The following is a 72,089-nucleotide window of genomic DNA, read 5'->3' as shown; positions in this document are numbered from 1 at the left end:
AAAACAGCTTTAAGGAGCTCAGGTGAATTCAGCATGTGGAGATTGTCACTTCCTCTTATTGTTTTATGCTCTTTTAACTATGGTAAGACCTGGTGATGGACTCCAGAATGCACAGGTTCTACTATATGATGAGACATTTGTTCATCACATGCAACCCCAACCCCATCCCAACAGCTAAGAATGCAGCTGCCATGACCCCAGACTGAGCTGGGTGGAGGAGATGGCACAGTGATTGGTAACACAGCCACTTTAACTCAGACTTTTGGTCCTCTGATTTTCCAGCAACAGTTCTGAAATCATTCTATAAGCACCTTGCCCAACCACAAAATATTTCAAGCATTTTCTCTTTGCTAAAAGGGTTCTCTATTTTTAATATTTCTCAGACCTCAATTTCAACTTCAAGTTATACTTTTGATAACATTCCACCAAATTAAACTTTACCTTATAAATTATCCAGGAAGAAAGCATCTAAGAGCTATCAGATAACACAATTCAGGATCTTTATAAAAGCACTTTGGAAATTTAGTGTAAAAATCAATACCCCATAAGAAAATTCATTTTCATGTGTAAATTGTTCATAAAAGTCATAGAAATAATTTGCAAATGCAAGTGAATGGTTTTTGTTTTGTTTTTTTCCTTTTTAGGGCCACACCTGCAGCGTATGGAAGTTCCCAGGCTAGTGATCCAATCAGAGCTGCAGCTGCTGGCCTACACCACAGCCACAACAATGCCAGATCTAACCCACATCTGTGACCTATACCACAGCTCACGGCAATGCCAGATCCTCAACCCACTGAGTGAGGCCAGGGATCAAACTCACAACCTCATGGATACTAGTCAGGTTCTTAACCTGCTGAGCCACACTGGGAACTCACAAGTAAATTTTTTCCTTCAATGAATCAACCATTTTTACCTCCAAAATTGCCTTTACTTCCTTGGTAGGAAAATTACGTGGTACAAGAAAAATAAATAAATTACTTTTGACTGTTAGCTAATTGTGCTGACTCTAAAAATATCAAATATCATTTAAAAGACAAAATGGTTTGTCATAGGGAAAACAGTAGTAATCACCTTCCTTTATATGTATATTGTGTTAAAAGGTATAACTTAACCCTATTTATTAGCTACTTCAGCTGGTAGCAGTTGTTTGAAGCATTATCATTCCTATTTTATATGAGTAAACAAGCCCAGAGATGTTACATTACTTACTATATGTGACAGAGTCATATATGAATGAAGACTTGGCTCTGAAAATCATTATAGCAGATATGTCACAAAGGCTATGTCACCAAACTTTCTGTGATGTCTGAATTTCTCCACAGTCGCCTCCATATTCCTTTAAAATGGTGATACATTCCTTCTCACCTATTTGTCTCTTTATAAATAGATTTCTTCAAGAAATAATAAGTGATTATTGTATTTGGCACTGCAGAATCAAGATGACTAATTATATGGTCATGACCTCCAAGATTTCAGTTTGGTGAGCAAAATATATAGATTTTCAAATTAGTTAAAAGAGCCTAGAATAGTATTTTCAACCCCCATTCTTAGCCTTTTAATAATTCAGCATGTAATTAGAAAAATTCAGAGTATGTTTCACAAGTGGTATCTCCTTTATGTAAGTGGAAATCATACTTTCAATGGGTTTCCTTTGGTTATTCAAAGGAGTAGAAGACAGACAACCTGTTCTAGAGAAAAAACATTACAGTTCTTCAGCGTTATCAGTTGATAGTAAAAGAAGAGAGCATTTCTCTTAACCGAGCTGGGGGGCTCTCGGTTTGAGCCAAAGTTTTGAGGTTTTATTGTTGGTGAATGTTTTGTTTTGTTTGTCTAGGGTTCATTATTAGCAATGTCTGGTGTGCTCAAGGTCAGAGGAGTTGTCCAAAGAGTTAGGACTAAAGAATGCATCAAATCAAGAGAAGATGAGAAATGTAGCGTTTCTTTAACAAAGGTACTTTTTGCTCTTTCTGTTTCTTTTCCTCTACCTACCATTTGCACGTTTCTTGTTAGAAAAGAGGGTTTGTTTGTTTGTTTTATGGATCTACTAAATAGGAACTCCAAATGATATAGAGACCCTGTCTTTTTCAAGTCTTTATTTCTTTGCAGTGGCCTTTGCAGTATAAGTGTGTTATAAATGCAGGTTGACCAAACAGGAGGTCCCAACCCAAGTTCCCTCCTTTCAATTTTATTTCTATTCTCAGACAAATTTGTCTCCTCTGCCACCTATTGGCAGGAGGAAACATCATCTGGCTGAGCTCACTCTAAACACAGAAACCTCTGCTCAGACAATGATTACTAACCAAGAAATTGGTGTCCCCATACTTTTCCTCTCCACTGGATGTGTTATAGATCAGGAGAAGAAAATACTAAAGGTAAAAGTGAATTTTGAGAATTAACCAAGCAATCACCTCTCCAGGCATTGCATTAACGGTACTATACTGAGTATCCTCACCCTGATTTTTCCTCCAGTAAGTGCTTCAGCTTCTACAAGCCTTGATTTCTTCCATATCGAAAGAATACAAGGATGTCTTCAATGGCCAATTCACAGTGAGTTTTGGAGACAAATGTGGTAAAGTTATGTGACCCCTGAGTTATTTGGCCTCAGGGATTTTTTCCTTGTTCTCCTGCTCGCTCAAAAAAATTTTAAATAAATAAATAAATCTTTAAAATAGCTTCACTCATTTGCCTCATTTTCCAGAGGATACAACATTGTCCCAGAGAGGTGATGCTCCATGACATGTTAGTGAACTTGAAGAGACCAAATCACAGGTCTGTCTTTATGGTTAGAACTGAGAAGTAGCTTAAAGACCTACAAGAGAACAGCTGCAGCCCCTCACATTCTGTATTTTTATTTGTGGCCCTTACTACATTCTAAACCATGGGGTGTACATATGTGTGTGTGTGTGTGTGTGTGTGTGTGTGTGGCCCTTGTAGAAATATGCCTTGTATTCTGCACAGTGCATTCAGAGTCTGGCACTTGGTAAATATTAAATGGATGAACTGGCGAGTGAAATAAGCTGAGATTATGTAGCAAAGTACATTTACTATGTAGATGGCTCAAATGAGGTCCCAAAAGTCCCGGTGATTTGTTTAGCATGACATAGTACATCAGAACCAGGGCCAGAGGTCACGCTGAGGTTCTGATTCTAGGCCCTTTTACATTTTCCTCCATTGTGCCTCTCTTCCGGTGAGAACACCAGATTGCCAGAGTTATGAAGTGCGTTGGTCTCCTCTGGTACTCAAGTTTTAGAGACTGTCGTCCTTTCTTTCCTCAGAACCCAAATGAATCACTAATGGCTATGTTGGAATGGGGGCATGGGGCGGGGGGAGTGCTGCTGCAAGAGTAGAAATGATGGGACACAAATTAATATTAATAACAGATGGGAAGAAACCAAGCATAGGTATCAGCCAAACCTGCAACTGGCTGAAGGCAGTGGGCTTAGTTTGTACAGGACGACACACAGCAAATATGATGACCTTTGTCAGACATGAGTATCTTTGGTCTGGATAAATTCCAACTCTGGGAAGGTGACATATTTGGATATCATTGCTTATAAGATATCCTTTTAAGATAAGGAATTTATTGGAGTTCCCGTCGTGGCACAGCGGTTAACGAATCCGACTAGGAACCATGAGGTTGTGTGTTCCATTCCTGGCCTTGCTCAGTGGGTTAAGGATCCAGCATTGCCGTGAGCTGTGGTGTAGGTTGCAGACGTGGCTTGGATCCCATGTTGCTGTGGCTCTGGTGTAGGCCGTCAGCTACCGCTCTGATTCCACCCCTAGCCTGGGAACCTCCATATGCCGCGGGAGCAGCCCAAGAAATGGCAAAAAAAAAAAAATAAAAAAATAAAAATAAAAATAAATAAAAAATAAGATAAGGAATTTATTGAAACAGTGCAGGTGGTTTACTGCAATCTATGTCTACCGTAAGACAGACAATTCAGGGAGTATATTTTCCCAGGCATAGCCATATCTCCTGTGTAAAGAAACAACTTTACCATATGTATCATGCTGGTGACAGCTCAGGGACTCTTGGTTTGGTTTCTTTCTGAAAGGTATGCACAAGGAAAACCAAATCTGATAGTTTATTGGTGGTCTGGTAAATTTACTGTTAACCATAATGTAAGGGTCAGTTTGGTTATCTTTTATACACAAATTATATTATTCATGGCAATTAACAGCATTGTGCAAAATACTTATGCTTCATTTACTCATCACAACAATATTATGTATTTGACTTAACTCAATGAGGAAACTGAGGTTCAGAGACATCAAAGGATTTGCCTGGGGATGTACAGGTAGAAAGTGGTAGAGACAAGCACAGACTTTAATTAATAAGCCCTTGCCCTTAACCAGTAGTCTCTCAAATCCAGGTTGAGTTTCTGTTACTTGTGCACTTGTCCCTACCACTAGACTGCAGGATTTTAGAAACCAAGTCTCCCTCAAAAAGCCTTTGTCAGTGCTATGCAGAAAATGTGTCCTAAAACGGCAGGATAGCCAGACACTGAGATTTTGCAAGTTGATGGATAGATAAATGGATGGATGATTGATTGATTGATTGATTGATAGATAGATAGGAAAGGTTCAGTTATTTGAGGAAAGGGGAATAGGAGAAGGAATAGAATCAGTGGTTTAGCAGAGGGAAGAAAAAAAGACATTTCAAATTTAATGCTTGAGTTCTAACTTCTATCAGCCAACTCTGGTAATAAGGTACGTCCTTGCTGAGAAATGCCTAACATCTCTCCTGATTTACACATAAAAGGATTTATTGCTGTTCTTGCCTCTGTAAAGCAATGTAAGATCAACAGGATTAGTGGCATTATATTGTGCTCTCTGCAGAGTTTAATGCCATTTCAAGCTGTTAAAAATTTATAGAAACAAATAAGAGAGTCCAATATCAGCTGAAGAGCTAATCCTCTCGAAGTAGAGGATTGCTCCTAGGTTACCAGTTCCTTGTAAATGTAAACTCAAGTGAGTGCAGTCTGCAGGTAACATTACCTTCCTCCTGAGCTGTGACTGGAGGAAGGCTGGCTGGGCATTTGTGGAAGAGTGACCAAAGGCTCTGTGATGGATCCTCAGTCCCTCTTCTTCATTAAGTCCACACACATAGAGGGCAAGGAGTATAGGGTGATAGAAAAAGGATCCTTCCTCTCCAAGGGTGAAAAAAAATTGCCCTGTGAACATTAAAGTGCAAAATCATCCCACCACAGTGGACAGCAGAGTGCCTTGAAGGAGGCACAATGGCTTCTAGGCCATTCATATTTATTCCTTCCTCATTCATTTCTGCATTCATAATTTAATTTGTTTTTTGTCTTTTGTCTTTTTAGGGCCACACGCATGGCATATGGAGGTTCCCAGGCTAGGGGTCAAATTGGAGCTGTAGCTGCCGGCCTACATCACAGCCACAGCAACACAGGATCTGAGCTGTGTCTGCGGCCTACATCACAGCTCACAGTGACCCTGGATCTTTAACCCACTGATCAAAACCAGGGACTGAACCCACATCCTCATGGATACTAGTCAGGTTTGTTAACCGCTAAGCCACGACAGGAACTCCCATTCATAATTTAAAAGACAAAATGAACCTTTCAGAAGGGACATTCATAAACAATGGGAAATGAGAAAACTAAGCGTTTCTAAGATAAATATGCACGGTGTTCCACCTAGAGAGCAGGAAATCTGTCCCAAAGACCCCTACCTGTCTGGTCCAGTGGCAGTTACACCTTAGCGCGAAAAGAGATGCACCCAGTCACACTCACATGGGATTTATTAGATTCCCTCTGCCTATCAGACATCATAGAAGGTAAGACCTAATCAATTCAAAAATTTATTTTTATTTTATATACCACTAAAGACAAAAAAGCTACAATTACACTACACTATACTCCTTGATTTTTTTTAAATTGAAGTATAGTTGATTTACAATATTGTGTTAGTATCAAGTATATAGCAAAGTGATTCAAAAAAGATTATTTTCCATTATAGGTTATTACAAGGTATTGAATATAGTCCCCTATAGTATACACTAAATCCTTGTTGCTTATCAATTTTATATTTAGTAGTCTGTAGCTGTTAATCTCATACTCCTAATTTATCCATTCCCCACTCCCTTTCGGTAACCATATGTGTTTTCTATTTGTCTTTTTTTTTTGTTTCTTATATAGATTCATTTGTATTATTTTTTAGATTCCACGTATGAGTGATATCATGTATTTGTCTTTCTGTCAGACTTATTTCACTAAGCATAATATTCTTTAGGTCCATCCATGTTGCTGCCAATGGCAGTATTACATTCTTTTTTTATGGCTGAGTAATATTCAATTGTATGCATATATATGTGTGTATATCTTCTTAAACCAATTATCTGTTGATGGGCACCTTCTTAACCCAATCTTCTTCTTCATCTTTTTAGGGCCACACCTGCAGCATATGGAAGTTCTCAGGCAAGGGGTTGAATCCAAGGTGTAGCCACTGGCCACAGCCACAGCCATGCCAGATCTGAGCCACGTATGCCTACGCTACCACTCACAGGAACACCGGATTCTTAACCCACTGAGAAAGGCCAAGAATTGAACCTGAACCTTCATCCTCATGGATACTAGTCAGGTTCATTTCTGCTGAGCTAGAAGGGAATTCCTTAACCCAATTTTAAACCAATTATCTGTTGATGGGTTGTTTCCATGTCTTAGCAATTACAAATACAGATGCTATGAATACTGGGGTGCATGTATCTTTTCAAATTAGAATTTTTCATCTTTCGCAGATATATGCCCAGGAGTAGGATTGCTAGATCATTTAGTAGCCCTATTTTTATTTTTTTTAAAGAAGTTCTATACTGTTTTCTATAATGGCTACACTGATTGCCACCAACAGTGTAGGCGGGTTCCCTTTTCTCCACATCTTCTCCAGCATTTATTATTTGTAAATGTTGTGCTAACCATTCTAAATGGTGGCAGTCAGCAACCTCATTGTGGTTTTGATTTGCATATCTCTAATAATTATTGACATTGAGCAATCTTTTCTTGTGCCTCTTAGCCACCTGTATGTCTTCTTCAGAGAGATGTCTATTTAGGTCATCTGCCCATTTTTTCATTGCATTTTTTTTTTATATTGGGTTGTAGGAGCTATAGTTTAGAAATTAACCCCTTGTCAGTTGCATTCTTTGCAAATATTCTCTCCCTTTTCATAGGTTTTTTTCATTTTGTTGATGGTTTCCTTTGCTGTGCAGAAGCTTTTGATTAGTTGCCATTTGTTTATTTTTGTTTTTAGTTCCTTTGCTTGAGAGACTAATATAAGAAATATTGCTACAATTTATGTTAGAGAATGTTTGCCTATGTTGTAGGTGTTTTATAATGTCATACCTTATACTTAGGTCTTTAAGCGATTTTGAGTTTATCTATGGTGTGAGGAAGTGGGCTAATTTCATTGACTTACATGTAGCTGTCCAGTTTCCCAACACCACTTACTGAAGAGACTGTCTTTTCTCCACTGTATATTCTTCTTTGCCATAGAATAATTAACCATAGGTGTATGGGCTTATTTATGGGCTGCTATTCTGCTCCATTGATCTATATGTCTGTTTTTGTACAGATACCACACTATTTTAATTACTGTAGCTTTGTAGTATTGTCTGAAGTCTGGGAGGGTTATGCTTCCAGCTTCCATTTTTTTTCAGGATTGCTTTGGCAATTCTGGGTCTTTCGTGGTTCAATGTAAATTTTAGGATTATTTGTTCTAGTTATTTGAAAACTGTCCTGGGTATTTTGATAGGTACCACATTAAATCTGTAGATTACTTTGAGTAGTATGGCAATTTTAAAAATATTAATTCTTCCTGTGAGGACATGGGTTCTATCCCTGACCTTTCTCGGGGGTTAAGGATCCAGTGTTGCTATGAGCTGTGGTGTAGGTTGTGGTCGTGGCTTGGATTCTTCATTGCTGTGGTTGTGGCATAGATTGGCAGTTACAGCTCTGATTGGACTCCCACCCTGGGAAACTCCATATGCTGTGGGTGTGGCCTTAAAAAGACAAATATATATATATATATATATATATATATATATATATACAAATATATATGTATATATGTGTGTGTGTATATATATAATTCTTCAAACTCGAGAGCATGGTATATCTTTCCATTTCTTTGGATCATCTTCAATTTCCCTTTTAATGTTTTATAGTTTTCAGCTTACAGGTCTTCTGGTTCCTTTTTTAAGTTTCCTAGGTATTTTAATTTTTTTGATGTGATTTTAAATGGATTTTTGACAATATTTATTAGTATAATGTAATGCAACAAATATATATATATACATGTGTGTATATATAAATTTTGTATCCTGCTACATTGCTGAATTCATTTGCTACTTCTAAAAGTTTTTTGCGGAATCCTTCATCTTCTCTGTCGAGTACCATGTCATCTGCAAGTAGTATAGTTTTTACTCTTCCCTTTCAATTTGGATACATTTTATTTCTTTTTTTCATCCTATTACTGTTGTTAGGACTTCAAATATTACATCGAATAAAAGTGGTAAGAGTGGGCATTCTTGGCCTATTTCATTTTTTGCAGGATGTCTTTCAACTTTTCACTGTTGACTATTATATTGACTGTGGGTTTATCATGAATAGCTTTTATTATGTTGAGCTATTTTTCCTTTATACCCACTTTGCTGAGAGTATTTATCATGAATGTTGTGTTTTGTCAAACTTTTTTGTGTCTATTGAGATGATCATGAGTTTTGTCTTTTCTTTTGCTAATGTTGTATATCATATTAATTGATTTGCATATGTTCAACAACCCTTGCAACCCTAGAATGAATCCAACTTGATCATGGTATGTGATACTTTTTTAGGTATTGTTGGAGTTGGTTTGCTAATATTTTGATGAGAATTTTTATATTTATCAAAGATAATTGCTTGTAGTTTTCTCTTTTTTGTAATATCTTTGTCTGATTTTGGTATCAGGGTGATGGTGGATTTGTAGAATGAATTGAGGAGTATCTCCCTCCTCTTCAGTCTTTTAGAATAGTTTGAAAAGGCTTCTTGGTATAAGTTCTTTGTATGACTGGTAGAATTCTCCAGGGAATCCATATAGTCCTGGACTTATTTTTGCAGAGAATTGGGTTGTTGTTGTTGTTTTACAGATTCTTTTGCAGTTCTAGAGATTGGTCTATTCAAATTACCTTTTTCTTCTTGACTCAATTTTGATGGGCTGTGAGAAGTGGACAAGTTTCTTGAAAGGTTGTCCAATTTGTTGACATACAACTGTTCATAGTATTCTCTTATGATTTTTTGTATCAGTGGTATAGTTTGTTATTTATTCTATTTCTTATTTTAAGTTCTCTTTTTTCATCTTGATGAGCTCACTAGAGGTTTATTTATTATCTTTTTAAGAAAAACAAACTCTTGATTTCATTCATCTTTTCTCTCTCACTCGCTTTTTTTTTTTTTTCTTTTTAGGGCCACACCCATGGCACATGGAAGTACCCATGCTAGGGGTTGAACTGGAGCTAGAGCTGCCAGCCTACACCACAGCCACAGCAACATGGGATCTGAGTGACATCTGTGACCTACTCCACAGCTCACAGAAACACTGGATCCTTAACCTATTGAGCAAGGCCAGGGATCAAACCCATATCCTCATGGATACTAGTCAGATTTGTTTCTGCTGAGCCACAATGAAATTCCTTCTATTATTTTTTGATCTCCAATAATTTCCTCTCTGATCTTATTTCCTTCTGTTGAATTGGGCTTTTGTTCTAACTTTTTTAAGGTGGTAGGTTAGGCTTTGTATTTAAGATTTTTCTTGTTTCTTGAGGAAGGCCTGTATTGCTATGAATTTCCCTCTTAGAACTAGTTTTCTGCATCCCATAGATTTTGTAATGTTGTGTTTTCATTGTCATTTGTCTCAAGGTATTTTCTGATTTTCTCTTAGATTTACTCATTGGTTTTTATTTTTATTTTTCTTTTTTAGGGCCACACCTATGGCATATAGAAGTTCCCAGGCTAGGGAACGAATCAGAGCTGCAGATGTCAGCCTCTACCACAGCAACACAGGATCCAAACTGCATCTATGACCTACACCCCAGCTCACAACAATGCAGGATCCTTAACCCACTGAGCAAGGCCAGGGATTGAACCCCCAACCTCATGGATACTAGTCAGGTTTGTAACCCACTGAGCCACAGTGGGAACTCCTGATTTGTTGGTTTTTAAGTAGAATATTATTTAGTCTCCATGTGGTCATTTTTTACAACTGTGGTCAGAAAAGATGCTTAGAATAATTTCCATCCTCTTAAATTTATTGAGGCTTGTTTTGTGTCCTTGTATGGGATCAATTCTAGAGAATATTCCTTTCATGCTTGGAAAGAATGTGTATTCTGGTTTTTTGGATATGGTGTCCTTTAGATACCAATTAAGTCTCACTGTTTTATATTTGTAATTTAGAATCTCTGTCTCTTACTGATTTTCCATCTGGAAGACCTGTCCATTGATATCAGTAGGGTGTCAGAGTTTCCTAATATTATTGTATCCTGTCAGTTTCAATGTCTGTTAGTATTTGTTTCATATATTTGGGTGCTCCTTTATTGGTGTAATATCTTCTTGTATAGATCCCTTTATCATTATATAGTGTCCTTTTTCTTTATGGTCTTTGAAGTCTATTTTGTTGGCTATGAGTATCACTATCCCTTATAGACATTTCATTTGGCATGATTTATTTTTTTCAATCCATCACTTTCATTCTATGTGTGTCTTTTGCCCTAAAGTGGGTCTCTCATAGACAGAATATTGTAGGTGTTTTTCTTTTAATCCAATCTGCCACTCCATCTTTTTATTTATTCTTTTTTTTTTTATGTCCACTCCTGTGGCATATGGAAGATCCTGGACCAGGGGGTCGATTTGGAGCTGCAGCTGCAGCCTATTCCACAGCAACACTGGATCTGAGCTGCATCTGTGACCTACAGTGAAACTTGCAGCAATGCCAGATCCTTAACCCACTGAGTGAGGCCAGGGATCAAACCCACATCCTCACAGAGACAACATGGGGTCCTTAACCTGCTCAGCCACAGTAGGAATTCCTGCCACGCTGTCTTTTGATCAATGTATCTAGTCCATTGACATTTAAAGTAATTATTGATATGTATGTACTTATTGTCATTTTAAACCTTGTTGAATTGGTTTTGTAGTTCTTTTTTCATTTCTTCTGTTTTGCCTTCTATGGTTTGATTGTCTTCTTTTGTATTATGCTTGAATTCCTCTCTTTAGTTTTCATCAATCTACTGTATATTTTTGATTTGTAGTTACCCTAGTTTTCAGATATGTTAACCCATAACTATATCTATTAGACTGTCATATAAGTCCAAACACATTCTAAAAGATCTATATTTTTTATACCCCTCTCCACATTTTGTGACTTTGATGTCCTATTTTATATCTTCATGCTTATCCTTTTGCTGTTAATTGTGGTTACATTCACTTTTATAATTTTTTTTTTAGTTTTTTAATCTAAGTAGTATCTTATTTAAGTGATCTTCAATCTTTTTTTCTATTTGCCTTTCCTATTGTGATTTTTCTTTTCTTACAGATTCTTGCTTATTTTCTATTTAGAGAAGAACTTTCACTATTTCTTTTAGGTAAGATTTAATATTACTATAATCTTTTAGTTTTGCTTGTCTGAAAAATCATTTGTTTCTCCTATTCTAAATGATAACCTTGCTGGGCATACTAGATTGCATGTTTTCATTTTCAGGACTTTGAATATTTCACAACACTCCCTTCTGACCTGCAGGTTTTTTTGCAGAGAAATCAGCTGATAGTCTTATGGAGTGCCCTTGTAACTGTCTCTCTGTTTTTCTCTTACTGCCTTTAGAATCCTAACTTTGCCATGTTAATTGTGATATATCTTGGTGTGCGTCTATTTGGGTTCATCTCATTTGGGACCCTCTATGTTTGCTATACATGGATATCTGTTTCCTTCTTTAGGTTTGGGAAGTTTTTATAATTTCTTTAAATCCATTTTCAATACCCTTCTCTCTTTTTGCTGGAACCCCTATTATGCCAAGTCTGGTATGCTTTATATTATCATGTGGATCTCATTATATTGCTTGCTTTTTTTTATTTTGCCTGTCTGCTGTTCTGATTAGGTGATTTCCATTATTGTCTTTCAGACCACTTATTCACTCATCTGCATTATTTAGTCTGCTATTCACTGCTTCTATTTTGGTTTTTACCTTGGCAGTTGAGTTGTCTGATTTTGATTGGCTCCTCTTTATAGTTTCTAGAAAATTGTTACAGTGATCTTCATTTCTATCAATAAGCTTTCTTAATTCATTTAGCATTTTATTGCCTTCGTTTTAACTTGGAGTCTAATTGACTGGCAAGGTCATTTGCATTATTGGCTCTTTCAGGGGATTTCTCTTAGGTGGGAGTAGTTTCTCTGCTTTTTCAGTCTCTGAATTTAGGAAGAAACAGTCATTTACTGTGGTCTTAAAGGGCTGTTCCTATGTGGGAGTTTCCCTGTGTAGACTACGTGAGTCTGATGTTTTTGGTGCAAGGGCTGTTTTTGTTATGGATGCCTGCCATCTCTTTTCTCAGAGTGTGCTAGTCATTAGCCCCTTGATAGGGGATGTGACTTGTGTTGTGGTAACTGGGCCTCCACTTTGCTCCACAGCTGTCACAGCCCTGTTGGTGGTGGTGTTTGCTCTCAAGTTGTTGAAGTAGAAGCCCTGAGGGTTGAGCTTGATAAGGCACCCTTGCACTTCAGTGTGTGTTCTGTCCCTAAGGAGGTTAGTGGTGAGGCAAGTGATGCTATGTGATCACATTGAACCTATATGGAGCCATCCATGTTGGCATCTGCAGTTCCACCCAGCAACAGCCCAAGGTCACGTCCCTTTCACCACTGTGCTCATTCCAGACCTAATGCTAGGCTAGCACATGGTGGTGGCAGGAATCAAGCCACTGTGGTAGCTTTGCTGTTGCTTGGGACCTGGGCTGCCTCTGTCTTAGGAAAGGAACCCCTGCGGACTCCTCCCCTGAGGATGTCCACTGGAATTTTACAATTCAGTGATTCTGTCCACCACCCAGTGTGCCTGTGACCAAAGTCCACAGCTGCTGGCCCCACCGCAACCCCTATCTGTGAGTGCTGATAATGGCCTCAGATGTCAGTCCTGCCCCAGCCATGTGTGCATGCTCACAAAGTCTATCACCTCAGGAGCCATGCCTCATTGTGTGCACATTGACCATAGGCTCTGAGGTTCATCCCTGACCACACCCCACGCTCTCTGGGCTGTCTCTATGCAGCCAGATCAAGTCCTCTCCCAAGCTTGTATGCCCAAGTTTCAGCACCTAGCTGCTATATTAGTAGACCCACCTAGCTCATGTCTCAGGCTAGGAAGTGCAGCAAGGTGGCAGCCATCAGCACAGGACTCTCTGTGCCCTGATTGCTAACAAGCTAGCAGGCATGTACTCCTAATCAACAGAGTTCACGTTCCTCCAGCCCCTCTATCTGTCCCAGCCTGCATGGCAGCTTTATAGTGCGAGGTCCTGCCTACGGGGACCCTCCCTCCTTCACAGATCCCTCCCAGAGGTGCCAGTTCCATCCTGATGCCTTTGTTTTTCATCTTACCTGGTTGCATGGGGATCTTTCTTACAGCTTTGGTTGGATAAAAAAATCTTCTGCCAGCTTCCAGCTGATTTTATGTGAGAACTGTTCCATTTATGGATGTATTTTTGATGTGTTGGGGGGGTGAGGTCCACATCCTCTCACTCTGCCATTTTGATCTAAACCACTCTTAAATTTCTGTTGCTACCTGTACATCTGACTTATCCCTTCTTCTAGACTGCAAACTCTTAGAAACCAAATATCAAGTAATCTTATACTTGAAATTTGTTTTTATTTTATACTAAATCAGAGTGATGACTTAGGCTTTATTTTGTATATCTTCCAGACACCCATCATCACCCCCCAAGTCTCCTGTCCTTTCTCCATGCTGCCTTCTGACCCAGGTGACTAATCTGGATGGGCCACTGCAGCAATTCTCAAAGTGTAGTCCCCAGACCCCTGGGTTTCCTCGAGACTTTTTCAGGAGGTACACAGATCAAAAATTTTATATTTTTATAAAAACACTGAGACGTTACTTGCCTTTTTCATTGTGTTAGCATTTTAACTGATGGTGCAGAAGCAAAAGTTGATAGAAATGCTGGAGCCTTGGCAGGAATCAGGGTAGTGGCACCACCCTAAACTGGTAGTTATTATGTTCTTCACTAACCAAGCACTCTCAGTTTTTAAAAAAAGCCAGTTTCATTTAAGAATGTCCATGACAAAAACAGAAAAAAATAGTATTAATTTCATTCACTCTCACATCTTTTGTAGGCATGTCTTTTTAATATTCCATGTAATGAAATGAGAGTATGCATAAAGCATACTTCTGCTGCACACCAAAGTGTAACATTTATCTCCAGAAAAAGCACTGACAGGACTGCTTAAACTACAGGCTGAATATCTGCTTTTCTCATGGAACACCATTTAGAAATTAGACTAACAGATAAACTATGGTATTTAGAATTGGGTTTTGGCAAGTATTTTCTCAGAAATAATACAAGTCAGTCACTCAGAGGAAAACCACTGTCAATGATAAAATTTGAGCTCTCAGGCTTTCATAACTTTGTGAAACTTATGGCTGCCACAGTGAGATTGACAATTACCCAAGCTTAAAGATTTTTCAGGTAAGATTGATGCTGATATTAAAAAATATGATTTTTTGTTGATATTGTACATTCAAATGTATCAATATGTGGTAGACCTGTGTAATTCACTAAATCAATATTTTCCAAATGACCAAGGCATAAAACTACAAAATGGTGCATGGTTAAAATGTACATTCAAAGTGAAAGATAGACCAATGTATTTTAATGTAACCAAGTATAAGGTTCATTGACATAATTTCAGAATCCATATCATACTAACCTTTAAGAAACTGCTTGTCGAGTTTTAGTGCATAATCAAAGAAGAATATCCCTGATTCTTTGAAAAGATACTTAAAGACCCCTTGCTTTTCCAATGTCTGTATGAAGCCAAACTTTCTTCATTCACTTCAACCAAAATAATGTCACACTTTGAATGCAGAAAATCCACTTGTGTTCAATTAAGCCAAACATTAGCAATTCTCCAAAACATAAAACAATGCCACCTGTTCACTTAGTTTTAGAAACACAAAACTGTTTTTCAGTGAAATGTTACTTATATGAAGATGCAATGAGTGTATTATTTTAATTGAATTAATAATAGTCTTAGTTTCTTAGATTTCCTTTCTAATATGGTAAATATCAACAGATATAAGCTACATCAACAGAAGTCCTTTGGGGTACTCTTTAATTTTTAGGAGCATAATGGCGTTCTGAGACCAAAAAGCTTTAAATGAAACTACTAAGTTATACAAATGTATCCTCTTACCTCTGATTTCCAACTGGAGTTGATGAATGTGAAGCCCCTGCAAGAGATCAGACAATGAGGAACAAAGAGGTGGGGAAAATTATTCCCCTAACTCTCTGGCCATAGCTTTCACCAGCTTGTGCTTGGCATGTTTTAACAGGTGAGCAGGACTCTTCAGTTTGAGGGTGTCTAACTCCCAGAGAAGAAAGGACCTCTCTTCCCTGCGCTTTGGCTCTTTCTGGTGACACCTGGTATGAGTCACCTGTCCCAGGCACAGCCTCATGCCCCTAAGTGGGTTGCTCAACCTGCGGGTATCCATACATGAAGATTCCCTGGCCCTTCTCCACCCCAGCCGTGCACCCTAGTCCTAGGACAGATTCTACAAGATGTTCTTTTTGAATTTTACCAGTTTTTGCCTCATCTTTACCTCTGAGTTGCTCTTTTTTTTTTTTTTTTTTTTTTAAGAAAGAACAAATTTGTCATTCTGGACAGCCTATACAACCACTCCTCTTAATTGAATTTATTCTGTTTACCTCAGGCCTCCTCTTCATAATTAGTTTGCAATTTCTGCTTTGCAACATCAGTCACCTTTTCTCCCTATTTTTCCAAATCAAAGATGCAGAACCCTCATTTTCCATTCTTGTCAGTACCTTTCTGGTCTGTCACAAAGCCATCATCCCCAAAGCCCGGTTTTTCATCAACATGCATAAACTCATTTTGCAGTCAGTGGAAAAAGGAACGTGGCTACAGTACACATAGAATTCAACACAAAGCAATGTTGTTTTAACATTTATCCAGACACCAGGTATTATTACACCTAAGAACTATGTGGGAGTTTATCATATAACCCTAGAAACAAACAAAAAGCAAACAACTAATAAACACTGAGGCTTAGAGACGTTGCTCATTCATCCAAAATTACATTGCTGATAGATCCAGCATCCCAGGTTAAGTCTGTGTTTCTGACTACAGAGCTTAAACTCTAGACTTTTGTACCTCATTTCCTGAACACCAGCTTTCACAAGACACTATTCTAGGCACCGAGAAGGAGATAGAAAAGCAGGGAAAAGTGCAATTTCTCCTCTCAAGCAGCTCACGTTCCAGCAGGAGAAAACAGACTGTGTATAATGACACTAGTGCCTGGCAGAACGCAATCTGCACTTGGGGAAATACAAACCAAACACAGCTAGAGCACAGAGGAGAATTCCAACTAAGAAGACAGGAGGGCTTCGAGGAGGAACTGGCATTTGAACTGCACTTGAGTGATGGCTAGAATATAATGAGAATGCTGTTAAAAGGGGCAGAAAGTAGGCTGAATGCCTAAGGGTCTGGGGGAGGAAAGAAAGGAAAGCTGGGAAAGAGTTATTTATGACTACCTGTCACTGTTTGTGATTCTGTTTCTTAGACTCATGGTCAGTCCAAAGTCAAATGCAGCAAGGATGGCCTACCCCTCACAGCAGCACATCAGGCTGGTCTGTGAGCAGCCCCCATCGCCCAACCAGCTGCAGCTCTGCCCTGGTGCTAGAGGCTGTCAATGAATTCTTAAAAGGTTTCTCCTGTCTCCCTGCCTGCAATCCCCTCATTTCAGCTCACTCTGTGGCTGTCATTTCATTCTTCACACTTGCCCAGCCTGAAAGAGGTGGAATGCACTGAAAAATGGAGTTATCACCACAGATTGTCAGAACATCAGGACCTTGAGGGACTGTTGGGACCAGGGGTTATAAACAGAAAAAAAGAAACAAAGACCTGAGAGCCTCTGGGCAAATCTGACCCCCGCCCCCCATTAAGCTGGCACAGAGAACGAAGGAGGTAGGCATGCCCTAGGTGGGGAGGTGATCTCCTTTTGCCACAGTATCCACAGCTGCCTTTGTCTTACAGAGTTCCCTGGACCCCTGAAAGCACTGAGTTCTGATTTCTGAACTGATCGACACTTGACTTTTACAAGAACCAATGCCCTTCAAGCCTTGATCAAGGTAATACTATTCATCAATGCTGAAGCTAAGAATTAAAGCCCAGAATTTTCCTCTCACTCCAGACCTATCCACTTTGCAAGGGAAGTGGGAGCTTATAGGATTTGCAGAGAAACCTGAACACAATATTCAAATGGCCATATACACAAGAAATCAACATATATATATATATATATATATATATATATATATATACATGCATATATATACACACACACACACATATATATACACACACACATATATATATATCAACATATGTATGTACATATCTATTCTTTTTGTTATGTTGACTTGCTACCCTATAGGTGGCATCCACTTGATATTTTTTATTGATATCCACCTCTATTCCAAAAAAAAGATTTACATAATCTTTCAAAAAATTTAAGATATATCAAGATAACAAATTAGAGGTAGATGATCAAGAGAATACAATAATAATGAAATGAGGCTGATATAAAACACCTATCATAATACTATTTGCCCGTCATAGGAAAGTGGAAATTTGCCTTCAAATTTTCTACAGGTAATTTTTTTTTTTTTTTAGTCTACCATATGATTCTGCTTCCCAAAAGTAAAGTTAAACTATTTGCCAAGAAGAAAAGCAATAGCTAAATAAAACCAAAAGTTTCCCTGAAGGGGTCTGGCGTCATGTGATAGAATAAACCAGGCCCTCAACACCCTCCAACATATAGCTTTGTTTTTCATCTAGTGATTGCACAGTATAATTTACTTAGGTTACTTCTAACTTCTAACTTCTGCACAACAAATTCCTGGGGAAACTTGAATTTTTTAAAGGTTCCATAAGTAGTGCCCATATATTTAATCTATAAATGATTGTCTCACTCACTGATGTATGAACAATGTTCAAACTGGTATAGGTATTATGATTATAAAATACATTTAATTTAAATTTGGTACAGAATTCCTGGTAACTTATTTTCTCATTCTCTATTTGACCATAGACTCTAGAAGGACAGTTATTGTCAGGGGACAGTGGTGGGTGAGGGGCTCCACATGACTCTGGAAAAGAACCTTGTTTTCAAAGATAGAACAAATGTGATGTGGTTGTTTACAGCCATCATCCATTCTGACTGGTCAGTGCAAGTGCGTACCAAGGGTCAAACAGCAGTGTTCTTGTTTTTAATACTAATTTTATCTCCCTTGTTAAGAAAAATTGGAAAGCACTTACTTGGAGGACTTAGTAGATTGTTCATGTCTATCCTATAAACCCTTCTCTGTAAATATGTTTCTCTTAACTAAGAGTTTGAATAGAGCCCAAGAGAATTCAGATTTGTAATCCTCAAAAATTACCTGGCTTGGGCACATCCCTCTTGCTACTTAAATTTGAAATGGTATGTTTTAACTTGAAGCTGAGTTAGGGGATCGGCTGACGTTCATTTGTGACATTTGAGAATCCTAACAAGGATATACAACTCACCTCCATCCTGAGAGGGTATTCGGGCAACATGTGGAAAGTTGGGTCTTTATTCATTATTTCTACCTCCATCCCTCTACCTTAACCTCCCAGACTAAAAAGCAGTCTGTATTCCAGTAGGCTCTAAATAGAATATCTAAAATTGCTTAATCCAGGATATTCCACAGCCAAAAATGATGCTCCTCCTAATTTTGAGGTATGTTATTTCCTGCTATTTCTTTCAGGAGAAACATGTACCAAGAGCCCTGAGGGAGGCGACTTGCTATGAAAAATTATTAAATATGGACTAATTAAAATTATTCTCTGCAAAATCATTTTTCATTTTAGTATATTCAGTCTGTAGTTTTTTCCTTCTGTAATAATTAGATGGCATGTCAGTTTGTCTTATAAGATCTCTCCTAGATCACAATATGGAAAACCCAGCAGCCTTATATAAAAGAATGTTCATCCCATGTGTTATCCAATGATTAAGACCTAATTAAGATGAAGGGAAGTCAGGACATAGCCATGATGTATCTCACTGAAAATGCTTGCCTATTTGATTAAGGGGCACCCCTACTCACTTTGAGTCTTATGGAATATTGTTTTTCAGATTCTGTACAGGCATCAGTAGTTGAGTATTGGGGGAAGAGAGAGAGAGAAAGGCATTTTGAATTCACCAGCTTTTTTTTTCACAACCAAAACCTGACTGGAAGGTGAATAAAATGACAAAAAGTTCTATTATTATTTATTCCTCATTGAATTCTGTATGAAATGACTGTCTCTCTTCAGAATAGCAATGGTTAAACCTTACCTCTTCCTCCTCTGAAATATTAGCTCGAGAAAGTCATAGTTTCAAGAGGTAAATTGGCCATTATTTTGAATGAAATGTGTTTTAAGTAACAGGTTTTCTTAGGAGTTGTAATGTTTATCTTTTCCAAAAAAAAAAAAAGAGTCTATTATATTCTGGACACAGCCAAATTGCTCTGTACCTTTAATCTGTCAAAGGCAAATAAATCAGCAAGAAACATAGCCCACCATTCAGTATTTTCTCTGAACTTAGGCTGGTACAGGCAATATTTCCTGGGTGATTTATTTACTTTGAGCTTCATGATCACAGATACTGGGGAAGAAAGGTGAGTCAGTGATTAAGTAGCTTAATTTATTTTTCTTATCTGCTTTTTTATTTTTTTGAGGTATAGTTGATCACAATATAAGAGTAGTTTCAGATATACAACATAGTGATTCAAAAATTTTATAGATAACACTCAATTTCAAGTTATTATAAAATATTGGCTGTATTCCCTGTGCTGTACAGTACATCCTTGTAACTTAATTTATTTTACACATAGTAGTTTCTACTTTTCAATCCTCTACCACTCTTTTGCTTCCCCCTTCCCTCTCTGCAATGGTAACGACTAATGTGTTCTTTGTATCTGAGTCTATTTCTGTTTTGTTTTACTCATTCATTTGCTTTATCTTTCAGATTCCATATATAAGTGATATCATCCAGCATTTGTCTCTCTGCCTGACTTATTTCACTAAGCCTAATATCTTCTGGGTCCATTCATGCTGTTGCAAATGGCAAAATTTCATTCTTTTTATGGCAGAGTAGTATTCCTTGGTATATATACACCACATCTTCTTAATCCATTCATCTGTTGATGGGCACTTAGGTTTCTTCCCTATCTTGTCTATTGTAGATAATGCTGCATGAACACTGGGGTGCATGTTTTGAATAAATGTTTTCATATTCTTTGAATATACACCCAGGACTGGAATTGCTGGATTAAATGATAGTTCTATTTTTAGTTTTTTGAGGAAACTCCATACTGTTTTCCATAGTGGCTGCCCCAGGTCTTCCCCACAAACAGTGTACAGCGTTCCTTTTTCTCCATATCCTTAACAACATTTGCTATTTGTGGTCTTTTTGATGGTAGCCATTCTGACAGGTATGAGGTAATGTCTTATAATTTTGACTTGCATTTTCTCTGATAAATGGTGATGCTGGGCATCTTTTCACATGCCTATTGGTCAGTGGTATACTTTCTTTGGGAAAAAATGTCTATTCATGTTTTCAGCCCATATTTTAATAAGGTTGTTTCTATTTCTGACATTGAGTTATATGAGCTTTTTATATATTTTTCATATTAACCCCTAATCTGTCATGCCATTTTCAAATATTTTCTCCCATTTAGTAGGTTGTCTTATTTTGTCAATGGTTTCCTTGGCTGTGCAAAAGCTTTTAAGCTTAATTACACCCCATTTTTTAACTTTCACTTTTGTTTCCTTTGCCTTAGGAAACAGATCCAAAAAATCATGGCTATGATTTACGTCAAAGACTGTTCTGCCTTTTTTTATTCTAGGAGTTTTATGGCTTCCAGTCTTAACATTTCAGTCTTTAATTCATTTTGAGTTTATTTTTGTCTACGGTGTGAGAAATTTTTCTAATTCCATTCTTTTACACATACCTGTAAGTTTTCCAACATCACCTATCAAAGAGACTGTCTTTTCTCCATTGTATAATCTAGTCTCCTTTGTCATAATTGTGTTGGTTTATTTCAGGCTCTCTATTCTATTCCATTAATCTATCTGTCTGTTTCTGAGTCAGTACTATAGGGTTTTGATTACTATAGCTTTGTGGGATAGTCTAAAGTCTGGGAGCATAGTTTGTTCTTCTATCTCAAGATTATTTTGGCTATTCATGGTCTTTTGAGTTTCCATACAAATTTTAAAAATAATTTTCCTAGTCCATTGGAAAATGCCATTGGTATTTTGAAAGGGATTGCTGCTACCCAAGGCAATCTACTTATATTATGGCCATTTTAACAACTTTAATTCTCCCAATCCACGAACACTGTATCTTTCCAACTGTCTGTGTCATCTTCAATTTCTTTCATCAGTGTCTTATAGTTTTCCAAGTACAAGTCTTTTACCTCCTTAGATTTATTCCTAAGTATTTCATTCTTTTTGATGTGATTATAAATGGGATTCTTTCCTTTTTTCCTCTTTAAGTTCTATATATTAATTTTATATCTTGCAACTGTAGTGAATTCATTGATGAGCTCTAACAGTTTTTTTTTTTTGGAGGCATCTTAAGGATTTTCTGTATATAGTATGATGTCATCTGCAAACAGTGATAGTTGATTAGCCCAAGGTGTCCTAGTACTGGTGTCTGCAGGCTGATGATGGTTGGGGCTGGGCCTGAGTCCTGAAGCTAGAGGGAGGATTCCACAATGGAACTTGCTGGCGTGGCACCAGTGTTCACATGGTAAAATAAGCTCCCCAAAATGACTGCTGCCAGAGTCTATGTCCCCAGGGTGAACTGCAGTTGCTTCCTGCTTCTCTGAGAGGTCAGCAAGTGGGTCTGACCCAGGATCCTTTCAAATCACTGCTTTTGCTCTGGATGCCAGCATGTGTGAGATTTTGTGTGCACCTTCTAAGAGTGGAGTCACTATTTCCCACAGTCCTCTGCATCTCCCAGAAGTAAGACCTGCTTACCTTATAAGCCAAATGTTCTGGGAACTCCTGTCCTGGCACAGGACCCCCCAGGCTAGGGAGCCTGATGTGGGGCCCAGACCCCTTGCTCCTTAAGAACCTTTGCAATTGTAGTTATTCTCCCATTTGTGGATCACCCATTCAGAGGTATGGGTCTTGATAATACCATGGCTCTGCCTCTCCAATATGTCTCCTTGTGATTCCTTCTTTATAACGTTAATTGTGGAATGTCTTTTCTGGTTAAGTTCCAGTATTCCTCATTAATGGTTTCTCTGTAAAAGAGTTGTAATTTTGGTATGCCTGTGAGAGGAGGTGAGCTCAGGATCTTCCTACTCTGCCATCTTGAGAACTCTCTAAGTAAGTAGCTTTAAATGGACCTCAGAACTGCAAAGTAGAACTTGCATCTTCTGGGATATAGTTAATTTTCCAAGCAAAAGTATTCTTCCTATTCTTTGTTTCCTTTGATCTCTCAAATATACAGCACTACCACAGTAAGATACTACTTCATATCATTAGCATAGCTGTATCAAAAGAAAAAAAACAGAAAATAATAAGTGCTGGTGAGGATGTGGAAAAACTGAAAGCCTCATACACATCTGATAGTAATATAAAATGGTGCAATTTCTGTGGAAAACAGTTTTGTGGTCCTTCAAAAAGTTAAACAAGATTACCATATGATCCAGCAATTCCACTTCTGGGTATAGACACAAAAGAAAGCAGGGACTTGAAAGACACTTGCACAACAATGTTTATAGCAACATTATTCACAATAGAAAAAGGCAACAATCCAACTGTCCATCAACAGATAAATGGATAAACTGTAGCATATCCATATAATGGAATATTATTTAGCCACAAAAAGAAATGAAATTCTGGTACGTACTACAATATGGCTGAACCCTGAAAACTTGCTAAGTGAGATAAGCCAGACACAAAAGGACAAATATTCCATGATTCCACTTATATATGGTACATAAAATAGGCAAATTCAGAGAGAAAGTATAATAGAGGGTACCAGGGGCTGGGAGAAGATGGAATAGAGATATACTGCTTAATGGGCAGAGTGTCTATATAGGATGATGAAAAAGTTTGGAAATAGACAGTAGTGATAGTTATATAATTTTGTTAGGTACTTAATACCACTGAGTTGTACATTAAAAGTGGTTAAAATGGTAAATTTTATGTTATGTATACTTTACTGTAGTTTTTTTTTTGTTTGTTTGTTTAAGAAATACAGTGCTAGAAGCTACCATTCCCACCCCTGATTCTCCCCGACCCTCATGATTCTATCAGCATTTGCTATATCCAATCCTAGGACCACTGAAAGCACGTGAAGAATCCTTGGAACTGTCTTGGGAAACCCTGACAAATCCCCTGTGAGGACAGGTATGGCCCTGATTAAAAAAAAAAATACTCTGATGCCTCCATATGATGGTTTCATGAGGCCACTGGGCTCCTAAGCTTCACAGTTATAAACAAGCTATTTTGAAACAATGGCTTAAATTGTGTTATTGGCCAGAATTGCATGATTATTCAAATTCAGTGGGTTTACCTGGGTTATAAGATAATTAGTATTTTATGAGTATTAACCTGCTAGAATAATTTAAAATTTTAAAGCACTTGAATGTTATTGGTTGAAACAAGTGGGAATTTGAAATTGTCAGAACCCCTACCTCCAAGAAAAAATTTGACCCTAAGGAAAAAGTTATCCATCAGTAAGTGAAAGCCTCCATCAACGAGCTACACTGGCCTAAGCAAAACATTGCTTTAGGCATATGCGGAAGGACAGCTAATAAGTACCTGGTCTAAAGGCATATTCTCTGCTATCACCCAGTCTGCCATCCAACTGGCAGTTATAGACCCACCCCATCCCTCAGACCAGCTCCATCACATCTTTGCCACAGATAAACCAGTTATATCCTCTCTGACTTCCCCATTTCTCCTTATTTTGGAGTATGGACAATGTCAGAATCCAGGGACCAATAAGAACAAAGCACACAAAATTATAATGAAACTACTGACATCTGTGCTTTCCTTTGCCATGACAAAGGTTTTCTGGTAGGACACTAGGTAAGAACCTCCTGGTGCAAATGAAAGTATTTACCACCTATGTGATAACTGTGTCTTCTGCCTCCCTTAGCCACACTAGTATTTTAACCAGGAACAACTCCTCACCACCTGCCATGCTCTGAGGTGTTTGATGTCATAGCTTCTCTCAATGGGTAAGAAAGTACCTGGAATCAAGAACATCTCCAATACCTGAGTAAGAAGACCCCAAGGACTTGCAAGAAGGACCTCCAAGCATATGTGGCCTAAGGCTCTCATTTTACAAATGAGGCGAGTAAAATCGAAATGACCTGCCTGGGGTCATACTTTTCATTAGTGAGGGATAAGTGGCTGACCTTCAGTGGCCCCTACTCTTTATAGGTGAACTCTCCTTAAGAATATGCTTCTGTTTTGGACACATTATAAGCATCCAGCCTTCCAGAAGGTAGTCATAGCTTTGGTATGTACATTTCATTTGAATGATGGCTCCAAGTAGAGGGAAAAATATGTTGTTCTCTCTTCAGGCTATTTACTCTGAGTCATCATTCACAACGTGGCCTCCATTTGAATGATTCATGTCATGACAGCCACTGCAGACTTGAAACTCTTAAAATGTCATCGGGCTTATGATGTATTAGATTTTACTTAAAACAGGGAAAATTCAAGTTGTTCAAAAGTGATATTTTTCTATCCCTTTGTGGCTAGGATTTGGTGAATAGCATCATAAAAAATTCCATATGGCAGCTTTTGGTTTTCCTTCTCTTTACTATCAAAATTTGACTAGTGATACAGATTTGGCTTCCTAGTTTGTCTTGTAAATTAGTAAAATGTGGTTGAAATTGAGTTTGTGGCCTAGATTCCACCACTTTACCAATGCTCTATGATTTGTTTCTCATCCAAATGGGAAACATATGAGACTTCTGTACAGCATCTCATATGTTACCAAAAACAAAAAACTAGATTCAACTCTAGGTTTTACTTTCACCAACTCTGTAGCCTTAGAAGAACCATCAACTTTTCTGTACCCTCGTTTTCTCATCTCTGAATTTTTTTAGCCATGCCCACAGCATGTAGAAGTTCCTGGACCAGGGATTGAACCCAGGCTACAGCAGTGACCCAAGCTGCTGCAGTAACAACACCAGATCCTTAACCCACTGTGCTACAAAAGAACACCTCATCTCTGAATTTTTTATTCCAATTCTGATCTTGGTCTGCTTCACAAGAGATATTGTATAGACAAGCTGAGACTAAGATATTCACAGATGCTTTAGTACAGGAAATTCTGCCCAATATTCTGTGATAATCCATATGGGAAAAAGAATGGATGTGTGTGCATATATAACTGAATCACTTTGTTGTACAGCAGAAATTATAAAACATTGTAAAAATCACCTATACTTGAATAAAACTTGAACAAAATGACAAAAAGAGGCAAGTACTATATCATTTAAGAAAATATGTCTCTTAATCACTCCCTCCTACAGAAAGTTTGAGGAAATTATTCAGACAGATCATAAAGAACTCAAGCACTGTGGTGCGGGTAGGTTCCTCAGATGGAGAAGCAAAAGGAAATGTAACATTTTCAACAATTAAATCATCTGGTGTATGAGCATTTAGGAGAGCGGACCGTGGAATGAGTGCAGTGTTTGAGGACAGACAAGCAGCAGTGGGGCAGAGGTAGGTGACAGAAGGCATGGTGTAGAGACTGACGAATAAAGTTACTTGAGACCCAGAGCAACTAAAGGAGAAAAGCTAGGTGAATCAGGATAGGAAAAATAAATGGATGCCTCTTCCTGCAGACTCCCTTTTTAATACTTAGTCTCTATACTTATGTTATTGAATGATTCAATTAATAAATATTTACTGAGGCACCTACTGCATGCCAGCCTCTGATCAAGGCCTTGGGAATATTAATTAATGAATGCAACACTGAAATTTCTGACCTCAGAGAACTTACATTTTAGTAGCAGTCGGGGGGAGGAGAAAAGAATGAGCAACAGACAGAAAAATAGACATTTTCTGAAGAAGTAACTTCAGAGAGCCATCAGTGCTATAAAACCTAAAATAGGGCAACAAGACAGATAATGGCAAGTGGCAGAAAGGGCACTAAATTAGCTAGATTGGTCAAAGAGGGACTCTCTGAGGAGATGACATTGAGCTCACAACTCTTTCAGTTGCAAGCAATAAAAATCCATGTCGAACTATTAAGCAGAGCAGAGATTTTATTGACCACACAAGCAGATGGATGATGAAGTAGCCTTGAGACTGAATGGGCAATGTCAGAGTTCAGGGCCTTGCAGCTTAAAGATAGTGAGGAAAACAGAGAATACAGCCTTTCCTTCCACCTCTTGCCCCCTCTAGTCTTGGCAGCCTCAGATTCACATGCCCCATGCAGTCAAAAGAGAGCATCTTCTTTCCAGAGATGATCTCTTGACCCCAGGAAACAGTTTTGGTCAGGTGTGAGTTACGAGATCATCCTTGTAGCTGGGATGGTCATGGGGAGTGATGAGGGGGAAGAGAGAGGAAAGAGCATTTTACCAGAGATGAAGATGGAAGAGCTCCATGGGCAACATGGTAGCTACCGTATTTACTACATTCCACCCCTAGACTTCCTAACACACTCAAGGTACCCTTCTCCCCTGACATTAACTTTTAAAATGCCCACCTATCAAAATGTCAGTATCCTACATACAACAGAAAACACATCCACCTTTTCCAAAACAGCAACATGAGTCATGTAATTTTCCATATTGAATCCCAAGTCTTCTCAGAGTCTTGCCAAATAATAAGTATAACCACACCAACGTACCAATATAATATTATGGAGAAGTGATCCATGCTTCAGTAAAAATTCCCATTTGGAAAACACAGAAAGGAGAAGCACTCACCTCTCTGGCCATAGAATACTGGAATATGTCTTTGAATGAGTCCCTCTGCCTACCCCTGAATACTTGTCATAAGAGTTGATCATAAACACTGGCCTCTTTGAAAAAGCCTGAGACAAAATTTTGGCTTGATTCTTAGTATTACAATGATTTCCACTTCCCAAGGGTACAGTTATAACTGTGGTAAGACGAACCTTAGGGTTGAGTAATTACAAGGCACGCTTTGCCAGCCTTGGAGTTTGTCAATGTAATCCTGAAAATCCCAATTTATTTCTGATTTTATTCTTGTGCCCTCTACTACATAGTCACCAACACCAAAATGTTGTCAGAATACGACCCTTAAATCTGGCTTTAGGTAGCAATTTCTTTACTTATCAGGTCAGAAGCCCATTTAAATATTGAAACTAAAGTTGTAGCAGCCTTTCCTCTGACTTCAGGTGAGACTCCCTATATCCCTAAAAATAAATGTGCTTTACACTAGATTACACAGATCTCATTCATTTATAAGAAATAGAAGTCAAACTCATACTGATTTAAAGAAAAAGTATATTCTATTGGCTTCCTAACTAAACTGTGTCCAAAGAAAGACATGCAAGAATCAGGATCTTAGGCTCTATCTGAATTTCTACTTGACGTTTTGATTGGCTTCATCTATGGAATCTCTGTGAGATGGTAGGCAAGATGGCTATCAGCAGTCTCAGACCCAAATTCTCTGAAGCAGTAACCTCATTAGAAAATAAAAATATGTATTTTCTTCCAATTTCAGTCCTGGTGAAGAGGCATAATTGGCTGGTCCTGGGTCCTATTCCCATCCCTCTGATTGCTATAGGGGAAGTGAAGGAGAAGAGGGATAAAGTAGGTGAGGAGAAGAAAAATTAAGGGCAAATTTTGTTGGACAAATACTTTAGCCCCCAGTACTGTCCACTGTATTCACAAAACTCATCAGTCAATTAGACACAGCTATTCAACAGAAAAGCTATTAGTGTTCCACAATTAGAAACAGATATTGTCACAGAGCTAGGTGAGTTTTTATGGGTTTCAATGGGACTTTATGGACCAAAGCAAAGCCTGAATCCCGATCACAACTTCCTATCAGTTATTCATTCACTCATTATTTTATTCAACAAATATTTATTAAGTGGCTATCATCTCCCAAGCATTGAGTTAGGCGCTGGCTGTACATCAATAAGCAACCTAGCCACAGTCTTCAGCTCCATAGCTAGGGAGTCATACAATTAAACAAGTAATCCTATTATGCGAAATAAATGGCAAAATAAATAATGTACCTGATTCTATGAGACCTAGAATAGATGCATAACCTATTTTGTGGTTGAGGATGAAGGTCAGGGAAGATTTCTTGGAAGAAATAATATTTAAAATGATACCAAGAGGTTGAGTAATGGTTAGCCAAGTAAGAGGGGCAGAGTGATATCCCTTTAAATATGCGAATGTCTCATGTTAATAAGATCATGGCACATGTGGGAAAAAAATGAACAAGTTAAAGAAAGCCACCCTTTCTAGTTTCCACTCAATATCGCTATTTTCACTTACTTCTGAGAAGGACAAAACACCCTAGCTTATCTATTTCCACTTTACTTCTTTTCCTCTAGGCTCCTTATTATTATCCCTAAAGCCAGAAGTGGCCCGAATGGGAAAATGCTGCAGTTTAGGAATCAGTGGAAGTAACCAGTTTCCTTTCCATTCACCTTCACCCCATAATTTCAAGTAATGTCCTACTGCTTCTAAGTGTCACCGCTCCTCCTGTCCCATGAAATGGCCTCTCAGTCTGGGGATAACAGATAGGCAATAACAGCTGGCATATTCTCTAGAAATAGTTGGCCTTGCCTCAAATGCGATTTTTCCTGAAACAGCTTGATGCCCACAAGAGCAGTTGACCTGCATCAGAATTATGTGCTTTCCTATGTCTCCTTGCTAGCTATGAGATGAGCTGTTACTAAGCCCTGTCCAAGTCATCGGGGCCATGCATAAAAAATAAATAATTGAGCATGACTAAAATGAATAAACTATTATCAGATGCATTTGCATAATTAAGCTTGGTCCAAAAAATTGGCAGAGCACAGACTGGCAAAATGGCATTGCATACTATTGACCACAAAGCCCTGGAATGTGATTCTAGCGAAACACAATGAAGTCAGAGCTCTGTGTGTACAGATTAGATAAATGCATCAGCTCAGCGACTGGAGAACAGACTACATGCTCAGAATTTGTTTAATGTGGCTGCTTCTTTTAATTCAGAATAATATGACCTCTGACCAATAATGGGGGACTGGGGAGGCAACTTGTACCAACAGCAAGAAGCCAAGCTGGTTATCAGAAGACCTGGGGCCTAGGCTCAGCTGCATCTCTGATATGTTTCTGATGTCCTTTAGTCAGACCCTTAACCATGCTTTGCTTCCACTATATTTCTAAGGTGGCATAACAGTAGTTTCTCCATCTACCTAATAGATGGAAAAAGTACAAAGGAAGCAGAGATATCTGCCCCAGCTCCTTGCCCAGTGTGAGAACCAAGCAGTCTCTAAAGGCCTGCATCTTTATCCTGGAGTCAGTGATGGGTATGATTTGCTGTATGCTCAAGAGGGATTCAACTTGAACTGGAAGAGTTGTCCTTCTGACTTTTTCCTCTGCCTGTTTCTCAAATTGGAGAGAAGTACCAGAGTCAGGAGCAAGCACAGGCCTGGGGCCCTAAATTGGCATTTCTCATAAAAGAGTTCCTAAGAGGAAAATATGGTTGCTAAAGGCTGTGAAGTCTCCCCTAATAACCTATAAAGGCAGAAGTTGGAAAGTCAAGGAGAATTTATCAGGGTATCCTAGTACTGAGGGAAAAACTGTCAGCACAGAGAAAACTCCAGACTTCTGTTTTTTTGTTTTGTTTTGTTTTGTTTTGTTTTTTCTTTTCAACATGAGCCTTTTTACAACACCAAGAAGAGAAAGCAGGCTGCAGGCCAACATTTTTATTGCCACTGTTCCTGTTTGGCTTTGTGAGAAGAAATTCTACTCAGATAGAAGCAGGTTCTATCAGTGATATCTGTCACACATTGGTTACCAGGATAATTTAATTTCCCTCTCCCTTCTCATGCTTCCCACTGAAGCTGCCTTCTAGGTCAAAGATGACAACCTTCTGAGATAATGAGGACCACTTTTCTGCCAATACTGTATGATATTCACATATCACTCATTTAAATGGCACCATTTTATTTATTACAGTCTGCTAGCAAGCCTCAAATCTGTTAAAAATGCCTTCATAGAATTCATCTCAGAGGCCATCTTTCCCTCAGTCTGTGATCACGTTCAATTTTCCTGCTCAAGTTGAAGTCTCATGGAGTGGAAATGCACATCCTTCAGCAGAGTGAGTAACTGTCAGGGATGCTGAGGTAGGCCTAAGTCAAGAACAAGAAATGGCAAGGGGTCTGTTCAAACCATGCAAAACCCTGAGGGCAGGGGGAGGTGTCAAGGTGGGACAAGCTTCCTCTTTTTTTTTCTTGTTTAGTCACGCCCACAGCATATGGAAATTCCCAGGCCGGGGACCAAATCCAAGCTGCACCTGTGACCTATCCCATAGCCGTGGCAATGATGGATCCCTAACCCATTGCACCAGATAGGGGATTGAACCTGTGCCACTATGCTGAGATAGTGCTGGATCCTTATCCTGATGTGCCACAGTGGGAACTCCTAGGGAGGAGCCTCTTCTCAAAGGTCTGCACACCAAGTCCTGCAGAGTGAGACTCTGTCTCATTGAGAGTGAGATAGTGTCTGAAGAGCCTCTGTGTCAGCTTATTAAAAGTAGCAAGAAAGATATGGCTAAAGAATTAGAATGGGAGTAGTAAGGACAGAAAAGTAGAGATGAAAAGGAACTAACATCGTGGATTTCTCCACCATGCCTCTCCACCAGCTACAGGAGTTGAGAGGCAAGGAGAAAGAAAAGGAAACCTCGGGCAGAGAAGGGTACCATTCTATAAAGGTTCAGTGAGATGATCTAAATAAAAAGGGATCCAAAATACCTCTTGGCAAGATGTTACATGGTAGAAATGCCTATTATTGATTTCACTAAGATGGACTCAAGAGACCTGTTCACAGTAATTCAAATCCCTCGACAGAAGTCATTCAGTGTGAGCCACAGAGCATTAGAAAAATTGGATTTTGAAAAGAGTATTAAAAGAAAAAGAATGAGCCAGTGAGAGAGCCTACTTTGAAAGCTAAGGTTAAAAACATGTTTTTTTCTCTCCAGGGAGGAAACAGTTTCTGTAGGAGGCATTGTGATTGTTTTCAAAGGCATTATGATGGACTGGCAGTCTCAATAAAAAGAGTGGCAGACTTGGAGTCTGAACTTTGGAATGAATAACTGAAAGCAACAATGGAAAATAGTCACCACACACTTTCATCTTAGGGGTCCAATATTAAAGCTATTATCAAGGGCAGTAAATATATGCTAGAGATGGGGTTTTAAGACCATCTGAGAGCTTTGTATAGACAGGAAAATGTTTCTGATATAAAAAAAAATATTCCTTCATGTTAGTACAAAATCCCTTCCTTCTTTGACACCTTTAGATTCTGGCTACTGTACCATTTACCCTTTCTCATCTCTGATCTGTTGACCTCCTAGCCAAAGACCTTGGCTGTAGCTCATGATCTTTCTATCCACCTCATGACTCACTATCATCCTGCACAACTTCAATCCCTCCAGAAACCTACAAGCCTCCTCTATTCTGGTGACTTTCAGCTCCACTTCTCTTTTGCCACACAGACCCCTATCCTCACCATGGCTTTTATTATCAATGGAATTTTTGACCTGTAAATTTCAATCATTCATTTACTCATTCATTTTACAAATACCCATTGAATACTACCTTGTGCTGACCATTGCAGTAGTCACTGTAGTTTTATAGTTAAAAGAGAAAATATTTCTTTCTTCTTGGAGCTTATAAACTGGTGAAGGAGACAGAGAAACTAATAGGCAATTACAGTAGAATGTCATAAATGCTTATCTAACATATGCTCTGAACCCACAAGAAGAGCACCTGATCTGGATGAACGCTATCATACAAGGCTTCCTGTACAAGTGATGTCTAAGCTGAGACTTTAAGAATGAGTATGAAGAAGCCAAGGAGGCAGCAGCAAGGTCAAGGTCAAGATGGTGCAGTAGAAAAATTCTGAATGAGAACCACACCAAAACTACAACTGCAGAAAGAATAACTAAGGATATAGAGACGATACCCCATGTAAGAGGGACAGAGACATGGTCTAGTCAGAACTTAAACTTCTGTCATAGTAATTCACAACCTGGAAAGATATGCTAACCATGCGCCCCCCGCCCCCTGCTGAAGTATGAGGTTCTCCAATCCTCATGTCAGCCTCCCCACCCTAGAGGGAACTGCACCAGGAAGATAAACCCCCATAATGCCTAGCTTTAAAAACCAGTGAGGTTTACATCCAGGACAGCCAGTGGGCTATGGGAAACTGAGGGTCCAATTTTTTTTGGCCGTACCTATGGCATATGGAAGTTTCCAGACCAGGGACCAAATCTGCCCCACAGCAGCAAGCCAAACCCCTGCAGTGACTACACCTGATCCTAAAACTATTGTACCACAAGAGAACTCCTGAGATTCCACTCTTGAGGGGCTCCTGCACAAACTCACTTGTTCTAAGTCCCAGTGCAGAGGCAGTAACTGGGTCATGTAGGAAAATTTACTGACAAATTTTAGGGTGTGTACTTGAGGGACATGGATCTAACAGAACTTCCTTCAGGGACAGAGGCACTAGAAGGTGCCTTTAAAAAGAAAAAAAGAAAAGAAAAAAAAAAAAAACCTTCAAATTAGCTGGTCCTGCACTGGAAGGTGCTATTTCTTTCACTCTCCATCAAATTAGCAAACACTAGGCACCCAGTGTCCCCCTGAGAAATAACCTGCTTAATATATCCCATCCCCCTAAAGCAACTCCCACCTACCTCCACACAGTGGGGAGCTCTTGTTGGCACTGGCACCCCTCCAAAGTAGCTCCCACTCTAGAGTACAAGCCCTGCCCATCTGATGGGAGCACTCAGAAAAAGAACCCTTACAGAGTGGTTCCAACTCCAAGGGATCAATCCTACATACCAGGGCACCCACACATTCATGCCCAGGTCTACTAGAACCAAGTGAGGGACCAGCCCCACCCACTAGAACATCCACATCCATCTTTTCCGAGCCACACAATCAGCTGGTCTAGGGAATAAACCCTTTCCCCCAGGGTGCCTGCCTCAATAGCAGCCCAACCTCAATAGTAAGATGCATGTAGCTCACACAGGGGATACCTCTGGAGCACCTGGCTCTGGTCACCAATGGTTATGGTGCCACTGGTCCCGACAGGACACCTTCTACATAGAGACACTCTTTCATGACCAAGAAATATAGATGATACACCTTATACATAAAAACAAACACCAAGAATTAAGCAAAATGAGGAGAAAAAATAATATATTCCAAACAAACAAAAAAAGGCAAAAATCTCAGAAAAATAATTAAGCAAAATAGAGATAAGCAATTATCAAATAAAGAGTTTAAAATAGTAGTCCTAGGGATGCCCACTGAACTTGAGGGAAAAAATGGATAAAATTAGTAAGAACTTCAAAGACATAGAAAATATTAAAAAATAACCAATCAGAATTGAAGAATACTACAATAAAAATGAAAAATACTGTAGAGAAAATTCAACAGTAGATTAGAAGATACAGATTATGCATAAGCAATCTATAAGACATGTTGTGGAAATCAGGGGAAAAAAACTGCAAAAAGCACAAATACATGTAGGCTTAACTACATGCTACTAGAAAGCCAAAGGATCAACAAAGAAAAGAGGAAATTGGAGTTCCCATTGTGGCTCAGCAGATAACGAATCTAATATCCATGAGGATGCAGGTTCAATCCCTGGCCTCTCTCAGTGGGTTAAGGATCCAGTGCTGTCATAAGCTGTGGTGTAAGTCATAGATGAGGTTTGGATCTGGCATTGCTGTGGCTGTGGTGCAGGCCAGCAGCTGCAGGTCACATTTGACCCCTAGCCCGGGGTGCAGCCCTAAAGAGACAAAAAAAAAATAAAAAAATAAAAAATAAAAAGAAAGAAAAGAAAAAAGAGGAAATCATAAAATGCCACGCAAAAAATTAACATGGAAACAGGATGAACCAAAATCAATAGAATGCAGTAAAATCAATTCTAAGAGGGACGTTTATAGATATATAGGACTGCCTCAAGAAACAAACAAAAAATCTCAAGTAAATAGCTTTACACTCAAAAGAAATTATAACAAAATGAACAAGAAAGCCCAAAGTTGGTGGAAGGAAGGGATAATAAAGATCTGAGCAGAAATAAAGAGAACTAAAATCAAAAATAAAAGAGGGAGAGAAAAGATGAATAAAGAACTGATTCTTTGAAAAGATAAACAAAATGGATAAACCTTTAACCAGAATCAAGAAAAAAGAAAAAAAGTATCCAAATAAATAAAACCAGAAGTGAAAAAGAAGTGACAACAAATACCATAGAAATACAAAAGATCCCAAGACATTACTATGAACAATTATATGCCAACAACCTGAACAACCTAGAAGAAATGGATAAATTCCTAGAAATATAAGTCTTCCAAGACTGAAATGGGAATAAAGAGAAAAGCTGAACAGACCAGTCAATAATAATGATATTGATTCATTAAACTCCCATTAAACAAAAGTCTAAGATGAGATTGTTTCACAAGTGAATTCTGCCAAACATTAAAAGAAGAATTAATACTTATTCTTCACAAACTATTCCAAAAAAACTGAAGAGGAAAAGATGGTTTCAAATTCAATCTACAAGACCAGCATCACCCTGATACCCAAAAAAAATAAAAAATAAAAAATAATTATGGGAGTTCCCGTCGTGGCGCAGTGGTTAATGAATCCAACTAGGAACCATGAGGTTGTGGGTTCCATCCCTGGCCTTGCTCAGTGGGTTAAGGATCCAGCATTGCCGTGAGCTGTGGTGCAGGTCGCAGACGCAGCTCAGATCCCATGTTGCTGTGGCTCTGGTATAGGCCAGTGGCTACAGCTCCGATTCGACTCCTAGCCTAGGAACCCCCATATGCTGCGAGAGTGGCCCAAGAAATGGCAAAAAGACAAAAAATAATAATAATAATTATGGGCCAATATCCCTGATGAACATAGATGCAAAAATCCTTAGCAAAATATTAGCAAACCAAATTCAATAATAGATTGAAAGGATCATAAATTATGATCAAGTGAGATTTATTCTAGGGATATAAGAATGATTCAATATCCACAAATTAATTGATATGATATAGCACATTAACACTACAAATAAAAATCATATGATTATTTCAGTAGATCCAAAAAAAATTTTTTGACAAATTCAACACGCATTTATGATAAAAGATTTCAACAAAGTTTGGACCTACAAATCATACCTCAACGTAATGAAGCTTGTATATGAAAGACCCACAGCTAATATCATATTCAATGGTGAAAAGATGAAAGCATTTCCTCCACAATTAGGAACAAGACAGGGATGTCCACTATTGCCACTTTTATTCAGCATAGTATTGAAAGTCCAAGCCACAGTAATCAGTCAAGAAAAGGAGATAAAAGCCATCCTAATTGCAAAGAAATAAAACTGTCACTATTTGCAGATGACATAATATATATTTATATACATAGAAAACCCTAAAGACTGCACCAAAAAACTATCATAACTAATAAATTAATTCAGCAAGTTTGAGGTATTCAAAATCTGTTTAATTTCCACACAATAATGAATTACCAGGAATAGAAATTAATAAAATAATCCCACCTGTAATTACATCAAAAAAGAATAAATCTAAACCAAGGAGGTAAAAGACCTGTACTTTTTAAACCATAAGACATCAGTGAATGAAGATCACACAAACAAATGGAAAGATATACCAGGCTCGTAGATTAGAAGAATACTGTTAAAACATCTATACTACCAAAGTATTCCATAGATTCAATGCTATCCTTATCAAAATACCAATGTCCCCTTTCACAAACTAGAAAAATAATACTAAAATTTTACCACAAAGGCCCCAAATATTCAAAGCAATCATGGAAGGACAAAGCTGGAAGTATCATGTACCCTGACTTCAGACTATACTGCAAAGCTATAGTAATCAAAATGGTATGGTACTGACACAAAAACAGACACAGATCAGAGGAACAGAATAGAGAGCTCAGTAATAAACCCACTTTTATATGGTTAATTAATTTACAACAAAGGAGCCAAGAATGTACAGTGAAGAAAAACTAGCTTCTTCAATATACATTGGAAATACTGGGCAGCCACATGTAAAAGAATAATACTGGACCACTTTCTCACACCAGGTACAAAAATAAACTCAAAATAGTTTAAAGATGTAAATGAAACCATAAAACTCCTAGAAGTTATCATAAGCAGTATACTCTTTCATTTCAATCTTAGCAATATTTTTTTTGGATTTGTCCGCTCAGGCAAAGACAACAGAAATAAACTAATAGGATTATATCAAACTAAGAAGCTTTTGCACAATTAAGGAAACAATCAAAAAAACCCAAGAAGGCAACATAATGAAAGGGAGAGGATATTTGCAAATGGTACATCTGATAAGGGGTTAATACTCAAGACATATAAAGAATTCGCACAACTCAATATCAAAAGAGCAATTTAAAAAAATGGACAGAGGGCCTAAATAGACATTTTCCAAGGAAGAAATACATATGGCCCACAGATACATAAAAATATGCTTAATATCACTAATCATCAGAGAAATGCAAATCAAAACTATTATGAAATAGCACTTTACATTTGTCAGAATGACTCCTATCAAAGAGACAACAAAAAACAAGTGTTGGTAAGGATGTGGAAGAAAGGGAAACCTCATGTACACTTGGTGGGCATATAAATTGGTGAAACCACTATGAAAAGAATATGGAAGAGCCTCAAAAATTAAAAATACAACTATTATATGATCTAGAAATTTAACTTCTAGTTATTTACCCAAAGTAAAAAAAACAAAAACAAAAACACTAATTCAAAAATATATGTGCACCTCTATGTTCACTGCAGCATTAGTCACAGTAGCCAACAAATGGACACAACCTAAGTGCCTATTGATAGATGAATGGATAAAGAATATATGATTGGTACACATACACACACACACAGAGGGATATTACTCAGTCATGAAAAAGAATGAAATTATGCCATTCGTGACAACATGGATGGATGTAGAGGCTATTATGGTAAGTTAAATAAGAGAAAGACAAATACCATATGATTTCACTTATATGTGGAATCTAAAAAACAAATGAACAAACAAAACAAAAAAGAACGTGACTCATAAATACAGAGAACAAATTGGTGGTTACCAGAGGGGAGGGTGATGGGAGGTTGGGTAAAATAGGTGAGGGTACAAACTTCTGGTTATAAATGTAATGTATAGCATAGAGAATATAGTTAATATTATGATTTTTTGTGGTGATTGACAATTATTGGACTGGTCATGGTGATCAATTCTCAATCTATATAAATGTCAAATCACTGTTTTACACCTGAAACTAATATGGCATTGTATGTCAACTATACATCAATGAAAAATAAAAAGAACATCTCCCCTCCAAACGAGTCTGTTAGCCATGCTAAGGTGAGTGATGTGTGAGAGAGGAACCATGTTCCATAGAGAGGGCGTTAATACTGAAAAACATTCAGAGGTAAAAGACACTGTAGCATATTTAGGATTTTCAAAGTTGTTCAGAATGGCCAGACTTGAAAGTGATGGATTGTATATGTCTGTTGAGGGAGGGGATGTACTAGGATGATACCCAACTTTTGGCTTAACAGTTGGTGTTAGTGTCATCTACTGAGGAGAGAATGGCAGAAGAAAAGCAAAACTAGAGGAAAAGATAAGAAATGAATATAGGGTATGTTGAATCCTATCACTAAAACATCCCTGTGGAGATGTTGAATCTTCCTCATCATTTCACCCCATCCCCAACTACCTGCCAATACACAAGAACACACAAATGCTTTGTTACCTGCCTCTGTCTTCTCAACATCTAAGTCTTAGTTCAGGTGGCACTATTTCTAGGAAATATTCTATGAGCACTGCCCATTCATGCCATCCCATGTTTGCCTCTGTTGTATCACACTTTGCTGCAATTTCCTCTTTGCTTATTTGTCTCTGCTACCAGTCTGTAAATTCTCTATGCAATGGAAAGCTTACTATTGTTGTTTTTCAAGCTGTAGCCTTAACAAATGTGTGATTTATTTCTTTTATCATTCATATTTTAGTTCTATTTTTCAGCCCTTCTACTAGCTGGAATTCCTAAAGCTATTAGACAATTCATTTCTCTTCTTCTTATTCTAACTCTTCCTTCTTAATACAAATAGATGCTAAATCATAGTGCAACATGCTAATAGCACCACTTAAAACAACTTTTGCCTTTCTTTTGCTTCTCCATGTTTAACAGAAGCCAAGTAGGTAATTGTTAAACTTCAATGAATGAATGATTACTTGCATAAACAAAGAAAATTGTATAAACTAGCATTTAAATAGCTTTTCAGGATGGGAGGAGACAAGATGGTGGAAGAGTAGGGGACACGCTCGCCCTCTCCCACAAACACAACAAAAAAAGCACATCTACAGGATAAATGACTCACACAGAACAGCAACCAATCACTGGCAGAAGAACCTAAACTCCAATAATGGCAAGAAGTTCGTGACATTACTAGGTAAAACAAGAGAAAAGAGGAGAGTGACAGAAGGTGAATCCCAGCTGGACGGGTGCTCCTGAAAGGGAACTGAGGAGGAGAAAGGGATCCCGCACCCTGGAAAGTCACCTACTCAGGGGAAAGATCAAACGAACTGGAGGAATCTCCAGATGCAGAGAAGAGTGTAGCAGTAAGTTGGAGTACTGAAAAGCAGATCGAGAACTGAATGGACCATCTGAACTACGGGCACAGTCACCAAAAATTGAGACGCCTGGGTGGGGGCTGGGCACTGAGACCTCAGCTCCAGAGGTTATTCCCTGGGAAAGGGCGGGGGGGGGGGGGGGGGCGGGGCAGAGCGGAGACTGCTTGGGAAGTCTAAAAACCAGTCCGTCAAGTTTGACGGGACAGAGACTGCCTGGGAGACTAGAAAACAAAGCTGTCGCAGAGGAAGGGAGCAATACTCTAGGGGCGGGAAGTGGAAAGCCACATCAGAAGGAACCTGGGAGAAGAGCCTGGTCTGCGCCCATGCTGGGGAGGGGAGAGAAGAAGGGGTGGGTTCCCATAGAATACTCCCCACGCCACAGCAAGCTTACAGGCCTGCTAGCTAGCAGAAAGCTATGCTTCCCAGTGAATCCCCTCCCCCCACCCTTGCCACCCCCTATGCACTCGCCAGACCTGGGGCTGCCTGCCATCCAGGAGGGCTGGCCTCAACAACTGCCTGAAGCCTACCACCACAGGGACTGTCCCTGCTTGCCCTTTGGAGAGGCTACACTTCCGCAGAGCAGCACCAAACACCACCAGCTCCAGAGAAAAGGCCTGCAGCCCAGAAAAGCTAGAACAAGCCTAGCCAGGCTGTGAAAAGATCTGCCTAATTCTCAGACAGTCGTTCTGAGTTGGGCTGCCATGGGGAGGAGCCTCTTGGGTTTTCAGCAGCCCTGCTAGCTGCCCAAGACCTCAGGGGGTGCCGAGCTCTAGCAGATCAGCTGCATAGGACTGCCAGCTCCAAGCAGGACGCCCTGCAGCCCAGAAAAGCTACAACAAGCTCGGCCAGACTGTGAAAAGATCTACCTACATTCTCAGGCCATCCTTCCGAGTTGGGATGCCCTAGGGAAGAGCCTCTTGGGTTCTCAGTGACCAGATAGCTGCTCCAGCCCTCAGGGGGTGCTGCACTCCTGAGGAACAGCTGCCCAACACCGCCAACACCCTGCAAGAACCCCACAGCCTAAAAACACCAGAGCAAGCTCTGCCTAACCGAGTGAAATCTGCTAACATCGTGGTGTGGACCTCCCAGTCCTGTCTGCCCTCAGGAAGTCCTCCTTTGCTTCAAGGAGAACCTGTTAGCCCCATCAACATTCCAGAAAAGCCACACTGCCTCAAAAAAGACTGACCAACAATGCCATGGCAGTGACAAGGCAGTGCCCAGTCACGGAGAGTACAACTCCCTCAGGAAAAAGAAAACAACAAGCAAGATGAAGAAGCTGAGAAACCACCCCCAGTCAAACCAACAGGAGAACTCACCCAAAACAGTCAACAATGAAACAGATCTCTGCAGTCTGGCAGACCTGGAGTTCAAAAGAGACATAGTGAAAATACTGAAGGAATTAAGAGAAGATATGAACAGTAATGCAGATACCCTCAGAAAGGAAATAGAAAATATAAGGAGGAGCCAAGAAAAACTAGAAAATCCATTTGCAGAGATAGAAACTGAACTAAGGGCAGTAAAAACCAGAATGAATAATGTAGAAGAATGAATCAGTGATATGGAAGATAGAATAATGGAAATCACCCAATCCAGTCAGCAGACAGAAAACCAAACAAAAAACAGGAAAGCAAAATAAGAGACCTATGAAATAACATAAAGCGAGCTAATCTACGCATAATAGGAATTCCAGAAGGAGTAGAAAAAGATAAGGGAATGGAAAATATATTTGAAGAAATTATCGCTGGAAACTTCCCAAATCTAAACGATACTGGATTCAAGATACAGGAAGCACAGAGGGCCCCAAACAAATTGAACCCAAACAGACCCACACCAAGACACATCATAATAAAAATGGCAAAAGTTAGTGATAAAGAGAGGATCCTAAAAGCAGCAAGAGAAAAGCAGAATGTTACCTACAAGGGAACCCCCATAAGATTATCAGCTGATTTCTCTACAGAAACACTACAGGCCAGGAGGGAATGGCAAGAGATATTTAAAGTGCTAAAAGGAAAAATAGGCAACCTAGAATACTCTATCCAGCAAGAATATCATTTAAAATAGAACGGGAAATAAAAATTTTTTCCAACAAACAAAAACTTAAAGAATACAGCAACACAAATCCCAGGTTGAAAGAAATATTGAAAGGGCTTCTCTAAACCAAAAAGAAAGGAAGGAAAGGGAAGAAAAAAGAAAAAAAAGAAGAAGAAGAGGAAGAACTAGGACTGAGGAAACTGCAATCAGAGAGCAGTCACTCAAATAAGCCAGCATACAGATTTAATCATGAACATGCTTCAAACAAAATAAAATTAAAAAGAAAAAAATAAAAAAGAGTCATCAAAACCATAAAATGTGGGCAAGGGATGTTAGGAAATAAATAACCCTTTTTGTTTGTTTGTTTGTATGTTTCTCTTCTTAATTTTAATATAGTAATGAAGTGTTTGAACTTACAGGACCATCAGGCTAAAACACACAATTATGGGAAGGGGTTAGCATACTTAAACAGGGCAACCACAAGCCAATACCAAATATTGCATTCGCAAAAAATGAAAAAAAAAAAAAACCCACTCAAGCAGATAATAACAGGAGACCATCCAACCAAAAAAAAAAAAAAAAGAAAGGAAGAATGGAGAACCATAGAATCAACTGGAACACGAGGTTCAAAATGGCAATAAATAATCATCTATCAATTATCACCTTAAATGTCAATGGACTGAATGCCCCAATCAAAAGACACAGAGTGGCTGAGTGGATAAAAAGGCAAAAACCTTCAACATGCTACCTACAAGAAACTCACCTTAGGACAAAAGATACATATAGATTGAAAGTGAAAGGGTGGGGAAAAATATTTCACACCAATAGACATGAAAGAAAAGCAGGAGTCGCAACACTCATATCAGACAAAACAGACTTTAAAACAAAAGACATAAGGAAAGACAAAGAAGGACACTATTTAATGATTAAGGGATCCATCCAAGGAGAGGATGTTACTATCGTCAACATATATGCCCCAAATATAGGAGCACCCAGATACATACAACAAATATTAACAGACATAAAGGGAGATACTGTTGAGAATACAGTCATAGTAGGAGATCTTAATACCCCCCTCACATCAATGGACAGATCCTCTAGACAGAAAACCAATAAAGCAACAGAGATCCTAAAGGAAACAATAGAAAAGTTAGACTTCATTGATATCTTCAGGACACTCCATCCAAAAACATCAGAATACACATTCTTCTCAAATGCTCATGGAACATTCTCAAGAATCGACCACATATTGGGACACAAAGCGAATCTCAATAAATTTAGGAGTGTAGAAATTATCTCAAGTATCTTCTCTGACCACAATGCCATGAAATTAGATATCAACCACGGGAAAAGCAAAGAGAAAACACCTACCACATGGAAACTAAACAACATGCTACTAAAAAAACCAATGGGTCAATGAGGAAATCAAGAAGGAAATTAAAAACTACCTGGAAACAAATGATAATGAAGACACAACCTCTCAAAATCTATGGGATGCTGCGAAAGCAGTGCTCAGAGGGAAATTTATAGCAATACAGGCCTTTCTCAAAAAAGAAGGAAGATACCAAATTGACAACTTAACCCTCCACCTAAACGAATTAGAAAAAGAAGAACAAAAAAGACCTAAAGTCAGCAGAAGGAAGGAAATTATAAAGATCAAAGAAGAAATCAATAAAATAGAGACTCAAAAAACAATAGAGAAAATTAATAAAACCAAGAGCTGGTTCCTTGAAAAGGTAAACAAAATTGACAAACCCCTGGACAGACTCACTAAAAAGAGGAGAGAAAGAACACAAATAACCAAAATTATAAATGAAAAAAGGAGAAATCACAACGGATACAGCAGAAATACAAAAAACCATAAGAGAATACTATGAACAACTATACGGCAACAAGTTTGACAATCTGGAAGAAATGGACAATTTTCTAGAATCTTACAGCCTGCCAAAACTGAATCAAGTAGAAACAGACCAACTGAACAGACCAATCGCTAGAAATGAAATTGAAGAGGTCATAAAATCACTCCCTACAAATAAAAGTCCAGGACCAGATGGCTTCACAGGTGAATTCTATCAAACATATAAAGAGGAATTGGTGCCCATCCTCCTTAAACTCTTTCAAAAGGTTGAAGAAGAAGGAATACTCCCAAAGACATTCTATGAGGCCACCATCACCCTCATTCCAAAACCAGACAGAGATACCACCAAAAAAGAAAACTATCGCCCAATATCATTGATGAATATAGATGCAAAAATTCTCAACAAAATCTTAGCCAACTGAATCCAACAACATACCAAAAAAATTATACACCATGACCAGGTTGGGTTCATCCCAGGTTCACAAGGATGGTTCAACATACGCAAATCAATCAGCATCATACACCACATTAACAAAAAAAAAAGTCAAAAATCATATGATCATCTCAATAGATGCAGAAAAAGCATTTGACAAAGTCCAACATCCATTTATGATCAAGACCCTCGCCAAAGTGGGTATAGAGGGAACATTCCTGAATATAATCAAAGCCATTTATGATAAACCCACAGCAAATATAATCCTCAATGGGGAAAAACTGAAAGCCTTCTCACTCAAATCTGGAACAAGACAGGGATGCCCACTCTCACCACTGCTCTTCAACATCGTTTTGGAAGTCCTAGCCACAGCAATTAGACAAACAAAAGAAATAAAAGGCATCCATATAGGAAGAGAAGACATAAAACTGTCACTGTATGCAGATGACATGATACTATACCTAGAAAACCCTAAGGACTCAACCCCAAAACTCCTTGAACTGATTAATACATTCAGCAAAGTAGCAGGATACAAGATTAACATTCAGAAGTCAGTTGCATTTCTGTATACCAGCAATGAAATATTAGAAAAGGAATACAAAAACACGATACCTTTTAAAATTGCACCTCACAAAATCAAATACCTCGGAATACACCTGACCAAAGAGGTAAAGGACCTATATGCCGAGAACTATAAAACTTTAATCAAAGAAATCAAAGAAGATGTAAAGAAATGGAAAGATATTCCATGTTCCTGGATTGGGAAAATCAATATTGTAAAAATGGCCATACTACCCAAAGCAATCTACACATTCTATGCAATCCCTATCAAATTACCCATGACATTTTTCACAGAACTAGAACAAACAATCCAAACATTTATATGGAACCACAAAAGACCCAGAATTGCCAAAGCAATCCTGAGAAACAAAAACCAAGCAGGAGGCATAACTCTCCCAGACTTCAAGAAATACTACAAAGCCACAGTCATCAAAACAGTGTGGTACTGGTACCAAAACAGACAGACAGACCAATGGAACAGAATAGAGAATCCGGAAATCAACCCTGACACCTATGGTCAATTAATCTTTGACAAGGGAGGCAAGAACATAAAATGGGAAAAGGAAAGTCTATTCAGCAAGCATTGCTGGGAAACCTGGACAGCTGCATGCAAAGCCATGAAACTAGAACACACCCTCACACCATGCACAAAAATAAACTCCAAATGGCTGAAAGACTTAAATATATGACAGGACACCATCAAACTCCTAGAAGAAAACATAGGCAAAACACTCTCTGACATCAACATCATGAATATTTTCTCAGGTCAGTCTCCCAAAGCAATAGAAATTAGAGCAAAAATAAACCCATGAGACCTCATCAAACTGAAAAGCTTTTGCACAGCAAAGGAAACCAAAAAGAAAACAAAAAGACAACTTACAGAATGGGAGAAAATAGTTTCAAATGATGCAACTGACAAGGGCTTAATCTCTAGAATATATAAGCAACTTATACAACCCAACAGCAAAAAAGCCAATCAATCAGTGGGAAAATGGGCAAAAGACCTGAATAGACATTTCTCCAAAGAAGATATACAGATGGCCAACAAACACATGAAAAAATGCTCCACATCGCTGATTATAAGAGAAATGCAAATCAAAACTACCATGAGATACCACCTCACACCAGTCAGAATGGCCATCATTAATAAATCCACAAATAACGAGTGCTGGAGGGGTTGTGGAGAAAAGGGAACCTTCCCGCACTGTTGGTGGGAATGTAAACTGGTACAGCCACTATGGAGAACAGTTTGGAGATACCTTAGAAATCTATACATAGAACTGCCATATGACCCCGCAATCCCACTCTTGGACATATATCTGGATAAAACTCTACTTAAAAGAGACACATGCATCCGCATGTTCATTGCAGCACTCTTCACAATAGCCAGGACATGGAAACAACCCAAATGTCCATCAACAGATGATTGGATTCGGAAGAGGTGGTATATATACACAATGGAATACTACTCAGCCATAAAAAAGAATGACAATGCCATTTGCAGCAACATGGATAGAACTAGAGAATCTCATACTGAGTGAAATGAGTCAGAAAGACAAAGACAAATACCATATGATATCACTTATAACTGGAATCTAATATCCAGCACAAATGAACATCTCCTCAGAAAAGAAAATCATGGACTTGGAGAAAAGACTTGTGGCTGCCTGATGGGAGGGGGAGGGAGTGGGAGGGATCAGGAGCTTGGGCTTATCAGACACAACTTAGAATAGATTTACAAGGAGATCCTGCTGAATAGCATTGAGAACTATGTCTAGACACTCATGTTGCAACAGAACAAAGGGTGGGGGGGAAATGTAATTGTAATGTATACATGTGAGGATAACTCTATCCCATTGCTGTACGGTGGGAAAATTTAAAAAAAAATAAATAAATAAATAAATAGCTTTTCAGGAGGAACTGTCTTTGGGTTGGGTCAGAAAAGTGAAATCTATATGTTACACTTTGGAAGGATGCACTGCAGCAAAGAATTCACTGAGTTTCTGTCCATGTGAATCAAATAGGAATTTGGGATTTCTGGACAGAAAGGCAGAGAGACAGGAAGAGGGAAAGGAGGCAGCTGAAGCCTTTGATGAAAGAATGATGCCCAGTAAGGAAATTTTGAAGGTGTTAGTGACTGGCATTTTTTTCAATATAACTTTCCACTATCTAATTTTGATTTATGGCACTGATATGGTGTATAGGTTTTCTGTTTCCTATCCCATTTGTAGGTCCAGCTATCCTCACATGCCTTATGTGTACAGTTTTTGTGTAAATTCATTCCTTCTCTGGAGCAATGTATAAGAGAAGTAAAAAAAAAAAAAAGAAGGAAAGAAAGCAAGCAAGCAAGCAAGCAAGAAAGCAAAGAGTTGACTGAAAGCAGGACACTCAGATCTTTAAAACACCAAAGGGATTTGCAGGTTCGTGGATGCCTCCCAGATATGCATGAGCAGGTGAGGTAATTTTATTCAATTCTCTGAGATGGCAAGTTTTGTGTCTCAATTTAATTGGCCCACAGAGTGACCAAACATTATTCTGGGTGTGACTGTGAGGATGTTTCTGGATGAAATTAACATTTGAATAGGCAAACCCAGTAAGCAGATTGCCCTCCCCAGTGTGGGTGGGCTCCACCCAACCTATTGAAGACCTGAAGAGAACCAAGAGGCTGAGTGAGGCTCTCTCTGTTTATCTTCTCTTCAGGCTGGGACATCAGTCTACTCCTTTCTTTGGACTTGCACTCAAACTGAAGCTTACACCACTGGCTCCCCTGCATTTGCAGCCTGCTGACTAGAGATAACAGAACTTTTCAGCCTCCATACCACATGAGCCAATTCCTTATTTTTTATTATAAATATATTCCTAATAAAAAAGTGTATATATATAGACAGATATATAGATATATATGTCTAGGTTCTCTTATGTGTATGTATATACATATGTATGCACAAATGTATATGGGTGTGTATATATGTATATATACACACACATATATACACACAAATATATATACGTATAGGAAACCCTAGACTAATATATTCTTCTCCCTTTTAACCTCTAGAACTACAAAGTCCTACTCAGACAAATTTTCCTCAGCACTGGCCATAGTAAAGGAAGCCCAGGCAGAGAGTCTAATAAGCTGGGATCTCATTCTCTCAGCCAGAATGAATGCAGAGAAGAAACATGAGCCAAAAAGAACACAGTAAGATAAGATCCCAGGAACAGCTTCAGAAATAGAAAGAAGAAACTTTATGTTCGAAAAGAAAAATAAAAGGAAAATGGGGAAATCTTGGGATGAAAAAGAACTATCCTGAGAACAGAGTAGGAAGAAAATTGTTCTTGAAGAAGAACAATTGCCTCAGTAGGATCCAGCTTTGTCAAAAACCCAGAAAGGATGAATGGAAGAGAGGAGAAAAGAGGAGAATGAATGCAGAGGGAGACCCAAGCCAAAGAGAACAACGGGCCCATTAGAAATGGAACTAGAGTACAAAAGAAAGTGGAATACCTGAGCCTAAAAGGAAAAGAAGCACAGCAAGAAACAGAGAAGAAGGCTCAGAGGAGTACTTGACAGAGGAAGAAAAATCACCTGAACTTGGGACAAGCACAATTCAAAGTAGGAACTGTAACACAAGTGGCAAAGGAACTCAAGGGCCACAATATGTTACTAAGGGGCTCTAGAGAGGAACATATCAATCTATTCTTTGTGAGAAAAACAAGATGGAACATAAGGATAGGAATTCATTATTTCCAAAGACTGTACTGGAGGCTCTTCACTTGTTAAAAACATGGCTTAGCCACAATTCTGCTGGTGGTACCAGAAAATTAGAGTAGGAACCATGAGGTTGAGGGTTCAATCCCTGCCCTCGCTCAGTGGGTTAAGGATCCAGTGTTTCCATGAGCTGTGGTGTAGGATCCCATGTTGTTGTGGCTGTGGTATAGGCCAGCAGCTGTAGCTCCAATTGGACCCCTAGCCTGGGAACCTCCATATGGCACAGGTGCCTGGAAAAAAAATTCTGGAGAAAATTATGCCAAGAATTATTTAAAGCCAGACTTATAAAATAGAAATAGATGGATTTCTTAATAACACATTTTAAAAGGATATGTACCAGAAAAATTGGGACCAAACAAAAGGCCATGGGATAATTTAAAAAATCAATTGTTGGTTATATCATTGAACATGAAATCAGAGAAGGAATACACCCTTACCAAAGGAAAGGGACTGGGGAAAAAAAAAAAAAACAGACAAAAGACTTGATACTCACTGAACAAAGTAATGGAAACAAGTGGCAGGGGTATACACGGAAGTACCATCTTTAAAAAGGTATCAAAAATATTTTTATATTCTTATAATTTATTATTTTCCATTAAGAATTTTAAGTAGGCGTTCCCATCGTGGCTCAGTGGAAACGAATCTGACTAGCATCCATGAGGCCTTGCTCAGTGGGTTAAGGATCCGGTGTTGCTATGAGCTATAGTGTAGGTTGCAGACACGCCTTGGATCCCACATTGCTGTGGCTGTGGTATAGGCCAGCAGCTACAGCTCCAATTGGACCCCTAGCCTGGGAACCTCCATATGCTACAGTTGCAGCCCTAAAAAGACCAAAATAAATAAATAAATAAATAACAATTTTAAGTAATTTATAAAATCCACAAACCAAAGGAACATAAAATAAATTATCAGTGACTAACCACAAGGCATTGATGTAAGCTGAATCCAAGAATGAAGTTAATTACAAATCAGGAATGAGGTTAAATTTTGTATTATATGTTTTCCATAAATGGGGAACAGATTTATCTGTCAGATTTTTAGCCATCAACAGAAATAGGAAAATCTGATCAATTACATAATCCACAATGTCAACAAGATACAAATGGAACAATTTTCCAAGAGAAGCTCAGCTATTCCTAGGACAGTGTGATTGCATTTTATGAGATCTTAAAGTAAGACAACAAAAAAGTAGTAATAAACTCCCACTTTTGCACAACTTTTTTTCTTTTTATGGCCACACCCACAGCATATGGAAGTTCCCAGGCCAGGGCCTGAATCCAAGCCATAGCTGTAAACTGAGCCACAGCTGCTGTAATGCTGGATCATTTAAAACTCTGCCCTGGGCCGGAGATCAAACCTACACCTCCACAGTGACCAGAGCCACTACAGTCGGATTCTTAAGTCACTGAACCATGGTAGGAACTCCTTTTTGCACAAATTTTGAAATAATGTGGTTCCCCCCATTTTTTTTCTTAAAGTATAACTTCATAATTGTTGCCAAGTGAGTTATAGACTGTGTTCACACTACTGCCTCCTAGTGTGGCTAATTTAAGTTGCAAACAGAAATATCCACCATCCTCGGTCATGTTCAATCTTGAGTTATGAGTATATTAAAATAGGTATTAGATTCATGGAACATATTATTGCCCCTGTCCACTACTCAAGTTGCCTTATACCAAGACAAGACAGCAATTTCTAACTAGGATCCACATATAAAGATATTGAGTAATAAAATAGACACCATCCTCAATAGCATCCTTTCCAGTGTACATGACGGCACATCATGTGAGCTCTTAGTGGGCCCCAAAATAATGTGCTGATTCTCTCACTCTGAAGTTTGGATTCTAAAAGGGGTCAATGAAAAATAATCCAGGATTATAGCACTCTGTTCCTATAACACTCTGTTCCTAAATTCAGAGATAAAAATGTGGAGTTCCCATCATGGCACGGTAGAAACAAAATCTGATTAGGAACCATGAGGTTGAGGGTTCGATCCCTGGCCTTGCTCAGTGGGTTAAGGATCCCGCATTGCTGTGGCTCTGGTGTAGGCCAGCAGCTGTAGCTCTGATTGGGCCCCTGGCCTGGGAACCTCCATATGCCACAGGTGAGGCCCTAAAAAAAAAGACCAAAAAAAAAAAAAAGATAAAAATGAGATTTTCTAGAAGAGAAATTCTTTCAGATCATCATCTACTATAATTAGCCAAGATTTTTCACTGATGTCATATGGGACAAAGCAAAAGGTAGAAGTACATGGCATTTATATTTTTCCAGATTATTTTGGCTATAAGGCTCTGAAACCCAATTCAAAAAATTTAGTGTTAAGTTTTCTTAAACTATAGGAAGGATGGAACTGTCCTTGGGTACAAATAGATGCAAGAGTTAGTATGTCACCAAGACACTCTTTCTTTTCATCTCTGTTTCTTATCTCTGCTTCTCTTTCCATGTTGGCTTCATTCTCTTTTACTACTTTCTTCTCCAATGGATGAGAACCAGCTATTCCACTTACAAAGAAGAAAGTTCTTTCCTGCCAGCAACAGTCATAAATGGCCCAGGGTAGGGGTGGGGAGCCTGGGCCATTTACGAATGGCTTGGATGCAATATCCAACTCTGAGCCGATCATGAGGGCTGGGAAAACAACTAATTGATAAACTGTGGGACATCCATAAGATTAACTATCACGTGTCTACTTATATATTACTTAATGGTATAGAACTTGCTCATAATAAAGATTAAATGCAAAAAAAAAAGCAAATTTCAAAAAAAAAGTTCATACTGTATATCGCAATGTATGGATGTTTTTTAAGAAATACATATTAGATTGAAAGCCAGAGATAACACAACTTACATTAATGACTTATTGACTGATGGTCAGTACTTTTTATACTTTCTTCACCATTACTTATGTTTTCCAAATTCTCTACAATATATACCATCATCATAATTAAGAAAAATTCTTATTTTTATAAAATATTTAAATTCACATTAATACAGAAACAAATGAACACTTTAGTTCCCAAACCTCTACTCTACCAAGCACAGATTCAATAAATTTACCATGTGGTTTAGGTCTAGCTTATTCCTAATATAACAAGATATCCACACTGAACTAAGTTAAAGATACATGCCAACCTAAGTAAATGAGATAAACTGCTATCACCCTATTATCTATTTATTCAGCATATATTTGTTGATAATCTACTGTGTGCCAGGCTTCAGCTAAATCATAAGGATGCAATCATGAACAATTGAAAAATAATCCCTTTTGGAATGGATTAAAAATGAGATCCTGCTGTGTAGCACTGAAGAAAAAAAAAAAGACGCCATGTACCCACATGTTCATTGCAACACTATTCACAATAGCCAAGACATGGAATCAACCCAAATGTCCACACACAGATGATTGGATAAGGAAGATGTCATATATTTACACAATGGAATACTACTCAGCCATAAAAAGGAACAGAATAATGCCATTTGCAGCAAAATGGATGGAACTAGAGACTTGCATCCTGAGTGAAGTCAGTCAGAAAGAGAAAGACAAAAAACATATGATATCACTTATATCTGGAATCTAATATACAGCACAAAGGAAACTTGCCACAGAAAAGAAAATCATGGACTTAGAGAACAGACTTGTGGTTGCCAAGGAGGAAGGGGAGGGAGTGGGAGGGACTGGGAGCTTGGGGTAAATACATGCAAAATGTTGCCTTGGGGATGGATTAGCAATGGGATCCTGCTGTGTAGCACTGGGAACTCTGTCTAGTCACTTATGATGGAACATGTAATGTGAGAAAAAAGAATGTATACATGTAAGTATAACTGGGTCACCATGCTGTACATGGTGCTGTACATAGAAAAAAATATATAAATAAAAGATTAAAAAAACCTCCAAACCTCATGAAAGTTATATTCTAATATGACAACAAAAGCAAGAGAATTGAAAAACACAATGACAAAATCTAACAAGTGCTGTAAAGTAGGGAAAAGTTCATCATAAAGTTTAACAGTGTAACACATTTGAGAGATCACAAGGGCCTCTCTCAGGAAGTTGCATTTAAACTAAAGGGAGGATAATGTGAGAAAAATGCATATATGTGTGTGTGTATGTGTGTGTGTGTGTGTGTGTAACTGGGTCTCTTTGCTGTACAGCAGAAATTGACATCATTGTAAATCAACTATATATATATTTTTTTAATAAATAGAAGGGGAAAGACAAAAAAGAATGGAACAACATATGTTTCTAGAACTGAAAGAAGACTAATGCCAAGTGAATGATGGGTGCTGGGAATGGGGTAAAACTGTGGAGAGATGACATCAATAGCATCTATAACTAAGCAAAATCAGAGTACAGCTGCAAAGACCCTAACTGCTTTTAGAACAATTAACCCGTGACCCTTATCCAAAGCAGGGCCAAATTCCGGTTGAGGCCGCTGCTTGATATAACAATGAAACTATTTTCTATCTGCAAATAAAATGTTTATCAAGAAGAACAGTTGCATCTTGTTTTGAGGGGAGAGTCCTCACAGGTGGGTAGAATGCAGAAGCCAGACATGGGGTAAGAAGAGTCAGAAGAAGAAACAGCCAGAAGAGAAAACCAAAATGAAAGAGGGGAACAGGAATCAAAGTAAAATCATGAATGCTGTACAGCAGAAATTGACAGAACATTGTAAATCAACTGTAATAATTTTTTAAAAGGTAAAATCATGAAGTTTAAATTGAGTATATGAGAAATGACATTGCAATGCTTAATAGTGTGCACAATCCCCTCTTCCATCACTTATGTAATCTCCCTATAATACAGAAAGAAGCAGAGCATAAATATTAAACATGTGATATACAATGCATAGTTTTCTTATATACCTAGTAGTGCAGAATATTGAATATATCATAAGCTAAATGTCTTCTTTTAATCCTCTAGAATTTACATTAAAATGAAATGTAATATATAAAAAATATAATTATCGAATGAAAAGAAAGATAAAAACAAAAGGGGTAAGGAAACAAATTTCTCTACAGCATTCCTCCCACCCCCAACCACAAACCCTCTCAAGGGATTGGAGAGATCAGAGCTCATCCTCTCTGATATCCAGGTAATATATGCAAAATTCTGAAAAAGAAATCCCTTGGCTTATTGCATAGTATATTAAGATATTCCCAAGCTGTGCAAACTGTTGTTCAGTATCTGGTATCCTCTCTCAGTCTGTTTTATTTTTTTAAAGGAAATTGCAATAGTCAAGTTAATAAATTATACAAAAAGAGCTCATCTATTGATTGACATCAAAGAAGCTATTTACTGAAAAATACTGGAAGACAATGAAACTGATATTTCTTTATTGGTGCTGCCAAAAAAAAAGTTAGCATGGACTCTGAGAATGGGCCAAAGAAAATTCTAAATTCATTGGAAAGGAAATGTGACACAGATCTAAGTCTTATTCAGAATATTCCATGGATCCTTTGTGGACTCTGTCATATCTATTTGCAATGAAAGCTGCCTGAGAAAGCCCCCCACAAGGAAAAAGAAGAGGGTAACTAAAATTGGTTAGTGACTCTGCAGCCACTCCCCTAAACAGAAATCTCTTAGATGGAATTTAAAAAAAAATCATTATTAAGGAATAGTATTAAAAATCCTGCAGATGTTAATGATAGGAAAGCCAAGTAGGCCAGAAGAGCAGAGAACTTGCAAACCTTCCTTCTTCCCTTCTCTCTGCCTCGGCTCCACAAGGCAGAAGGACTGGGACTGAGATGAAAATCAGTCACACTGATATTCAAAACCTGTTGGTGGCTTTTCAAATCACAGAAAAATCTCAGGATGTGGCAAGTTTCCTGGTTAAGAGAGGCTATAAACCCACCTGTTTTCCTCTTTTATTATAGGAATCACCATATGTGGGGAGGGATAGATTGGTAGAAGAATTAGGGAGGGTGAGTGGCTGGATATGGTAAGACACCAACTTGGAAATGTGCATTAGAGAGTATTAGAGAGACCCTCCACATGGGAAAAAATCCAGTCAAAGCAATATCTTAAGAATCTTCCATTTCACCCACCACAGGACTCCAAATGGCCACAGCTACTAAAACAGGAGGAATAAGAGCAACTAACTAAAAGAATTCACGTGTTTGTATCTTTATTTCCCTTCCAATATTTAAGCCAAGGTTCTGCAGAAAGGAACTCATTGAGCACACACCGAATTCATTCATTCCACAAAACTGACAGCAAAATTGCAGAGTTCATACCAAACTCATTTGGCTGCCTCAAATGAATGACGTAGAGCCTTTGGAATATGGATGATTCCTTCTAACCCCCATTTTTACTCATTAACATGCCTCCCCTGGAATTGCTACAGACCTGGACTTGAGCTTGATAATGCAGGTAATTGTGATAAGGGGAGGCACACACAGGAAACCTGAACCAGACTTGTGTCCTCAATTTTACAATCAGCTGAGAATGCTTAAGGCCTTGAAGGTTTTGAGTATCTCCTTGCAGGCATTTAGGGGAGCACTATTGTATTAATGTCTTATATTGTTTATATTTCCCAACTTGGAAAACCAGCACATCTGGTGCTGAGACGCCATTGGTCTCGTTGAAATAACAGGCTACTGCCAAGCATTAAAAATAGTACCCCACAGAGTTCTCATGTCTCACAGCAGGTTAAGGATCTAGTGTGGTCACTGCTGTGGCATGGGTTCAATCTGGTCCTGAAATTTCCACAAGCCTTGCTTGTGGCACCAACAAAAAATGATAACTTTGAAAAATGATTCAATATTGTTATAAAATATCTAAATGTTACATAATGTAACAGATAATCACTCCACTAGTGATCATCCACCTTTAGCGATCATTGTAAGTATACACCAAGGAAAAACACCATGGAATTAACCGCATTTGTGCAGTTCCCCAAGTTTTGACAACTTTTAGAGGATGCTAGTGTGCCTGTATTACAACTTCTGAAACTACAAAGATTTGGTTTCTACCAAACTTATGAGGGATTTATTTTATTCTTAAATTCACCCACTGACTCAAGAGTCAGAAGATATGTTTATGTTTTTATTATAAAAAGAAGTTCTTCATTAAACAGTAAAATACAAAACTTGAAATGATTATATGAAGCCAAGAACTAGGACCCTGAAACATTTAATCTGCTGAAGGAAAAGACCCTTCTTTGGTGGACCAAATGTTGGAAGCTTAGCATGTAGTGTCACATTTTGCAGGTAGGATCATAGAAGGCTCAGTTTTGCCCCTGGGAGAGCCCAGGGTCCTGCATGATCACTCCCCAAGGGGAGCTCTCTTTTACTCTAAGTCACTCTCAATCATTCAAATTCACTCGAAGGAGAAATTAAGTTTTTAATGTCTATGAAGTGAACACTAAGTTTCATAAGTCCCTTCACAAGTATTGTCCCTTTGTTCTAAATTCGTTTGCTCTTGTCTTGCCTTAGGTTTCAGAATAAAACCAAAGAAGCTTGGGAGATGCTGTCCAGAGCTCTGTGGCATTCCTCTGCCACTTGGGATCAGGTCAGACTGTGAAGAACACAAAGGGCTCATCAACCCAGTAGATCTTACATCAAAATACTTTTGCTCTCTTTTCCTAATGAACAATCACTTCGTCGCAGAGTAAACTGGCTTATGAACGAAAGCAGTATTGACCTAAGTTCTCAGTGTGAAAAGCAGTGGAGGAAGGAAAAAGAAATTCTAGAACGTTTCCCTCTATCCCTGATCTGTAGAATACAGCCAAGCCAACAGAGAATCATAGATGGTGTTCTGCACATGTTTAATTTCCTGTGCCTCGTGTTTAGAGCTCAACGCTGCCTTACCCTGTGAAATGTACCCTGCCAACTTATTAGGCAGAGTTTAGCCTGAAATTTGTTAAATGTTTTCTTTACGAGCCTGCAGCTAAATGTAAATAAATGTAATAGGATGCATTTATTTATGAAATGGGAAATGCTGAGGAAACTAGTGCAAAATGACTTCCAGGGGATTTAGGTTAGTTTACATCTGCTCATCCTGTGCCAGCTATTCACTGAGAATGTCTGTGTCTTATCTATAGCAAAAAAAAAAAAAAAAAAAAAAACTAAAAATTATATTAAAGTATTTGATACACTTACTACTTTCTGAATACACGAGAGATCTGTCATTTTTTTAAACTGCCACATCTAAATGATCAAATGATCATTATTTTTTAAATTATTTTATATGTTAAGAACCTATGGCTGAGAACCATAACTTCAAACTTCAACAACAAAACACTATCAATAAATTAAAAAGCACTATGGATTCAAATTATTCAAGTTAGTTTCCCTTGCCAAAGCATGTACTGACATTAATATACCGACATAAACTTGGTATTTAAATTGGTTTCTCTGCTCTTTTTTTGAGACAATATCTTGCTTTTACCTCTGTACTCAAAAATGTCTTTTCCCCAGAGCACATGGTTTAATTATACATTGGCATTGTTGATGGAAAGAGGAAAGATGGCAAGTAAATTGCTATATAAACACAGTCTAGTAGCTCTTAAAATGGCAATGGATTGAGGAAAATTAATAGCAATTTCACAAATGCAATAGAGGGCATAGGAAATACCCTGCTAATACTCCATATCCAAATGCTTTCCTTTTTTAAGGCAGCATTTGAATTAAAGGAGGAATGTTCTTAGACTCCATTGACTATACAATCCTGAATCCACTGAGGATTTAACAAAAATTTCAATGAAGAGTTTAAAAAAGAAGGTATCTTGGAGTTCCCGTTGTGGTTCAGTGGTTAATGAATCCGACTAGGAACCATGAGGTTGCAGGTTCAACCCCTGGCCTTGCTCAGTGGATTAAAGATCTGGCGTTACCATGAGCTGTGGTGTAGGTTGCAAACGCAGCTCAGATCCTGCGTGGCTGTGGCTGTGGCATAGGCCGGTGGCTAGGGGTCCAATTGGAGCTGGGAACCTCCATATGCCATGGGAGCAGCCCCAGAAAAGGCAAAAAGACGGAAAAAAAAAAAGTATTTATGTAGAGACATGCTATTCATTCTTTCAGGGAATATTTGCGTAGCTCTTAATTATACTAGAATCTATTCCATGAAGGGTCAAGAACCAGCTTGTAGTAAATTCTAGAACCTAAAACAGAATCTACTTCTGTCATAAGTCTTGTTCCTCAGAGGAGCATATTCTCAAAATGTCACATTAAATTGGGAGTTGGAATTGCAACAAAGGCAAGAGAACTAGAAGATTAATATTTTTGGCATAGATTTAAGACTGCCTGGATTTCAAACACTGCTCTATCACTCATCAACTAAGTGGCCCTGGGCAGCTTACAGAAACTTTCTGAGCTTCAATTTTCTCATTTGGGTCATAATAAAAGCACCTACCTTCTTATGGTCCTTTAGCATGAGAAATGACAACACATATTGTAAGCTTTGTTAGCTGTAATTATTCAGAATGCTTATTGGTATCCCTCTGGATTCTGGGCCAAAGAAGCTAGGCCTCTGAAGCCATCTTATTTTCATGGTGGGTCTGTGTATAGAGACAGTTCAGGCAGATTCAATAATGTATGTCATATGCACCCTTCAGATTCTGACTTTAAACCCCTCTGGCAGATTGGGGAATGAGGCTGAAGCCAGCCTATTAACCTCAGTAATTTTTATGTGACAAAAGGGAAGACTTGAACTGATGGGTAAGTATAGAAAATGATGAGGTGCTCTATCATTTCAGCCCTTGAGCAATCTTCTGAACATGCTTTCAGTTTTTAATCTCCAAAGCTTTCTTATTTTAAAAGATGTTAAGATCTAACACACATATACTATAACAAAAAATTGAAACCCCATGAGTTCAAAATTATATAATCTTTGTATTTCATTGTCTTTACAGATTAGTTTCATGCAAAGTTCAAAACCATTTCCATTAAAACCTAGGTACTAATATAGACCAGGCTGTGCCCAGGAGACATTACAGAGAATAGGGAACTTCAAGACCTATCCATCAGGAGAGTTCTCATCGCAGCTCAGTGGTAACAAACCCGACTAGTATCAGTGAGGACGTGAGTTGGTTCCTTGGCCCCACTTAGTGGGTTAAGGACCTGGCATTCCCATGAGCCATGGTGTAGGGTTTAGGTCACAGATGCGGCTCAGATCTGGTGTTGCTGTGGCTGGCAATTGTGTAGGTTGGCAATTACAGCTCCCAATCACCTCTAGTCTGGGAACTTCCATATGCCATGGGCAAGGCCCTAAAAAGACAAAAAATAAAAATAAAAAAAGATCTATGCATTGGATTGTTTTATTTTTCAATCATCTGAAATATGCCTTGTGGTAGAATGTACATGGTATTTGTCATGAAAAAGACAGAAATGATTGATAGATATAGACCATCTACATACATAAATACAAAGTGAAGATTGGACATAAACTCCCAGTATTAAGTGCTGGACTGAATTAAAATAACATACAAGGGAGGTCCCTTCATGGCTCAGCATAAACAAATATGACCAGTATCCATGAGGATGAGGGTTCAATCCTTGGCCTCACTCAATGGGTTGGGGATCCAGCATTGCTGTGAGCAGTGGTTCATGTCACAGATGCTGCTTGGATCCCTCATTGCTGTGGCTGTGGTGCAGGCTGGCAGCTGCAGCTCCAGTTCAGCCCCTAGTCTGGGAACCTCCATATGCCATGGGTGTGGCCCTAAAAAGCAAATAATGATAATAATAATAACCTACAAAACCATACCTGCCTTCAAGGAGCTTATAAGCCAAGTACATAAGTGAAACGCATACACAAACACCCACAGTTTAAGTATATAGTTTATGCAAAATAATTACCACCAATTATGTAGATCAGAAAGGCAAAAAGGAAATCTTTACTGAGATGTTCCTAGAAAGCGTAAATAAGATGGTAGAATTAATTAAGCTGAAAAGGTTGAAGGAATTTTCCACAGATCATAGGCTTTCAAATAGTACTTGATAAAGTAACTATTCATTCACTACTTTTTATCCACCAGAACATAGGGTAGCCATTCTAAGTAGAGAGACCTGTATGAGTCAAGGCTTATAGAGATCTTATCCATCCTCCAAGACCCAACACAAATGAAATCTCTTTTGTGAAGATTCCTGCTTCCCCCAATACTATTTAAGACTGATTTCCATTGTTTCAGTATTACTTGGCATGGTGGAAACGGCTGTGCTTATTTTATCCTCCATCATTTGGTAAGGCATAAGTCCTTTAAGAGCAGCATTCACATCCTGTTCCTCTTCATACATAAACATCCCCTTGACACCAACAATAAATTTGTTTAAAGAACAAGTGAACCCAGAACACACTTCAAAGAGTGGTAAATACTCTAAAGATAACCCCGGACTTACACACTTTGTGCTTTGATGTAGCCAATTTCAGAAAAGCATAGAATTAAATTGGAGCCCACTACAAGATCAGCTTAGCTTTGTTTATTCTCAAGCTTTCTCCTGAGAGATGAAATCTCTGAATTGAGTCATATCATTTGAACTAGTTGATCCTGATTTTCTTTATGACTCTTGGCTCTATTTATACCAAGAAAAGAGAAGAACTGGGCAGAGACCCAATAGGTTGATTCAATGTCAAAAATCAATTCTGAAAACCCTTTTCTTCTCCTTCAGTAGCAGATTATTTTTATTTTTTCCTGAATGGCTCAAATGACAAGGTAAAATTTCAATTACACTTTTCCTGGTGATGTACTGTTTAAGAATTAGCTGAAACTTAATCTTTGCTACACGTATATACACCTCCCCAGAATTCCCAAGACCCAAAAATATATCTCAAAGAGAAAGGAAGTGAGAATTATTGGTGACTATGTGGCATAGGGACCAATAATCTAAATTATTCAAGCCAAAAATATTATCTGTTTCCAATAGTACAGTATGAAAAGAGCAACTAGAATTTGACAACAAGGAGCTTAATTTGTGTACTCTTTTCCACAATCCATAGATGACTTATCCCAGGTCCTACTTATTTATTCATTCAGTTTCCCCATTTATAGAATCTAGTTCCCTTCCAATGCTGAGACTTTATGGCTCCAAAGGTGAAATCTCTTCCCTGCAGCTATAAAAATCAGCTAGAGCACTGGGCTCACAGCATCACGGTCCAAACCACTATAGCCGTTCCCATCTTGTAATATCTCCCATATGAGGCTTCATTTTATAAGTACACATACACTTCAGTATTCAGCCTTTTCATCTGGAAGGTTTTAGAAACCAATCAGCAATGTGTGTCTTTACTTTCTAACGTCTTTGGAATTTGAGTGAGAAGAACAGAAAACAATTTTACATAGCAGATAACAGAGACAGATCTATGTAGGGCTCAATAAAACTATTAAATAAGCTAAATTAGTTTCACTTCGGTTTACCTTCCTCCTGCCAGTGAACGTTTGTGCAGATTCAGCTCTCAAGTTATTTATATTTCTTATACTGAATTATTCTTCACTTAACTGATTAGAAACCAAGGATCTCCATCTCAGAAGTCTACCAAGGCCAGGAAGGTAACGTAATCAGGCTGAGTATAGTACAAGAAAAAGAAGTAGTAGGATGAAATGGAGTATATACCATACCTAAAGGCATTTAAATCAATTTAAAATAAAAAAGCAAAACCAAAAACATGCCAGGTAAATAAAACAATTCTTCCTGTCCAACTTAGCCAGAATTTGTAATTCTTGTTATAAACTTTTTAAAATCATGGACATCACACTCAGCTTTATAGCTCCAGCATCATCTAAAAGAGTGTCTTACCTCTATTAAGTGCTCAATAAATATTTGTTGAATTGAATTAATCTCAGAGGAACAGTCCTGGAAATTTAGATATACTGACCCCTGGTGGTGGAGGAGAGGGATCACTATGGCTGTAGGGTAGAAGCCACAGCACTGTCTTAGGGCCAACATGGCTGAATGCTTAAGTGTTTCACATGGGATCTCATTTGATTCTCACAAAAGCACCAAGAACTAAATATTATAATTACCACATTTAAAGTTGATGAAACCAGGTCTTCAGTTAAGAAATTGGAAATTGCCCAAGGCTCATTAGCAAGGGGACTGTGATTTTGTTGGAATTCTGTCTGAATCTGAGCTTTAGGCTTAAGGGGGAAAACAAATCTTTAGACTTTTTTCCTATGTCACTGTTTTGTCTTCCAATGAAAATATGTTTATAAAACAATTTCAGTTTAACTTATTAAAACTTTCATGGGATAGTCAAAAAAAAATGTGTTTCTATTACTCTCTTGTTAGCTAAAGCTTTGTTTTTATAACTGCCTACTCTAATTCTTATAACTTTAATGCTTAAGGGAGTGTCAGTCCCCCCAAAAAATTGGTTCTAAACTCCTCCTCAGACTTATTTCATACTACAGTTGAAAATGGAAGGAGGGGAGTTCCCATTGTGCTGCAGTGGAAACGAATCTGACGAGGAACTATGAGATTGTGGGTTCAATCCCTGGCCTCACTCAGTGGGTTAAGGATCCAGCGTTGCCATGAGCGGTGGTGTAGGTCACAGACTTGGCTCAGATCTTATGTTGCTGAGGCTGTGGCACAGGCCAGCAGCTATAGCTCTGATTCTACCCCTAGCCTGGGCACCTCCATATGCCGCAGGTGCAGCCCTAAAAAGCAAATAAAAAAAAAAAGTAAGAAAGAAAGAAAATGGAAGGAGGAAGAATATTTTTCAGGCATGAGAAAGAAAGAGCAACAGCAAGGATGGACCTTGAGGGCATTGTGTTGGAAATAAGTCAGAGAAATATACTGCATGGTATTGTGTACAAGTGGAATATGAAAAAAAAAAATCAAACTCAGAAACAGAGGTAGAAAGGGGTTGTCAGGATCTAGAGGTGAGGGAGAGAGAGATGTTGGTAAAAGGGTACAAACTTTCAGCTATAAAATGGTTAAGGTCTAAGAATCTAATGGAAAACATAGTGACTATAGTTGGTAACACTGAATTATTTAACTGAAATTTGTTAAGAGAGTCGAATTTAAATATTCCCACCAAAAATAAAAGAGAAAGATAAGCATGTGAGGTGATGGTAACCTATGGTTACCAAAGGGAAGTTGGGGGGAGGGATAAATTAGGAATTTCAGATTAACGGATATATACTACCATATATAAAACAGATAAATAGCAAGGACCTACTGTATAGCATAGGAAACCAAATCCACTATGTTTTTTATTTTTTGTCTTTTTAGGGCCGCACCTGGGGCATATGGAGGTTCCCAGGCTAGGGGTCGAATTGGAGCCATTAGCCTCCGGCCTACACCACAGCCACAGGATTGCCAGATCCGAGCCGCATCTGTGACCTACACCACAACTCACGGCAATGCCAGATCCTTAACCAACTGAGTGAGGCCAGGGATTGAACCTGTGTCCTCATGGATGTTAGATTCGTTTCCACTGAGCCATGACGGGAATGCCCAAATCCATTATCTTGTAATAACCTATAACGGCAAAGAATGTGAAAATACATGTATATACTCTGAATATATATATATATACACACACACACATACAGTATATATATATATGTTTCTTTACAGTATACCTCAGACTAACACAACATTGTAAATCAACTATACCTCATTAATTGCTTAAAATAATAATAATAAATTGCTACTTCAAAAAAAAAGAAATGTACTAAGACTAGAACTCAAATGTTTCTTACAAAAAAAAAAAAAACATATGAGATGGATGTTTTAATTAACTAGATGGGATGTGGGAATCGTTTCACAATATACTCATATATCAAATTGCTACAATGAACACTTTAAATATCTTGCAACTTTATGTTAATTATTCCTCAATCAAGCTGAATTTAAAAAAACAAAAACAAAAAACGGGCGTTCCCACTGTGGCTCAGCAGTAATGAACCCAACTAGTATCCATGAGGATGTGGGTTCAATCCCTGGTCCTGCTCAAAGGGTTAAGGATCAGTGTTGCCACAAACTTTGGTGTAGGTTACAGACAAGGCTGGATCCCATTTTGCTGTGGCTGGCAGCTGTAGCTCTGATTTGACCCCTAGCCTGGGAACCTCCATGTACCATAGATGCAGTCTTAAAAAGACAAAAAAAAAAAAAAAAAAAAAAAAAAAAAAAACAACAACAAAAACCCACAAAGGAAGTGGAAGGAGGAGGGAAGTTGAGCCTTCTATGACTTGTCTGATTTTCCTTTTAGGCTAAAATTAAAATGTTGGTCCTCCAGACACCTCCTACCTGCCCAGCATCTGTTCACTCGTGGTCAGGAAGCCTTTTCTTGGTTCTTTTTCCTACTGAATTCTGTTACTAGAAGTGTTATTTCTGTTCCAGGGCTCATGTCTCATTTGTAGGCTTCAACAGTCATACTGACCCTTCTGGTTTATTCATCCCCATTTTCCTCCTTCTACCTACTACGTAATCAACAATGATTGTAGGTAATTCAACAGCCTTCCTTAGCTGCAATCCCCCTCCAATTAAAGATCACCAAGTGTTTTTTCCAAGACATCCCAAAGGAAGGTAGTAAAACATCATGGGCATGAAAATAAACTTTTGAGTCAGGCTGATCTGAGCCTGAACTTCCATTCTCGTTATTTTCTAACTGTATGTCCTTGGAAATTCAGTTTTCTCATCTATGAAACAAAATGATGCGATCTTTCTAAGGTAACTATTGGAAATATAACATTAGGTAATAGTTTGTGTGAAAGAATCATAACCATTTTTAAAATAAGCAAGGACAAAAACTTAAAATCAAGCAAAGACAATATCCCATTCTGTTGGGGAACAATAGAATGCAACACTTTTGAGTGTTTTGAGTCGTGATCAAAATAAATCAGCTTTTTATGTGTTATGCCCTGGCCAGGAAAGTGCAAAGCTTCTGCCTATCATTGGAAGCACCCTGACCTTAGCTGGTCATTTAGATCTCCGGGATCCACAGGCAGTGCCCACACTTCTGGACTTCTTCCTGCATGGTGCCTTCAACTCCCTGTGTGAACACTTATCCCCGCTCCCCTTTGGATCCTCTGCCTCCTGCCCTGCAGCTGCTGCCAGTGAGGAAGCCAGTATTTTGCCCTTCACTAGGCTGTCTCCAGATCCATGCAGGCAATTCCATATATCCCAAATCTTCAGGTTCTTTGGTGTGGAGCAAAGACAAAGATGGATCTCTTGTTAAAACAGATCACCTCTCATGGCATAACATCCTGGCTCTAGAATGCTTAAAAGACCCTTTGTCCACCATGCCAGAGATGCTCCCTTTACCACAGTGGTATTTAGAAACCACGGCCCCCCTCTACAGTTCCCCGCAAGCTTTTCCAGGGACCCTTCTCTCCATTGCCCCCATAAGCAATTTTGATTCACATCAGTTTTCTGGGAGGCAGCAGGCAAGTTGGTTAAGAGTATACCTCAAGTTACAAAGACACATGGGTCTCACCTTGCTCTTTAAGGGTCTCGGCTACAAAATCTGATGTGGCCACAGCCAGCATAGGTAAATCTGCTGTGAACTGGGAAGAGCCCCTTAAGTTTCTCAGAGTCACAGTTTGAGGAGTGGAACAGAAGCTGAATTTTATGCCCCACTCATTCCCTTGACCAATTGTATGCAGCCACTTAAGACAATCCTGTATTTACAATCTACGTGTTTTGAGAATGAAATAAGATAATAATGCAAAATATTAGCCTAGTGCCTGGCACATGATAAGCACCCTACATATAGTAACTTTTTCTTTCTATCCATCAGACACAGCACTGCCAGGGCTCTATTCTCTAATCTCCTCTAATCTTGTTTCTTCTGTTTCACAACCAACAAATACTGTAACTTTCAAATAAGTGGGATTTTTTTTTATCAACTCATCTGAAAAACTCACTGAAAATATTCTGCATGTTATGAAGTGAATCTGGAAATATTTGTAAAAAGACTGTCAGTTTTTTCCAAATTAAATGACAGTGGAGAATGGATAAGGATTTTTTAAAAAATCACTTTCTAGTGTTAAAAACAAGATAATAGGTCCCAAATGGAATCACTTAGGAGACCTCTGTCACCAAAATAAGACTTAATTACAACCCTAGCTCTTCCAGAAATAGAATCTCAAACCAGTCAATCAAGAATCACCTGATCAGCACTGAGTTAAGTGATGTGCCCAGCAGTCTCCTGTCACCTCCTAAAGGCAAGTAACTTTACAATAACCAACCTGCTATTTTGCCTACTGTAACTTCCAGGTTTCTGCTCCTTTCTGGCTGCAAAAGTCTCTCATTTCACGTGGTTCCCTGGAGCTCCTTCATCTCTGCTGGAAAGGATGCTGCTTGATTCAAAACTCTTCAAGTTTTTAATATGTCTTAGTTTATCTTTTAACACTGGACAGTATCAAATAACTTGCCATTCTCCAAAGATCATCTAGAGAACATTCAATGGTTTCTGGTAAGAAAGTTTTCTTAAACAAAAGTTTTTAAATATGAGCTGAATATTAGATGATGTTGAGAAACTACCATTGTTAGCAATGATAGGTAATGGTTTTGTGGCTATATAGGAAAATATTTCTAGAGAAGCATGCTGAAAATTTTAAGAATGAAGTATCACATCACTAAATTGCTTTACAACAGTTCAGCAATAATGGAGGTCACGTCAACAGAAAGTTACATAAAAATAATTCACCTGAGAAATGAAGTAAATATGGAAAAAAAGTTAATATTTTGTTGACTGTAAGAGATGGATATTTGCACATTATTGGGATATTCTTTCTACAGACTGAAATTTTTCATTAAACAGGAAAAAAATAAGGTAAAAACCAAGTCCCTAACAAAAAGAAAAAAAATTTTTCAAGAAATAAGTTCTTAATATCCAACTCTATCTCGGAAAGTGTTTAAATAACTTTTGGCCTGTTTGACTATGTACCCAAAGGAATCAAGATTCTCTATCAACCAAAAAACAGAATGTTCTCCATAACAAATCCTTGTAATTATCCAAACTAAGCAACAGTGATCGGATTGCTTCTATTATTATTTGATTACTATTGACTCCATTCTTCTCAAGAGGGACTTGTTCTCAAGCATGTATTTTTATACATCAGTTTAATATTGAAAAGCAGAATATAGCACCTCAAAAGAAGCTTCTTTGGCATAAGGATTATTGTGGCCGCTTATTTTTAAGAACTAGCAGACAGGGAAAAGTTCTGAAAATGAAATACAAGTTACTCTTTTGTAAAAGACAGATACACATACAAGGGAAATCTCCATTTGTAAGGGGGTCTCCCTCTCTGAACCAAGAAGAGGGGGTGACTCTAAATCTCTAGAAAGTCTTATCAATCTGCCTAACTAGCTTACCTTTGTTTACTGTGCTTTTGCAGGTAACCTCCCATAAGTGACTCTTCTCCCTGCCCCATTTCTTCTTTGGGCCTTAGCTTGAAATGCTATTTAACTGAGGGGTTGGACCATTTTAGGGAATTACTCAGTTTTCCTGAGTATCTTCCATGTTATAGGAGGTATACATGTTACTAAATTTCTGTTTGTTTTTCCCATTAGCCTTGGGGTTTTGTTTTGTTTTGTTTTTAATTACAGAGGTGTTTCAGCCAAGAACTTAAATAGGAGAGGGAAATTATTTTTTTTCTCCCTCACGATATATTATTGTCTACTTTTAGTTTATTTTTAAATTTATTTTATTAATAACATTGTTTCATTCTACTTAATTTCATGGTTATTTTCTATTTATGGCAAGTACCTCATTTTATATTTACAGTAATTTCCTTTTCAAATAAGTTTAAGTAAAGAAATGAGTTGATTTCAGAAAAATATTGGCAAAAATGATGAAGGTGATAATTGAGTGGCTAAGGTTTGGAAAATATTGAGCTAAAGAAAAGAGAAAAAAATTAAGCTGAGTTTTAACAAGTTATGTTCCATAAAACATTACTCACAAAATATGCTCCCTGGGGAAGAAAATGATTTTCAGTTAAAATGAGTTTGGGAAAAGCTATACACCACATCGTCCTCTTAAGAGATCCACAATGCACATTAGCATTTTAAAAGCTTGGAGAAGGTCCGCAATAAAGAAGCTCATTTAATTTTAGTGAGCAGTTCCCTAATTTATTGGACCGGAATTTTTTTTTTCTTAAATAAAACTATCAACATTGAGATCCATTTTAGGAACTACTAGTAGTAAGGGATTTCATGTTTGGAGAAGAAGGGTTTGCCTGGATTAATGAGGGATAGACATCAATTGGGGCCTGCCTTTCTCCCTCTCCTCCAGTGCTTGGTCCTTTCAGAGGATCAGAGGGCAGATAAGCTAACAAAACACCAGGGGCTGATATGGAAGAGAGAAGACCCAAATAAGAGAGGAGATGTTGACTAGCTCAGCAGCAGGTCAGATCCCACAACAGAAATAACTCAGCAGAAATCTCAGTGGTGGTAGTCAGTGCTGAAGTTGGGAGGGGAGAAGGTTTGAAGGCTGAGATAAAGGAAAATTTTTTTTTTTTTGTCTTTTTGTCTTTTTAGGGCTGCACCCATGGCATATGGAGGTTCCCAGGCTAGGGGTCTAATTAGAGCCGTAGCCGCTGGCCTATGCCACAGCCACAGCAACACCAGATCTGAGCCACATCTGCAACCTACACCACAGCTTACAACAACGCCGGATCCTTAACCCACTGAGCAAGCCAGGGATTGAACCTGCAACCTCATGGTTCCCTGATTGGATTTGTTCCCTCTGTGCCAGGACAGGAACCGCTGAGGTGTTCTTTTAAATTACAAAAGTAGCTCACTAGAATTCAAGTTTAAGATTTAGGAGTCTCGTTTACTTTCAAAATGCTTTCTAGACATTAACTTTCAAACAGGGGTTACCATTTTCTTTTCTGACACCTGCCTACTTTGTGCTGTGTACTGAAAAATAATCTACATGACACTGGCTAAAAAGTTAAAGAGTGTTTCATGAAACAAGGAATTTTAAAGAGTTATTTTCAGTGTCTAAGGTTTGGTAAATCCACCTGTTTAATAAAGATGCTTTTTATTTATTTATTTATTTAATATATTTTTTATTTTTTTTTAATTTACTTTTTCCCACTGTACAGCAAGGGGATCAAGTTATCCTTACATGTATACATTTTTTCCCCTACCCTTTGTTCTGTTGCAATATGAGTATCTAGACATAGTTCTCAATGCTACTCAGCAGGATCTCCTTGTAAATCTATTCTAAGTTGTGTCTGATAAGCCCAAGCTCCCAATCCCTCCCACTCCCTCCCTCTCCCATCAGGTAGCCACAAGTCTATTTTCCAAGGCCATGATTTTCTTTTCTGAGGAGATGTTCATTTGTGCTGGATATTAGATTCCAGTTATAAGTGATATCATATGGTATTTGTCTTTGTCTTTCTGACTCATTTCACTCAGTATGAGATTCTCTAGTTCTATCCATGTTGCTGCAAATGGCATGATGTCATCCTTTTTTATGGCTGAGTAGTATTCCATTGTGTATATATACCACCTCTTCCGAATCCAGTCATCTGTCGATGGACATTTGGGTTGTTTCCATGTCCTGGCTATTGTGAAGAGTGCTGCAATGAACATGCGGGTGCATGTGTCTCTTTTAAGTAGAGTTTTGTCTGGATATATGTCCAAGAGTGGGATTGCGGGGTCATATGGAAGTTCTATGTATAGATTTCTAAGGTATCTCCAAACTGTTCTCCATCGTGGCTGTACCAGCTTACATTCCCATCAACAGTGCAGGAGGGTTCCCTTTTCTCCACAGCCCCTCCAGCACTTGTTATTTGTGCACTTATTAATGAGGGCCATTCTGACTGGTGTGAGGTGGTATCTCATGGTAGTTTTGATTTGCATTTCTCTTATAATCAGCGATGTTGAGCATTTTTTCATGTGTTTGCTGGCCATCTGTATATCTTCCTTGGAAAAGATGCTTTTTAAAAGTATCAAAAGGTGCAAACTTCAGAGAGAGTGGAATGAAGAAGAAGACCATCTTAAATATCTCGGCATGAGTTTGTTTTGCAGGCCCAATGTGCAAAATACAAAGGAAGACATGGAAAAGTTTCTTCCTATAAACCCTAAGAAGATATATATATATGATTTATATATATATATATTTCATATATAATGAAATGTGTATATATATAACATTTCATATATATATAATGAAATACTACTCAGCCATAAAAAACAATGGAACAATGCCATTTGCAGCAACATGGATGGACCTAAAGATTATCACACTAAGTGAGGTTGGACAGTGAAAGACAAACATCATATGATATCACTTATATCTGGAATCTGAAAAAAAAAGGATACAAATAAGCTTATTGCAAGACAGAAATAGACTCACAGACCTTGAAAAATTTATGATCACCAAAGTGGACATGTGGAGGGGAGGGATGGACTGGGGGTTGGGGATTGCAGATGCACACTGAGGTATATGGAATGATTGGCCAAGAGGGACCTGCTAACACAGAAAACTCTACCCAATACTCTGAGATAATCTATGTGGAAAAAGAATCTGAAAGAAAATGGATGTATGTACATGTATAACTGAATCACCTTGTTATACAGCCAAAATTATTACAGCCTTGTAAATCAATTAACCTCAATAAAACTTTAAAATATGAAAAATAAATTGGTAACTAAAAGGCAAATAGATATATACCCTGAAATTCTAAGTACAATGTAACAGAGCAGGACCCTATGTAGCCTTTCTGGGGCAGACCCTCCCCCCATATCCTTTGCTTTAGACTTGCTGAAGTACCTATATAATAGTATCTGATACACAATTCCTGAGTTTGTTGGCTTCGAAAACTACCACCAAATAGAAGAAATTAATCACTTGATGCTCATTAACACATGGCCCCTGGACCTACTGGTGCCTCAAGATTGATAATGTTTACTGCCCTGTTACCTCAATTAACCAATCAGAGAACTATGCAAGAGCTAAACACATACCCTGAGATAGCCCTCTGTCCACCTTCTCCTGGCCTTTAGAAATGCTTTCCTCAAACCCTTCTAGGAGTTTGGGGGTGTGAGCCACCCGTCTCCCGACAAGACTCCAAAATAAACCTTTCTCTGCTCCAAATGCTGACATTTTGGTATTATTTGGTCTCACTGTGCTTTGGACGTGCAAACTTGTGGTCACTAACAACAATAGCATTAGACTAGGAATACTGAGCCTCTCTGGGATAAACAGCACTCAACTATGAAGGGCTTGATGCACTTCCAAAGTACAGAAGAAGGGAATGTAAGCTGGTACAACCACTACGGAAAACAGTATGGAGGTACCTTAGAAATCTATACATAGAACTTCCATATGACCCCGCAATCCCACTCTTGGACATATATCCGGACAATACTTTCCTTAAAAAAGACACATGCACCTGCATGTTCACTGCAGCACTACGCACAATAGCCAAGACATGGAAACAACCCAAATGTCCATCAACAGATGATTGAATTAGGAAGATGGTATATATACACAATGGAATACTACTCATCCATAAAAAATAACAAAATAATGCCACTTGCAGCAACATGGATGGAACGAGACTCTCATACTGAGTGAAGTAAATCAGAAAGACAAAAACTGTATGATATCACTTATATCTGGAATCTAACATATGGCACAAATGAACCTTTCTACAGAAAAGAAAATCATGGACTTGCAGAATAGACTTGTGGTTGCCAAGGGGGAGGGGGAGGGAATGCGATGGATTGGGAGCTTGGGGCTAATGGATGCAAACTATTGCTTTTGGAGTGGATTAGCCATGAGATCCTGCTGTTAAGCACTGAGAACTATGTCTAGTCACTTATGCTAGAGCATGATAATGGGAGAAAAAAAATGTATACATGTATGTGTGACTGGGTCACTATGCTGTACAGTAGGGGGAAAAATTGTATTGGGAAATAACAATAAAAAAAAAGTACAGAAGAAAAGCACAAAATACATCTTTGTGCCTAACACACAGTAAACATGTTGTAAACATCAGCCACTAATTCCTTCAAGATACCATATTGTCCATTTCCCCCCCCCCCCCAGTATTTCTCTGTGTGATATGGCTGGGAGGGCTTATATTCTTCCATAATGCTGGAAAGAAAAAAAGGAACTAAAATTCAAGCTGATTCCTTGCAGTAGATAACAGCTGAAGAATTGGGGAAGAAAGCCAATATTTTCCCAAAACAAGTAAATTAATCTGAAAAAAAGAAAAAATTTCTATGTTTCCCTTGTTTTTTAAATAAGAATGTGCTAGAAGCAGACTATGAATTACAGACAATGTGAGAAGCAGCAATGTCAATCATTTTCAGATTCTGGGAGCCCTACACCATGCCTACTTATCCCCATAAAACCTTATAGTCGTCCCATAACCAACCAGACTTATCTTCTCCTGAGTGGGTCTGAAAGCAGGGATGTCATGAGTAAGCTTTATGTGTAGTAACATGGCATGTGACACGGTTACAACATGACAGGTTTTCAGAGCCCACAGATATTATCCATGTTCAACTTCACCTGGGAGTGAACTGCAGAAATAGATAGAAAAACACAGTTCAAGTGAAGTTGAACAATCTTACAGATCTTGTGGAATAGTATGAGTCTAAAAGCCAAGGTGTCTTTCTCACCCTTTAGGGCTACTCACCCTGCGTCTCAAAGCTGGAGACAGGTTCTTTATCCATTTTCCCATCTGCAAAATGAAAGTAGAGGATGGATGACACCCCTCAAGCATTTCTAGGGTTTTGATATTATAGAAGTTTTTTCTCTAGGTTCATTTTGTCTTTATTTGTCATTAGGCCTCCAAATCTCAGCCAGAACCTCTCCTCTGAGGTCACAGTCTTCCATAATCCCCGCCAGCAAAATGACTTCATCACTCTTGCTCTACCTAATGATCAATGAAGAAGCAGTTAATGTGTAGCCGAAAAGCACTGCATCCCAAATGCACTTGCTCTGACATGGCATCTCTGTGCCTTTCCCTTGATCCCACAACTGCTAGAGACCAGAGACAGGGTATCTGGACATGGAGCATCTCTCAATGAAAAGAAATAAGCTACTTGTTTCCTCTCACCTAGTCTAGACACTAACCCCTCCCTTGGCTGGGCTCACTGTGCCCCTAAGTGAACACTGGACTGTATGTTCTTTAAGGTATTTGGGGGCTTTAGCAATCTTCAACAATCTGTAGTTCTCAGCTGACTTCATCATTTCTGGACTCTTATTCTAGTTCTATGAGATAAGGTAACACTTCTAAGCACTTGTTAATTAGCTTTGAGCATAGGGCTTCAGAGCCAGGGGAAGAAGAGGCTCACCCTTTGGGTAATGCTTTTGGAAACTCTGCACCAAAGACTTAAAACAAGCTTATCAC

This window comes from Sus scrofa, chromosome 14, assembly GCF_000003025.6.
Source record: "Sus scrofa isolate TJ Tabasco breed Duroc chromosome 14, Sscrofa11.1, whole genome shotgun sequence".
Lineage (NCBI taxonomy): Eukaryota > Metazoa > Chordata > Mammalia > Artiodactyla > Suidae > Sus > Sus scrofa.
This window is presented reverse-complemented; position numbering follows the sequence as displayed.